Raw genomic sequence first — 62301 nt, 5'->3', positions numbered from 1 at the left:
CCACCCTCCCCCCTCCTCTCTGAATATGAAACAGCACCCAACTCCTCCCACGCGCTGGAAACCAAACCGAGCAGCAGTTTGAAGTGATTCTAGACCCACAACGACTCTGAGAGGAAACAATCAAAAGTGACTGTAATTTACAACATGTTTAGACATTCAGAACGAGGCAATAATTTATCTGCAGCTACGAGTCGTGCCTGCAAATGGGATCTAATCAGAGTGTGTGGACACTGATCTCTGCAGCTCATTCATTTCGTTTTTAGGGCAGTTCAACCTGGATGGAGCCGGAATAAAGTGACCAGCAAAATGTTCTAAAATTCCATTTTAAGGTGTTTGGATAATAAAAATCTATTTACTTAATTTTATTTTATTGTTTATTTAATGAACTTTGCATCAAGGAAGCTGATTCATATTCTTGTATTTTTATTTATTTATAGATTTGTTAAACCTCACATTTTAAGCCTATATAAAGGCGTTATGTCACTAATTTTAAATTGGCAAAATTGTCCAGAAAAGCTCATAAATTTGGACTTTTAATAGGAAAAACTAAGTTCAATAAAAGCATGGCCTGCTTACAGAAATTATGTGTGGCGCATTTTAGATAACCCCATTGGCCTATTTAGAAAATAAGGCTCCACATTTTATTTCGTATTTTCATTTTTTTTTTAATTACATGAATCCTAAATTATACAATTTAGTCGTTATTAACACGTGCACGCGTGTTTCGAGAGTACATCGCAACAGGATCCAAACAGGATTTTAATTGAAGGAGTTTTTAAAGTCCTGACATTTTTACAAAGACAAAAAATATTGATTTTTCATGTGATATTCAGTTGCTTCACATTAAGATCTATTTTTCGATACATGCCCTAATCTATACACAACATCTGAGTTCGGGAGCACGGAATAAAAAAGCTCACTTCCTTATTTTGAGTCGTTTAATGTAAATCTAATGTCAGCGCTGTTCGAAGCTTTGCCACATGTCATCCACACACTGCAGATTAGCAGACTGGGCTTTATGAAATTAAGCTGTTGGGTCAGGTCACTTTTTTTTTTTTTTTTTTAAAGAGAAAAGCACATGAGTGATTATTGCTTTTAATTTCACTTAGGACAAAAGTATAAAAGCCAAAAACCTGCTGTTTAATTACCCAACCTGCCTTTTGGTCACTGTTTCTCTGAACTTTGGCAAATTTAGTATAAATAAAATCAAATTAAGATTAATTTTTGATATTCAGAAGTCCTGTAAAAAATTAAAAAAAAAAAGAAAAGAAAAGAAAAGAAAAAAGTATTGACCTTTTCGTGCTTGAATTAAAGACCAAACATCCTCCTCATGCAGGAAAGTTGAGTTTCATTGAACCCAGCAGCCCTCAGGAGCAGACACACTGGACTCAACAGGGAGGTTTTCAACAAAAAGGACAGGAAGTATGCTTCTTCCATTTCTTCTTATTGGAGGAATTATGTTACCACTAACCAAAGCCCCATCTCCCACCTCCCCCATCTCCACCCAGAGCCACACCACCTGCCATGCACACCATGCATAGCTTTGGTTCGCTCTAGGGTCAGTGGCAGTTACCTGCGGCTGCACAGCGCCACGGGAGAAAAAATAAAAATAAATAGAGGTGCTCTTAAGTAGCAGGGGGGGTGTCTTATTGGACTTCTAAGATGACCTCGCACACTGGCTCATGCTGAGGAGAAAATGTGAAAAGTTCACTGTGGTTTGGTGGGTCTCGGGCTGGAAATTCCTGCCACAATAGATGCTGCGCGGGTTTGTAAAGTTTGAGGGCTTGGTCACTTTTAGGCCCATCAGTCAGACTAATTCTTTAAGTGCTGCAGCCAATAAGTCATGTGAGCCACCTGGAAAGACCTTCAGCTTCACTTTTAATAAAAAAAACATGTACCGCCAGTGTGTTAGAACATTACGCAGCACTCATCATGTTCAAAATATGATTGAACTCAGCTAATTATCATTCATTTCAGTCTTAATGCGACTGAACATGGTCCAACACATCCAAACCCAGGCCTGAGAGGCCAAAATGTGCCACTTCAGAAGGCAGAAACATGACATCATGACGCCTGAAGCCACACTCGGGTCTAATTTAATCTATCGAAATGTCTTCAAACTTTGGCTGGCCACGAAACACAAAAACAACCAGTTTATTTTCTTCAAAAGCACTAATTTTGCGGAGCTTATGAATGTCTTATGAATTAAATCTGCAGAATGTTTATCCCATGAAGCGCAATATCAAAAAAAGCAGCGCATTCGTGCTTTTAAAGTTTGTTTTAGTTTTTTTTGTTTGTCTTTTGTTTTTTTTCCAGGAGTCGGGCATTCTTGAGCGCTGACAGACTTCAGCTCTCAGTCACTTTCCTGAGACTCATCCAGGTTCATGTGGACATGCTACACAGGTCACCTGTGACTGAAACCAGATCAAACCAGCCAGTAAATTCAGCCAGGCTCAATCCAGATGCTGCGATATACAAGACTAAAGCAAATGTTAATAAAAACACAATAAGAGGGCCAAGATTTTTCTCATATTTAACAGATCACAAGTGATTTACTGAAATAATATCAACAGGACATGCACCAACAATCCAGAGAGGAAAGGTGAGTCTGCATGTTATCACATTATTTGCATATTTCGCATTTTAAAACACTTCACAGGTTTACGACTAACAAAACATAAATCTAAAAACAGCTAGAAGCTTCTACGACTGCCTGGTACGAGTTTGATATTTTGTCATTTATAATATAAAACAACCATTTATCAAAAGAAGCATAAACACATAAATCACCTATAAAAGCACAGGCTCACAAACAGTTGGCGTAAACAATTAGTTATATAATGATTATTTAAATCCAGTTGCAAAAAGGAAATGCTGATCGTTTAAAAACCTGGAGGTGCTTTTGCACCAAGTGAAGATAAATCACCCCACAGTTGTTTGTTTCCACAATCCCAGCTCTCATTGCCATACAAAAACTATCATGCAATTACATGATCAGACTTTGTTATAAAAGTATGGATTATCAGAAAAATGTAGATATCAAGAAGGTGCGAGTTTAAATTTACATTTACAATTCTATACATTTTATCACATGTATAAAATATGTCGACTCCTCAGCATATCTTTGTAAAAAATCGGAAGATAAATAAATATAAGTCATTTTGTTCTACCTTAATCTCACTTTAAAAATGTGTTAATAATCTTTAAATTTGTCTCAACCTCTGGAGGTAATGAACATGCTACCTGTGACATCAGTCCTGCCCTCTGTTTTGACTCTGACCCGATTTCATCCAAGCGATATTATGAGCCAGTGGTCGTCATTCGGGAAATAAATTAGCTTCGACTTTTACCAGAGTCCAGCGCAGAACAGTTTCTGCTTGTGTGAGTTTATTCCCAATTTCTTTGTATGTTGGCTTCACATTTCCAGGAGAGCTTGCACATTCCTCTGAGTTTATATCCATTTCCCTTCTCTTTACTTTGGCTGAAAGAGCTGGCTAATTGTGTCAGAGGAGCAGGAATAAATAAGAGAGAGGACCATCGCTTCTGTCATTTGTCTTTGCAGTTAAAAGTTATTTTACACCCCGAAGTGTGTTTCCAGTGCCTGAGACGAAGTAAAGCCATATATCTCTAAAAAAAAATTATATACTATACACTTTTCTTTTTAAAAAACTACTAAGTTAGTCTTTTTATGATTTACTGTTCACTTGAATGATATATACAACAGCTTCAAATCAGCTTTATTCCTTCTCCAACCACACTTCAGTTAGTATGTAATGCTGCCTGCACACATGCACTGCAGTTTCTCTGCTGTATGTCTCGCATCAGGCTCAGTTTATCGCCATCAGTTCCAAGAGAAACTGCTGCACCCTCAAAGCACCACACTAGTAGTTTTTGCCAATTTACTAAAAATAAATTATACTTTACATCACAGCTGATTATTCTGTACAAGATATGCTGTTGTGTTTTAGAAACGTGATCATCTTTCCGGGCAGAAAGTGGTTTCCATTCATTTACATATGATATAAGAAGTAATCAGCAACAAAAAGCCAAAATGTACAGTGTACGTAAAACTTGCAAACACACTGCTCTGGTTCTATAATGCGTTTGAAGACAGCACTTGGAACGATTTGGACACAAAACCCTCTCGCTGCCAAACTCCATCTGACAACATTTGCTGACTTGAGGTCAGGCTGGCAGCGCAGTCTGGGCTGAGAGGGACATTCTTCATCTTATCTAAATGTGTGGTGGAGCACTCATTTCACCAGGCAATGGATTTTGGATGTCTTAGGTTACATATAATTTACCCATAACCCAAAAGTAAACACATCTAACGAAGGCTGGTGGACGAAGGTTTAACAATCTAATTTAAGAGGCAGTGGTTGTAGAGGAGAAGTCTGAAAGGCTGGCAAATCTGAGCTTGTGTCAAACAAAACAAAAACCTGTCACATGATGTGCATATACAGCAGTTTTATGTCACCTGTATGTGCAATAGAAATCTGAATTTTCCAGCTGTATAATGGCAGTTTCATGAGAGAGAGAAAGAAAAAAAAAAACACCCCCCTTGGTGTCCCCCAGGGGGGCTTGATGAATCAGTCCCCCGCTGAAGGAGCACAGTGCTCTTGGGTTTCACAACAACCCCCAAGTGGGCAGGACCACCACATCTCTGGCATACTTCACTCTCCAGGACAAAAATCCCTATCAGCTCGTGTACAGTCAAAACACACCCTCCAGACATGTGTAAGTGAAAGATAGAAGGAAAATAAATAGGGAGACATGCATTTCCTGCCAGGGAGCCACTCTGCAGCTCCGTCTATTTGTTTTGACATTCGTTAAGTTATCATTTCCAGGCAACGGACCAGCGAGGAACCTCCAAGCCTGAGGTTCACCGCCTCCGGTAGGGCAGTGTTTGCGAGCGGACGCCTTAACTTCTCCAAATTCAAATACACAGACGAGGCCATTATAAATCCACAACTGGAAATAAAGAAAACAGGCTTCTAATTCTAACACCAATGTTTGTGCTCGGCTCATAAAAGCAGTCATTTTCAAGGCCACTGTTGGTGAGCAGGAGCTACATATATCCACAGAATGGGGAAATGGCACTTAAATTTCTGGCCTTTATTAAACTTGAGAGAGCACAGGAGAAATGGAAAGAAGCAAATCTCTTCCCACGCTTACAAACTATATTTACTATATTTTCTGTCAGGTCAGCATGTTAGGAAACATGAACCCACAGGTATTACAGGTCCTGGTTCTGATTTCCTGCCATCATTTGCATATGAAGCGTGTCATTTGCTGAAGGTTTGTGACTTTGCTCCATGTGTTTTGGTGCAGGCTGGCTGCGATCGCGTTCAGGTACTGATACTTGAGCAGAATCAACATAATAGAGCTGCCTGAGGATATTTGGGCTGGTTTAGGTCCTATTGGTCTTAATTAATTTTCAGGAGAGGGAGCCCGAGTTTTCAGCTGAGTTTAAAAAGAACAGCTGCAGGGGGATTCAGCGCAGGTGATAAAATAGCAGTATAAATAAAACTAAAGAGAGAAAGGGAGAAATAGCCACTTCACACTGACATTTACTGGCTAAACTCTTAAAAGAGATTTATTTAATATCTTAAGACTTCAAATCTGTGCTATTTTGCAAGAGAACATGTTAACACTATAAAAAAGGTATCACGGCTGTGAGCAGTTCCATTGCACATCTGTTTTAGGCAGATGTATCAGGGATAGAAGGTAAAAATAAAAGCAAATACCACAGTTGTATCTGCCTGCAGCAGTATTGTGCTGTGGCTGTAGAGGAGTTGGTGTTTCACTTGTACACTTTGTCCCTCTTCTTGCCCCCCCCCCAGCCGCCGCTCAGCTGGACAGGGTTGTCTCGGAAGGAGATGCGCTCCTTTTTTAATGGAGCAGATGTGACTCGATTAGGAGATGGACGCTCTCCTCCTGGAGACAAAGTGGAAGAGGATCGTGTCAGTATTTCACATATAAAAAGGAGCAGTGTGACATCAATCCATCACAGACTTCAAATGGCAACGCATGATATTCTCGCTATTCTAATGACATTTTCGGCGGTATGCACTCGTTGCTTTGGCTTCCCTGCACTGCCCTTTAAATAAATGATAAAATAAAACAAAGCAGGTTTCTATGGTAACTTCTTATCAGAATACTAGTGTGTCTATTTGTGCACGCCTCATGATTTCTTCCTGGAAGGACCGCACTGAGGAATTCACAGAATTAATGAAATTCCTACTTTCTACCAGGAAAAGTTGATTTGGCTTAAAGTGAGAAATCCCAAGAGCAGAATGTTAAAGGGCATTATTGTTACCACACAAGTTTGACTTCCTGTACTTGAAAGGGAAGAACACTGACTTAATGTTGAGTAACTAAACTCTAAAAAACAAACAGCTGGCTAACAACTGGGAATTTCTTACTTTTAGAATGAGCCAATGAGGAATTAGAGAGAGTTTCATTAGGAAAAGTAAAAGCTTTAATGAATGAGCTAAAGGTTGACTACTTCAGTTTGGAGCTAAAGTGTGTCTGTGGTTTCTGACTCAGTGGACAGTAAAGACTTAAGCGTGAGCAGATAGGTTTAGTGTTTGTGTGCTCTGTCTCCCGGGGGCACGGTGTGCTGTACCAGAGCCCCTTCCACTTCACCTGGGGATCAGTACAAAGCTTTTCCAACACACAGAACAAAGGCGGCGCTTCTACCGGGCATGATGCGTTCCACGTGTAGAGCTGTCTCTTATACACATCTCGCAGCGCAGGTACTGACCCAGCTCCAAATATCTGCACAGCTGGCACACTGTATAGAATATCCCTCCTTTCACAAAGTCATACCGAATGGCAGCTTTCTAGTTTTTGATTTCACTCACATCAGAGGTGTAAGACTTTGCCTTTCCCCCTCTCCTCATACTTTGTGTAATGTAGTTTAAAGATAAACCGCCGCAGTCTTTAGTGTTTATTTTCAGAAACTTCAGTCCGGCTTTGGCAGCTGAATTTAGTTTATTAAAGACTTTTTGTCCAATTATCTGTTCTAAATCAAAAACAGAGTCCAAAACCTGATGCACATGTTGCTAATTTGCAGTCATGCTATTAAATGTAGAGATAAACAAAATGGCCACACATTTGACCCAACCGCTGTGACCAAACAAATTGTTTTCGATCATTTTACTCCTATTATGGTTGAACAGCGGACAGAATTGAGGGAGCAGATATGCAACTTAAGTGGTTTCCTCTGCACACGTAATGAAAATATTTTGTGAGCCTGGAAACGCATTTTATGGCACCGTCCCAGCGAGTGGTGAGTATCGCATTGCAACAGGTTATAGAGTAGGTTATAGAGTATTTATGTAGTCTTTACTGCTATGGCAAACTAAGTGAACCCTCTAACTTTAAACATTGACTTTGATGTGTGTGTGTCACTTCAGAGGCAAAGAATATACGACTTTATGATAAATAAAGTTTGGTTTTTTTGAGTCATGACTCGTGCACGCTGACTATAAAAAGCATTTGTATCAAAGAAGCTGCACTCCTGTTTTCCTGATTCCCTGATTTAATTCATTTCCTGTGATATGAACTGGTGTAGCACAGAGACCATTAGATGTCCTTTCCAAGTTTATGAAATATCTAATTGGCTTTTTGAGAAACGCTCTTGCCTTACACATACATTCATATTTCAATTTGCCCTACACAATTTCGATAAGTAGTGTTTTCATCAGTGCGGACAAAGAGGCTTTCTTTCTGCCAAGGCTGCACTCTCGAGGAGAACAACAGTCTGTATGCCTCGCACGACCACATTCGCTCCCGCCGCTGCTGCTGCACCTCGTGGATATCATTTTGAATTCATCATCGGAATCCAATTTGGCTTCGTTAACAGGGACAGGGCTTCTCCTTCACTTGGATTCCTGGGCTTGTTTAATGTGATCATCTGCTGTCAGCCCGTCAGTAGCATCTTTGTCACTCAAACTCCTGAGCCCCACTTCCCCTGACAGAAGGGCCAGTCATTCTTCACTGAAAGGACTGACTTTTTTTTTTTTTTTTTTTCCTCTTTCAGCCCGTTTCCTGTCAGAAGAGAAATTCGCGGCACTCTGTCCCCGGCCCGACCCTGTGGCACCCCTCCCCTCCCGCAGCAGCCGACCAGTGGACTCAAGTCTGGGCTGAATAAGGAGCCGCCTTTACCCCTGCCTCTTTGCACTCAGGTCTGTGTGACCTGAGACCCGCTGGTCCAAGTGTGCAAACACTGAAACATCTGTACACACATGTACTAAATGTATATGTACTACATGCATGTGCACATACAGGAATGTACACAAGCTTCTTTTACGTTATGGCAGTCTGTGATTCTACAGGTTTGAGCAAGAAATAGTGAGTATAAAGTAGTATAAATACAAATGTATGGTGATACTGATAAATGTGCATAGGTAACCTACCTTCTGTAAAAAGCAGGTACAGTGTTTTTGCTGTTATTTATATTTAGAGTTGACTTTATAACTTAAATTGGATTATTTTTACGTTGTTCTCTGCAGTAAACAGTTACATTTTCTGCAATATCAAACATTTTTATTTGTCTATCTACCAATCTACTTACTATCCACAGTATGTACTGCACAAGACCTAGCTACAACCCTTTTAAATAACATAAATGTGTCTATTGGCCTTTCTCTGGATTACCAGTTTTTATAAGAAAAGCTTAAAATAGAGTGAGTGACACAAATAATTTACCCTAAGGGAATCATTCTCCTAACGTTCAGAGCATTTTAAGAAAATACATATGTGTTATTCGGATTCTGTTCACAGTTTGGTTTAAAGTTCCCTGAAACACGGTGATCCTCTGTAGAAAAATGGCTGGGAAGTTGTCAGGACTCACTTGCATGACCCAAAGAGTTTCTGCGAGGATAATTTCTCTCTTTGCAGGGCTGGGCAGCTAAGTTGCTGTTGGCCCACAATCCACTGGCGTGATGTAGACGTTCTGTGTACCCTGGGTCAGCCTGCACACACAACACGCAGAAACACACAAACACACACACACACACACACACACACACACACACACAAATGAGGCCCAACATGACACGTCTCACGCAAGCAGTCCAGCATTTTGAAAAACACTCAACAAGCAGCGGCTCTGCAGTCTGAACATATCTAAGGAACAGGAGGAAGGGGGCGGCTCCGCAGCCTGTGATCATAACTCAAACTGCTGTATAACGGCACAGGGAGACCTGCGGTTTCTGACTTCAAAGACCTCACCAGCATCAGTATCATTCTCGGGTTCAGACAAACTGCTCCAAAGTGACACTGGGATTTCTGTAAGTGAAATGAAGAAATTGCAGCCAGTTGATCCAATTGAAAGTGTCACTGCGGAGCTAAACCTCAGACTCACCCACCCCCCACTTTCTCTCCTACAACGTAGGACATGGCTCTGACTGGTGAAAGTAAATACTGCATACCTTCACATACATGCAACTACCCCCCTTCCAGAAAAGAATTCAAAGAAAAGATTCAAATCAAGATTCATTGTCATTCATGTCGAAGTGAATGAGGTGCAGGGGAGAACGGGAGGAGACTGTACTCACCACGAGCTGCACTCTGCCTCCGTTCAGAACGTCTGAGCTGATCTCCGGTAAGAAACATTCGCTGAGAGTAAGACGAAACATGTTCAGGCTGTTAGTGTACTCTGTGCATTTCAAATCAATTCAGTGGTTTCCCATTTTCAAGTCTATGCAGTTACCTCTGACATGTCATAAAATAAACATAGATGCCGTGGATGATAATCTTAATGTGTATTTGTTAGGTAGGGCAGGGGGTAGCACAGGCCTGTTTCAATACACACTGGTTATACTGAAGAGTCATTCAGGTGATTTTCCCCTCAGTATTAAATAAAATAACTATTAAAAATAATAGATTTTACTACATTTCCATTCATCAGCTGATTAAGTTGAGAGAAATCGAATGGGGAATTATAAATAATGTATTTTATGAATATAAAAATAATGAAACCAACCCAACACTATTAAAAAGTCTTTTAATAACAGTATTGGGTGGATGTTTGCTGAATGATGTAAGTTTAAGACTTGCATGTAAGAGCACAGTTTTGTGACATCACAACAAGGTCCAATACGCAACTTCAACTAGTTTGATGTGGAAACTTGAAACCTCGACACTCATACACTAAGATTGAGTGTCAAACTCGGTCCAACTTTTTAATGAAGCAGGAGATATCGCGTGTCGAGTAGTTAAACTTTAAAGATAAAAAATAAAAGCAGATTCATAAATTATGGATTATCCAATAAAGGAGGAGGAGGATATGTAATTTTAAGAATTTCAAAAGAGGTAACCAAACTTTTCTGTGGAAAAATCCTATCAGACAAAACCAAATAATTGATGTCTTAAAACATGTCTTTAGGGAATCTTTAAGAAACGATGCCAACAGTGAGAGGGGCTCATTAAAAGATCAATTACAAAAAAAACATATTACTTCTAGTGTTATCTAGCCATGATAACACATGATCCACCTCTGAGATTTTTTACTGTTGAATCAAAACTTTTGATTCTACAGCAAAGTGTCCTCCTAGATATAACTAGGGGTAAAGTAGGACATACACTTTCCTGTAATTTGGTGATGCGACCCTTTAAAGCAATTTTATCTACACAACACACCCACCTCATGAAGTGCCTCACCTCTCTGAGTCCCTGTCAGACCGGTCAGCTTGTCCCTGTGTCACTTGCTCCGTCTTGTCTGCCTGGCGAAGGCCCAGCTCAGCCTCGCTCGCTGCACTCGACAGAAAACATCACATAAACGTCACGGGCAATTTGTTTGTTTTTTTTTTCTCCAACTCCTCTTGTCGGTTAAGTAACTTAATTCCTGATGACAATGGTAACAAAGAACGAGTGTGTCGGATAATAAGTGAACGCTGGGGTGAAAGGTGTTTCTAAATGACAGGAAGCATAATCAATACTGCAGTGAAGGGGTTCTGTTAACATATGCTCACCAACAAATAAACAGCTCGTGGGCCTGATCTGTAGCAATGCTTGACGTGTTTCAGGGTAATTACAGTCGGCCAGGGATCCCAGTGCTGGGAGACAACAGTTGTCAAAGCTCCCTGCATCTTATGTTATTGGCTTAAGGGGATGTATTTGTTTGGAGGGTTGTGTAATACTGTAAAATACATTTAAAGTTGCTGAAAGATGCAACAGGAGAGGTTCTGCTTTTTCCCCCAACAATTGTTGGGGCTTGTGGTTCGTTGTAAAATTGAATCTAAGCAACGATCCAACAGTTTGTTAAAGAGAGAGAAATCTGAAAGGCTGCTGATTTACGAGTTATGCTGAAATCCCATAATAAGGTCGTAATTCAAAGTAAACATTTACGTTGCGCTGACAGTGGTGCTGCCATAGACGGGTGTAAACTGATAATGAATTTTGACAGCCCAATGCTGGAACTAATGATGCATTTATTTAAGCCATTTACTTGCCTTCGCTGAGCTGTAAAAAAAAAAAAAAAAAAAAGGGAGAGAAAAGCTTTACAGTTTTCATGGGTTAATTGAGAAACCCCACTAAAAACGTCAAGTGATAGATGCTTCCCCCCGGGGCAGCAAAGACCAGGAAATGGCTACTCGCACTTCTCATAGCTGAAAATAGACGGAGAGACGGGGCACTGTCCAGAAAAAACCCCCCAGAGAAATATGTTTTTAAACAGCAACGTTCACATAAACTATAATACAGACAATGGTTCTGTAGTGTCTGTTCACAGTTCTTATATCTGTCATTCATATTGTAGGATCCCATATAAGACTGACGACACATTTGAAATCCCAGACATAGTGTAGCAAACACAAAGACACAAGATGAGCACCATGAAAACATGAAAAAAGTTGTCATTTATGCTGCACTCCAGTAGCATGAAGATACTCTCCTCTCCCTTTTCCCCTCTGAACCCTCCACTAAAGCCCCCTCCTGACCCCGTCCAACCTCCTGAATCCCCCCCAGTACTCCTCCAGGACATCAGGAAGGGGCCTGTAGGAGTCACGCCTGTTAAGAGGGGCTCTTAAGCACATTAAGTGATCTCGTCTGTACTGAGGTGGAGAGAACTGTGACTTAATATCAGAGAGTTGGAGAAGAGGAGGGCGGAGGCTTTGGCCCAGGGCAAACCAGCTCGGTGAAGGAGAGCCACCTCCCCTCCAACATCACTGCAGAAACAAACAACACATGGTCAGGCAATGGATCAGGAACGATGCTCTGCATGAGCTGATCACCTTGTGTCGTTGTGAAGGAGCATCCTGAACAGTTATCGTCATCAAAAAGAACAAGCAGTCAGACGATCAGACTGTAAACAATCAGCTGTAATGTTGGCAGTAATTCAACTCTAATAAAGCCGTGTGTACACAACTACAGTAGGTTCGGTGAATCAGGAAGTGAATTCAACCATGAAGTCAGTCTGTTTACAACAGACAAATTGGTTTGTTGAAACAAACTAGTCCGACAAAGTCCAGCAGCCACATCTAAAAGCAGAAGTGTTGGGTGAAGTTGAAGGTGAGGCCAAAAGCGGAGTAAAAGTGGAATAAATCACAGGATGGGGATAACAGTGAACATAATCTCACACAATCTCCCCTTGAAAACATTCATAGTGTTGTTTAACTGGATTTTTATCAAATCCATTTGAACAAAAAGAAAATTGTAATACACATTAGGGTACAAATCTTAGTCTGTCTCTTTACACACTCACACGTGTTTGTGTAAATAAACAGCCAATCACCAGCGTTATTAGAGCTTGGTCCAAGCATGCTGCATGCTGATTGGCTCCCTGACACTGATGAGATTTACCCATTTACTCCTTAGGTGTCCAAATTTGGTGAAGAATGACTAAGCATTTTTTCAATCCTCAATAGTATCAAACTAATCCGGATCGAAGTGTGACACCCAAACGTAGTTGTACATACAAAAAGTGACTGAAATGGTCGTGTGAAGACTGAAAAAGGAAGCGTGAGCTTCTTTCTCACTGCTACACAATGTTAATCGCTGTGTAACCCAATTTTTTGGTCTCAAAGGGGGTTTCATACACTGTTAGATGACTATTCTATAAACTATGAACTATTCAAACTATTCAAACAGTCTGATAAGAGCTTAATTTGATGAATGAAATTTCCATTAAGCTTTTCTTTCTCTTCCAAATAGTTTGACTAAGCGTTTGGTTTTTTTACACTATCAAAATAAAACACAAAATAGGTTGTGATACAGTAAGACCTCGACATTTTAACAAGCTTTTACCAACCACGTAAAATCACCTCTAATACAGCTGTGAAAAGAAACTATGCTGCGTCAAGTCAATGGTCAACATTCAGAGAAACGACAGGCTTGCTATTTGCTAAGACTTGTACTTGCCCTAAAGAATGTGAAAGTTGACTTGAGATTTACTCTGACAGACCTTTCTATTTAAAACAGATAAGCTAAGGCTAACCCTTCCACGTTTTGTATTTTGTTCATAAGCCATTTAGTTGGAAAATATAGCACACCATCACGAAAAGCGTTTTGAGAATCCTGTTTTCATGGCATTTGCAGAGTGGCAGAAGAATCAGAGCGTGTCTGAAATATGACTAACTCAGTGTTTTTAGTTGGATGTCTGTCTCTGTGAATGACTCAGACTGCTGCCCCACTGTACACTGGCTCTGCATGTTTCCCTCTTTAGTGTGCCAGAGCATCTCAAACATATACTACGCGGAGAGAGCTCCACTGCCTGAGATAAATAGAAGCTCGGAGATTACGGGGGTGAAATTGAATGCATATGAATGGTGGTAAATAGTCTGACTTTAAGTTATTTTGGATGATGGATGATAAACAAGATGATTGTGTTTCAGTTGGACTTTGTAGAGGACTTGAAGTGTGAAATCGAGTTAAGTGCTCAGGAGGTAGAGGTTCCAGGCTGAAATAAAAATATATACCCTCGTGTCCTCGTGACATGAGGACGGATGTTTGGTAGAGCTGGATCTCAGTTTGGATGGAAAAGGAAGGTTGTGTGTGTGTGTGTGTTTCTGTATAAGGGGTTTGAGTGTAAGGCATTGGTTTAAAGTAAGGAGAAGTGAAACAAGGAGAAATGCTTAGAGGCATATAACATCTTCAGCATCTGTAGTACCCAGACACTTGACAATACAAATCATCTATTAAAAAAAAAAAAAAAAAAAAAAAAGGGAAGTGCATGTCAATATTTTTTGCCTTTAAAAGAAAATGTCTTGCGGCTCTGCTCCATTCTCTCCCTCTCTGTCTCTCTTTCTGGGTATGTAAGCCGATACCCATTTCAAGTGGGTTACTCATGTCCAGCACATCCACACAAAGAGCCCGGATAAAATAAACACGCCGCGTCGGATATCTTGGAAAGAATCTGTCATGGGTTTGGGACTAATCACCTCCAGAAGGGGCTTGACTCAAAGCCTGAAATGTTAGCCCCTGCCGGGGAGCGCTGGCTGGGCCGGGCTGGGCTGGCTAGGCCCCGGGCACTGGGGATGGATCCGGAGGAGGGGGTGCCTTCCACAGGTCAGGACCAGGGGAGCAAGAGGGGAGGCTGGCCTGGGCCCATTTACAGAGAACCGGGATCACAGCACCATGAGCCAGTTCCCGACACGCCACCTCTGCTGCCACCGTCGCCACTGCTTCTCGGTCACCCTGTAAAAAGGCAGCAGGAGTCGTCTCCTCCAGAACCGAGCTGGTTAGAGTTACACATTTTACAGGATGGGATCAGAAAACCCACTGAGGACAAGGGGTATTAAGCAGAGGGAAGGGTTATGCTCTAACCACTGACCCCTGTTACTTTATCAGCTGATGTAGCTGCTTCACTTCATTCCTTGCGAACACCAGTCCAGTGTGATGAATTGTCAAGACAAGGGTGGAGGGGAGAGATAAGGATACTGGAAAGAAACAGAACTGGAAATATTGTTGTAACGCAATAGGTTATTTGGATGGAACCGGTCTTTAACTGCCAGTTGGCTGAGAGCGTATCCACGGCTATATCGTGCTCAGACATGATTCCAGTGTCAGGAATCGCAGTTTAGGAAAGTTGACATAATAAACTTGCAGCTCAAAATGAACACGTGATAACATAATGATGCTGTCGCACTCAAACACAAATAATCTGCTGAAAAACCTTTAACAGAATGCTAAAGATAAATTTGTCCATTTAACTTCGTCGATTTGCGGACGGCTGACCAAAATTCAAAAAAAATTCTTCTGAATCTTTGAAAACACTGAAATAAGTTGTTGCTTGATCTTTGGCTGCACAGCAGTGAATCAGTTTGAAGGAAAACAAGGGGACTGCTTCACAACTGCTGCACGAACAAATTAATTAGGAGATCCACCCAAAAGAGATAAAGTGGGATGAAAAACATCCCAAAGTTGAAGGTACGACTTGTTCCATTTCTTTTTTTTAAATGAAACATGAAATGACAAGCAGACATGCTGTATTTCTCCACAGCTAATCAAGGGGTATTTCATGCTTATGGCAGCATTGGACTTGGACCAGAGAGAGAGAAAACGGTCACTTCACCGCCTGTTGGCAAACACTGTTGTTACAATGTCCCCCCTGACTGCTGGATGACCGCTCGTGTCGTGCTCTCTGGATGTGAGGCCTTGACCCCAGTGGGTGGGGGGCTGGGTGAAGGGGAAAGATGGAGACAGACCCTCATGATAAAAGCCGACTTCCCCCGGTCTTCCCTCCTGCCCTGTCTCCAGCTTTTCCCTCCCTTTTAAGTCCGGCTGTGGATGTCACAACTCCAAATCCTCTCTGCACCTCGGGGCAGAGCAGGAGGCCACAGCAGAAAAAAGATGGAGAGAGAAATATTCCTCTTCTCTGATTATCAGACTGCTTCACATCACAGTCAGCACTTTTGAAGACTGAATATCCATAACAATAGGAAGTAAGTTTTGAGAAAAAAAACATGTTATTTGTGATAAATTCGAATTTGTTTGGCTCTGTGAAACCACATTTACAGTCCCGAAAAATGCTACACAATTGGGTTACTTGAAAATTGGCAAAGTGGCTTAATCGTAGCTGCTGGTTGCAGCCAAACTTAAAGCGAAATGATCATTTTAACCATGATTCCTACCACTAAGAACATCAATCTCATAGACCTAATATGTGTTTCTGGTATATATTTACATTTTTTTAATCTGCTTTTTGTCTGCTTTATTGGCACCTACCTGGACGCACAGGTATATGTATGGAAGAATGAATGTGTGCAACATTTTCATCATAAAATTATTGTAATTCCCAAGCCTGACTGTCTGACCACTTATGTTTCTTGCCCTGTCATACTTCACTGTGACAATGCCACTGTGTTTTCAGATCTCAACATCTTTGGTGAATACAATGAAATAGAAACAACTGCAAAAACTATGAATGTAAGACCCAGGTTGAAATGAACTGGAATTGTCTTTTACATCCATTCTTGTCCACATTTCTAATCTCAAGTCTGCTGCTCTTTTCCAAAAGACATTTGTGAGCACTATTTACACACATTGCAAATGTTTTCAGCAAATTGTAGATATATTTCTATGCATTTCATGCGTGAGCCACGAGTACAATACATGTGTGCATTAGTTCAACATGTCAAGATTAGCAGTAGTGGAAATTAGCTGGTGCAAATTGCAGCTTGTATGTTGCAACTTTGGTGAAACGGGCCCCCGATCTGTACAGATTTTTCAATAAAAGGTACCCCCTGTTGCTAAAGGGTTACCAAATGTGTAGCATGTCTTAAGTCCTACCTTTCATGTAATTTCTGTTGTGTGGTGCAGGCCTGTTTCGTGCCTCCACTGGACCCCGCTGGTAACTGCAGTTTCTGAACAAAGCGAGGCGGACAGAGGGATCTAGGAGAATAAGAGAAAAAGGGTCAAAGAAGGACAAGGCAGACCTAAAACCAGAAGCAGAAAACCAGGACCTAACATTCGGAAAATATTAGAACAGCTCTCTGGTTCCACTGAGGCAGATGCCATTTGGAGTTACAGCCGACATAGACCTGTGTGTTGGTGGAGCAAGATGACAAGAGCTCTGCTATTGGAATCATGCATTTGCAATTCTGATCAAAGAGCAGCCTCCCTCTACACGAGCGTGGCATGATAAATATGGCAGGACTACTGTTTCTTGGAGCAGAGCAGAGGTGAGGTCACCTTTCACTGTAGCCGCACTCCGACACCACAATGAAACAGAACGAAAGTCTTCGTGGGATGAATTGTCAAGAGGTTTCTTGGCAATCGTTATTTCCTTTGCAGGCTCTCAAATAAAGCCCAATAAGAGACGACAGGCCCTGACTTCTGCTGTCTGTTATGGCTCGTTAACGTACATGGGGTGGAAAGGTTCGCTGCTGTTGAAGCACGGTTGAAGGAACAAAGATGATAATGATAAGAGGCAAAAATTAGTTTGGATTTTTTCCCTTTTAGAAAATGGATTTATGTCATAAGAGGAGTTCCTCCCATGTTGTGAGGGATATTTGGGGTTCAAAGATTTAGAATGAGGAGACAGACAGAAACATTAGTTCAGGTGTAGACAGCTTTGATACTTTTATGGACCGACCAAATTGGTTCGATACTATCTACGATCGAAAAATGCCACGTCATTCGATACCAAGTTTCAGTACCTAAGGAGTAGAGGAGTAAATCTCATCAGCGTCAGTGAGCCAATAAGCATGCAGCATGTTTGGACCTAACAATGCTGGTGATTGGCTGTTTATTTACACGAACATGTTTGAGCGTGTTATGAGATCGAGCTTGGAAAAGTAAAACTAAAATTTGTACCGTTATGTGTGTTGTAATTGTCTTTTTGTTATAATGGATTTGATAAAATTGTTTCAGAAAAAAGTATTGTTAAGAATCGGTATCGGTGTCAGGACCAATATCGAAAATTCAACGATACCCAGCTCTAGGTGTGGAGGGATCACTGAGCTTCAGATTTGAGCTGATTTAGGAAGAAAACCCTGAGAGCTTCTGCCTTCGTAATCTTCATATTTGGTTATATATCATATAGCATTTAGCTAACAATAATGTATCAGAGTGATTCTGTTAAACCTGAAATATTGCACGTACAACAGAAAAGCTCATTAACCTCATACAAATCCCAAATTTATAATCCTACCAATACAATTCTACACACACTGACCCCTAAGTTTCTTCTGCTGTTGCTTCTTCGACTTCATCTTCTGAGCTCTCCTCAGCATCAGATGAGCTGTGTGGCTGTCGGTAAAGCCCCTGGAGACAAAAGGACAGATGTGTCACACAGAAAATCCCTTTCAGTGAAATAACAACACACATACACACACGTCATGGGGACAAAAAGAGTCAAAATCTAATAATAAAAACACAACGTGGATGATTTACCATTCTTCCAGAATCTTTTCTGATCTTGCAGTGAGACCACTGAGCACTGAAGATGAGGCAGCAGATTTGTTTCTGAAATAAAGAGATTTTGTCCTTAAAAATATAAAGTGAGATGCAGAAGTGTACAATTTCATGTTTTCTGATATTGTTTATAATATGATGGTTATACGGTACTAGGGCAAATACAATTTAATAGTGTACTGCAATGTAATGAAGAAGGAGAATAGAAAATCGGGAATCTAATGTCACTGAGTAAATTGCTTTGGGTTCAATATATACGAACGAACAATGTCTGAAAGTCAAAATAATCCAGGTACAGTAAACAAAAAGTGAGAATATGAGGAATCCAGCTCAGGTAACACCTACAGTAACACATGACTTAGACTCACGCAGCATTACTGTGATATCACTAAAAGAAATACTAATAAACACTGTTCGCTATAACTGTCACTACTTGAATAGTTTTTCTTTCTCTGCCTCAAATGTTGTGAGAGATTCATGTAAACTCAGTGAAACAGAAATTAAGTGGATTACAGCACTTTTACTTCCTGTGGGTTGTCTTACCTGTTGGAGCCCTCTGGGGAAATTCTCTGCCCAGTGGAGTCCACCTGTTCTCCAGCCACCCAGGCCTGCTTTGGCCTCCATGACGGTGGTGGTGGTGGTGGTGGTGGGAGTGTGTGCTGGGAGGGTTCAGGAAAGGCCTCCAGAGGCTGAAATACATGAATCAGTGTCAGCAAGAATTTACAGTTTCTGTCACTTTATGTGAGTTTTTATAGCTTGCTTTATAAAAAAAAAACAAAAAAAAACAGCCAAGCTTTAGATTATCTTAAAAAAGTGGTTAATTTACTGGAGTGGTCTTTACATTCAGATTTTAGTTTTCAACTCTGGAAACGTTACATCTGCCTGAGTAAAAATTGAATCTTCATTTGAGATGTGCTCAGAAATCTGTGAGGCTGAAGCTCTTAGTGGAAAGTTTAAGCTCTCTCTAGACAACATAGAGTCCTCAGTATACCCTTGGGAAAATGAAATATAATGTATATAATAATGTCCAGTTTCATTTAACTCAAGTGCATGTTTTCATTCGAGGTATTTGGCTGACACAAAGCAAGTTTTCACACCCGAGGAATGCTCATATGTAAGTCAAACTAACAGCTTAATTACTCTCCAGATCCCATTTTTTCTTTGTCCAAACGCTAAATTGTTCATCCCCGCCTTTGATGTGTACCTCAGTGTCAACATATTGAAGCCAGCCACGACAGCAGCTGCACCGCATCAGCTGGCCGAAAGCGGCTACCATGATGTACAGCGCTGAGCATGCTCCAAAGAAAAGATCCACCAAGAGGTAAATGAAAGGGGGGAAAAAACAGGACCACAGTCGGCCAGTGTGAAAAATGACATCTGCTGGTGCTGAGCAACCTTCAGCCCTCCAGGAAATAATCTTGTTTTTCAAGAGAATAAATTTAAAGATCAATCAGGGGGAGAGTGAGACAAATCCTGGAGGGGGCAATAAGCAAGATGAGAGAGGGGCAGGGCAAGGAAATAAGTCTTCCTTTGACATCACACAGGGGCTGGTAAATCCCGAAATCCCCAAATTCACTGGCCACTTTCCGTATAACACCAGCACACCAGGTTTTAAGAGTATTAGAGAATGTGGCGGGACAGTTGCTTCACCTTCAGAGAGAGTGGCTCCTCTGAGACAGAGTGACATCTGGAAGGTGAGTCTTCACACAGCGGCAATGTCCAGTGTCTCTCTAGTGCTGCCTTTGTGAAAATAAAAAGGTTTTTTTTTTTTTTTTTACATACATATACATATATTACTTTTAATATATTTTATACTATATTTTATATGAATACTGTATAATATACAAGAGTGAAGGGAGTTCTTCAGAGTCAACAACAGGTTAGAGTGATAGCTCATAAAGATTTGTGGATGTGCGTGGTGTGTGTATATGGGTGTCTTCTGTCTTGTAAGTGTCCACTTGTGCATACGTAAGTGTGTAAGTATATGCACAGGTGTTTGCACATGTGTCTGTGTATGCATCTTTGCAGATTTGCACGTGTGCAGGTTTGTGTGTGTGTGTGTGTGTGTGTTGAGAGAGGTGTTCAGTGAGCACTTGTATGTATTTGTGCATCTTTTTTTATGGGCCTCTGTGCAGGTTTGTGTGTCTGATGGGGCAAGGGGGGGGGGGGGGGGGGGGGGGTCAGGGTTGGGGAATTACTGAACCATGAAAGTGACTAACACATGAACTTGTGTGCATACCTCATCAAGGACAAATTCATCCACGTCTACCTCCTCAAAGGTTTCGTCCTCTCCGCTGTCGGTGCATGTGACAGCAGCGAGAGCAGATGCGAGCCTCCTCCTCAGAGCGAAGCCCCTCCAGAACGCCTGGAGGTACCCAAAGAAAGAAATAGAAGAAACCTCTCCATGAATCACGGGGCAAACGTAAATATTGTGTGTTATCCCATTAGAGAGATAAAACATGTTAACCCCTCTTTTAATTGCTGAGCGTTCTGCTGTCTGAACTCTGCGTGACTCCGGGCTGCTCCGAGACAAATGGAGCTCCAGTGTGCCTCTAAATCCTCCAATTCCCAATGGGCTTTTTTTTGGGGGGGGGGGGGCACACTTTACTTCAAGTTGAGCCGAGCAGGAATCCTAGAACTCTTACTACCACACTTTGAAACTGATTGATCACTCTGTACAACCCCAACATGCATACACACTAATCTACTACGCCACCAGCCCCCCACCCCACCTTCTACCTCTGAGGGCCCTGAAGGACTCATCAAACACTCTTTGTGTTGAGAAGGGATTTGGGTTTAAGTGTTGAGTAGCATGTTTTTTAGAACAGCATCCTACACCTATACAGAGGATTAGCCAAATAAGCCTCCACGGCACGTATGAGGCCTGAAGACGGATGTTTAAGGGTGAAAATGACACATTTTCAGATGTCCACTGTGTGAGAGTGATATTAGCCTGTGTGTGCCTGGTGTTATAATTTACACATAGATAATAACAGTCTTCTATCTATTCTGAATGGCAGTTAGGCTTTAAAATATTGATTCATTGCAGATCTCATTTGACTTTTAATGCATATGTACATAACAGACATAACTGACCTGATGAGTGAATTGAATTAACTCAATTAATACATCATTGTTACCAATAAATCAAATTCAGATACCACAATAATGTTCGTTGGAACTTTGTTCCCAGCACTGAACCAATCGGCAAAAGTGTCAGTAGGGAGTTTTTACCCTCGAAGCAGCATAACTTTGTCCTTTCTAAATCAGTGGTTCTCAAACTTTTTCACATTAAAGACCCACGTTTAATAAGATTTTGTCCCAGATTTTTGTTTCTAGATGCGTTATTACAAAAAGTGTTTGAAACCCATGACTAAAATAGTCATACATTCTGTCATTGTGTTTCTTATGGATGGAAATGTAGTGAAAATAAATTATTCTGGGGACCTCTCGGAACCCCCTTTGAGAACCACTGTTCTAAATGTCTGGATTGGCAGCTAGTGTTGTAGTAACGGGCGTATTGCCACAACAGAGAACTCAATTTAAGTTACCGGTGTACGCACAGTAAGAAAAGCAAGTGACGCAGTTGAATTTCGGCCCCGTAATTTAGAGTATGACTCAACTCATTGGATTTAACCTTGTTATTTAGACTAATTATAATAATCTTTATTGTCCACAGATGTGGAAATTTCCCTTTGGTTTCGCAGGCTGGTTAAAACACATCATTGGAACTTAAACAATAAATGCAATAATGAATTAACATGATTCCAGTGTGAATGATGCTTACGAGTTTAACACAGTTTTTGTATTTGGTATAAAGGACTTTCTGTAAATGTTTTTGGTTGCTATTGTAGCTCTAAAGCATCTTCCTGAGGGCAGTTTTGTGAATTCAAAAACATGCAAATATTTGACAGAATTCCAACAGTTTTACCTGGATGATTGTTGCTGCACAATCGTTAATATAGGAAGGTCCCGACTCTGGCGCTCCTCCGCCACCTCCTCTTCCCCCTCCCTTCTCAGCTGTGAGGGGGCTGCTGATGTTCCCACATTTTTGTCTGTATTCCCTCCACCACTGCTGAATCACAACTGCTGCTGTGCTGCTCCAGAAAGGACACACACACACACACACACACACACACACAAAGTGAAGGATATATACATGATGTCATAGCACCTTCATCTTTCAAAACATGAATTTATTCCTGAGCTGACATCTGGAGAGCAGGACCCTGGAGAGTTTAAGCCTGTCCAGAGCCACCCTTCATATCAAAGATCTATCGTCCTCCCAAAGATAGCGCAGTGTTAATGATGAAGCTGCGTGTTAGAATGAATAAGATGTTCAACATCTTCTGCCGTAAATCAAATAGAGGAGGCTCCAATGATGACAAATGCTCCGCCAGCAGAAACTAATAAAATGCAGAGCTGCTATAAAAAGTATTATATAAAAAAAGAGGGTGTTTGCTCTCAGTCAGCTGTGTCCAGTTGTGTACAATATAACAGTTTGGAGGCTTTCATTACATCAGCTGATCTCATTGGTTTGTTTTCAACAGGATAATGTTGAAAACTACTGACTCAGAAAATTTGGTGAATTACTTTCTTGGGTCCAGGTCTTGATGGTTGGACACATGTGCCATTTCCAGATGGGAGGAGTGAAGGCCCGTCTTTAAAACTGTTGTAACAGTATCTAATGTGTCACACCAGTTCTTGATATTGTTCTTGCTTGGAGTAACTGCTGGAACTTTTCCAGTGGGCTCCGTGTGTGAGTGCTCAGAAAGCTTTTCAGCACTGGTACTGTCCACGTCCAGTGTTTTCTCAGGTGTTGTTCGGCCTGCAGACACAGTGGTGTCGCCATATTCATGGGCGAATCTCTGGTCCACAGCCAGCTTCAGAGTCTCAGCGAAGTGTCGGCAGGAGCTTTTCACAGCATCCAGGTGAGGTGAGGCGTTACTGTGAACAGAAACCCACAAAAACGCACTGTTTTAGGCGTGGGTGCTCACTTTTTAGGATATATGCATGACCCACACACAGAAAATTACAATTACATCCTATCTTAGCTCCAGTCTCCATGAATCACAGTCACGCCTAGTACCTGGAATAACTGTATGTAGTGGCTAATGTGGACTGGACAGGCCCTCCTTTATGCAGTCAACGAACCTGTTAGTGATGACTGCATGCCAATTCCAGGTTTAGCCACAAATATATTTTGAAAGCAGCTGTTTTCCAATTCAAAAGCTTTCATTTAAACGTAAGAATTGGTTTGATTGTTTTTTATTTGATATTGAACGGATGTATGTAGGAAAAAGTTAGAGAAAGAAAACTGTAGCTGCAATCAATCAAACATCTGACACTATATCAATATCTTTGCTTACTAAAATCTAAGTCAAAGTTTTGTTGTGTTATGATATTAAATCATTCAAACAAACAGAATGCAAGCAGTTGTAACTCAAAAGGTCTGCACTTCATATCAGGCTCAGTAATTTAATTTAAGACAAACTGTTATGAAATGGTATGTATGCAGTATCCTGCAACACTGAAAAATCTAACTCTAAATTAATGGAATATCAGATTTTTCTGACATTTAGTTCTTACTCTTGACCGGTTCATCAGAGGTGAGGTGGGTGCACTGTGTGTGTGTGTGTGTGTGTGTGTGTGTGTGTGATATGTGCCTCCCTGCTCTGTGTGTGCCCTAATACCATATAATGTCTCTTTCATTGAGGGGATAAACTGACTACAAAGCCACCTCAATGGAAACTTAATGAATCTATTAGCAATGCTTGGCTCTGCTCCCCCCGTCACCCTCCCTGTGCTCCACCCTGAGGGGCCAGAGATGCTTCAGTACCCAGCCAGTCTGGAAGGCCTGTAGCCTTAGGTAGTACAGCCTCTTCTTCTCTACAAAGACCAACTCTTCACTCTCAGTGGGACAAGAAAGAGAGGAGTCGGGAGGTTCAAAAGGACTGTGACACAAACGACCCCTCCTCCCTGTACCTGCTGGTTCACTGCAGGGTCACCATGAACATGTAAAGCACTGGTATAAGAGAGCGGGACAACATTTTAAAAACGTTAAACCTGCAGTATAACATGTTCATGATGGGGAAAATAATAATCACAGCGTACATATTGATTATTACTAGCCCATGTCTGTCTGTAAACTTGTTTGTAGATAGCAAAATCTGCATTGGTTACTTGTTTTTTTCGATTATTTCAATGTACGTATTGGCATATGAGTAATGTTTTTATACAAACTTGACAAAAAGGGAAGAGCCCAGTATCCATAGGAAGTAAATTCTTATTGAATAATGTGCAGCCTCCAAACTATGTGAAACGTCAGTGTTCAGTGGCAAAGCCAGAAGTACAGTTCCCTTTAATAAGCAAAGTGGAAAGTAAGAGTGGGGAGGTTGAGGTGATGGATGGGTGTGTAGCGCATCCCACATTCATGTGAACCACAAGTGATTCTCTAACTGCAAATACCTTTATTCCTGGATCCAAACCATGGAAACTTGAAGTGTCTGTTATGTATTTTATGTGCACATTTATTGCAGTGTCTTGTTGAATATTAATTATGAAGCCAATTACTTTAAGACAACATTGAAGATTGATTTCATTTTACTACATTAATCCCCAGCTTGTCTCTCTATGAGAAGAAGAAGAGTAAAGGAAGCTTTGGAAGATTTTCTTCCACAAAAAGTTACTTTTCTATGGATTTCTCTATCGTACATGATCACTGGAGGGCACAGAAACATTTGTTTTATGCATCTGCTCTGTTTGAGACACTTGTTTTCCAACTACGTGCTTGTTTAGAGGGAAAGAGATTTTAATTAAAGTTAAGTCATATTTGTGAAATAGGCACTTTGTGAAGAACATAGTATTCACACAAAGTTGTGAAACCGTTCCCCTGATAAACCCCATGGTTTCCCACCGTACAGTCAGCAGCGGACTGGCGTGTGGCACTCCTCTCACCTCCCCTAAACCTCAGTTTGACATGAGGTCAGGCCAGGGGTTAAATGGCTGTGTTGGTCCTTGCAAAGCCCCCAGAATGGCTCATTGTCCAGAGGCCAGGGGGGTAGAGGGCACACAGTGAGGGGTGAAGCGAAAGGAGCGCAACGCTAACCCCCCAAGCCATAGGAGTCCTCGGTGTGACCCGTACCCGTAGCCGCCGCCACGTTTCATCTTTTGTGCTGTGTAATTTGGAAGGGTCATGTAGATAAGCAGAAAGTTGACCACTGTTTTAAGTGTTGGTGGTCCGTCTTCCAAGGGACCGTCAATGTGTGCCGAGGCCAGTGACATCGAAGGACTTGTGAAAATAGATGGACGTTGTCTTTAGGCTCACTACGCCCTACGTATCAGACATAACAAGGGGATAGCTCACATTCCTGACTGCTTGATGTCTGTCTGTCTGTCTAAAAGACTGATCAGCGCTTGATTAAAGAAGAGTAATACAACCTCTTATAAATAAACTTATTTTTGTTGAGGAAAACAAAAGATATTTTAAGGTAATTTGGTGTGAAATTAATAATTATTTGACACAGAGGAGTTAGAGAGTTAGAGACCATGCCATCTATGAAAACAGTATATGGGAGAGTCACTTCTTCTTCAACACCTTGAAGCTACAGTTTGATCAAATAAATCTGAGTTAAGTACCCCCCCCCTTCCCTACCAAGTCAATTAAACACTTCACTTTACCAACGCAGATCATGTAAGTGTGTTATCACATAAAGTTAATCCCTGGTGTCAATATTACAGAAGATAATCTGATGAAAAGTATGTTATCTGAGGTAAAAATAAGAACCATCAATCATATTCTTTTTCCTTCATGGATCCATGACAGCGCTATAAAGAATAACAGTACATTTTGGGACATTACACCCACTTTCACTGACCACTGATGAGGCCTGTGCTCCTCCACACAAAACTGACTGACAGTACATCTACACCAGCAGTCAGTACTTTCTTTCTCTTACCTGAGCTCCCTGCTGTGCTGCTGCTGTAAATCACGACTCTGCTTTAGCTGAGCCTGACAAAACGTTAGGAAGTCGCCCGAGGCCGAGCTGACCTGTGGAACAGCAGGAGCTGACATAAAGGCGTCTGTCTCCTGGCCATCAACGGCTCTCAGGCCAGCCGCTGCTCTCTGCAGAGTGGCTCTGAAAAGGAGAGCAAATCGGATTAAACATCCAATTAAATGTCAAGCTTTGATAGCCTTTATTTTTCATTTTCTACAATATCAACAAAATGTCTCAGAATACAAGTAGCCTACTTAAATAGACAATAATTTCCAGCCTTATGACCTTAATTCCTTTTGAAACAACAGATTTGTTTTTACCAATAGATTAAATACCATGACATCAGCTGTCATATTGATTGTAATACTAAACAATACCACTGCATTTATTTTAAAATGTATGCAAAAAGACTGACACGTTGACATTTCAGCTTTTCTATCGCTCTATATAACAGAACAGCACTTTGAATCCACTCTCCACCATTGCAGTGAATACAAACAACCCAGAGTCCCACAGTTTGTATAAACAACAGTATATTTAAAGACTGGGGCCTTTCATAGCGATATGAATGTGACCCAGAAAATAGACTGAGATTTCAGATGCAGTGGAGAAGTTTTTCCAAAATGAGGCTGAAGTCAGAAGGAGTTTGTGTCAAGGCTACAGAATAAGACATGAAGCTTCTGCCCTCAGGCTTGTGCCACGGGGCGTCAGCATGATTTGACTTTTACTTTCTGGTCAATAGGCCTCACAAATCAATACAGAGGTTTCAAACTTGGGGTGAATAGATTTCAGTCTTTTTTTTTTTGTTATGTCTCATATTTCAAGATGATCATTTAATCACAGATACATCTATTCAGCTGTTGGATAATGATCACCCTCTTAGGTAAAAAAGTTGCTCTAATACAGAAGAGTTAGAGCTGCAGCTCTGTTTATCTTGACAGGTAGAGTTTGATAAAACAGTTTTGAATCCCTCAGAGGACACTCATCGTACATGCTGTTCTCTATGCTGAGTGTTTAGTACATTTTGTCTTCCGGACTAACTACACTAATCTATTTACAGTGAATTTGTTGAGCTTCATCCTCTAGTATAAATCATGCACACTGTGATCTGGCATTAAAATCGAAATCCATTTTGAGACAATGAGCGTAATCTTTAACTTTATTATATCTAAAAGTGTAGTTACACAGCCACTTTGGATAAAAACCCCTACCAAATGGAGGTACTATTAGTCTTCAAACTGGAGGGGAGCCCTGAAAGGCAATGAGTCTGGGGGAGAGGTAACCACTGCCTGAGGCTAAGGATGTACAAGCAGAGGAATCCCAACTATCTGCCAGAGAAACCGACTCTGAGCATCCACCAGCAGAGCACAGGTCAAATGTGGTCTGTGTTCAGTGGGAAAATGTGGAGCTGGAAACTCTACAGGACACTAGGGAACAGCAACAATAAAATCCATAAAAATACAAGCCCTCAGGCTATGAAGTCGATTTTTTAAAAACATTTATGAACAACTGGGTTTCTCAAAATTGATTCCCAGAGCACCACATGCTCTTAAACCGTGCTACCATGTCACCAGAGGAGGATAAAACATGTGTCGAGGGCAAGCTTTTCGTTTCACCAGCACATAATGTGTGTTTCTGTGAGTATTTCATGTTGTATGTCTCAAGCTGATTCACCAATCTATGGCTATAATAGACTTTTAAGGGTAGATCTCTTTAGATTATTTAAAAACAAAGCTCCATCTTACAGTACATCAGCTGTCCCCTACACTCTACGTACCATAACCACTGATTGTACGACTAATAAAGATGGAGCAGAGGGCAAAGTATTAAATCCGGCTAAAAGAATAAATAAACAAAGATGATGGCAGAGTATTCCTGGTGCTTCAGGTACTTTATCTATATATCTATACTTTATTCTGATTCATGTTTTGGTTGTGAACCCCTTTCTTCAGACCCTTGTCGAGGATTTAAAAGTTCATACTAGAACTAGAGATAGCATGCTTGGTTTTCCCCACCACAGTGCCACCCTGAGTCAAAGTCGCGACCACAGCGGACGGGATCTGTGCACTGTCAAGAGGGTTACGGTTTTGATGTGGCCCACTTGGTCTCTCTGACACAGATCGGGATTAGATTCCAACCCTTCGGGCATGTTGTCTGGCTGGCTGTCTTCAAATGAAGCTCCAAACTCAAACGGGACCTTTTGATTGTTTCATGAGCTCAGCGAGCTGCGGATTGTAATTCAATTCAGGAGTGAACGCCACTTAGACACTGCACTTGGGATAATGCAGAGTAGGCCTATGTACTAAATAATTAGATGCCATGTGTTGTTGATGTTTACAATGGATGATTCTTATTAAAGAATTGGGGGGGGGATGGTTTCTTTGAAGCATAAAGCTTCTTGTTTTCTTGTTGGAATATTGGAAATTGTGTATTTGTCAAGTCTGGTGCAAGTCAGTATTTTTCAAACTAAGCTAGGAGCGTCACAATTTAGATGCTATGAATCTCTCTCTCACACCTCACAGCTATATCTACATTGACTTCAACCTCAATCTTTCCTAAATTGATATAAATTTCATCCTCCTTTCTGGGGGAAACACTGTTCTTGGCTCACATTCCTTCATCCTCCTCCTCTTCCTCCTCCTCCTCCTCTAGCCCATACGTATGAGCACAGGTCCGTATTTCATTTAGTGAAGACTTCCTCCAAAACACAGGCTCTTAAAGTGGCCCTGATTAATCAAGGCCCAGTGTTTTCTTCTTCCACATCTCCCGGATCAGGGGGGGCTGCCTACAGGGAGTGAAATTCTTAGCGCTTGCCTTTTGGTGCTTTAATTTAGCCGGTGTTATCACTGGCTCGGGATGAAAGGGCCAGGGCATGAGAGTGGAAATACAGAGGGTTAATTCCACTGCTGGCACTGGAGGTTAAGTAAAGTTCAATGAAATATTAAGGTAATGTTTCGCTAAAGGCTTAAGATGGAAAAAAATGAAGACAAGTGACTTGTGTTTTTTTTTTTTTTTTTTTTTTTTTTTTTTTAAGAAAATAAACAACTAAAAAGGGAAAATTACAAATAAAAAAACATACATTTTTGTTCATGCCATCACTAGTATGGCACCAAATAGTCAGTGCTACATGAAGCAGTAATGTTTTACACGTGCAACTGACGTGCAACTTTCGTCCATTTTGATGTTGCTGATTTAATGGTTCAAATGCTGTTAGATAAACATCCCATAAAATAATTTTCTAAAACTGCAACATTAAGGGCTTTTTGGAGGGGCAAGCAAAGTATAGTTTTTCATATTTTGTATATTTTTCCGTTACTACATGGGTGTGAGTAACTCTGAGGAGCCAAACCTGCAACAGCTGAGATCATTGCTTATGACAGGCTGACAAAAGCACGAAGAATATAAGTGATCAGCGCATATTTTTCATATAAGTCACTGCAACTGTCTTAACATGGGAAAAGTATTCAGGCGCTGTAAGTGAATGACCAAATTGACACTGAAAGGATAATTGATTTTTCTGTTGTATCAATATTTTGGGAATTACGAGCACTTAGCATGACGTACGCGCGCACACAGATGTCGGTGGCACGTCGCAGTAATCTAATAGCAGATGCGGATCACAGTGCTAATCCTGGGAAGTGGAGAGGAAGGCCTATGTTCTGCTGGAATGTTTAGACTACCTGAGCCAATAGACCGAATTTGTGATAGAGAAATACTGGATTTTCACTGGTATGTTACTTTGAACATCCATCACAGCGACTGATATTTCAGAGCAAAGGAAGCTGAAACTGAAACTTTTTTTTTTTTTCCTCCAAAAGAATTTCCAGAAAGAACCACGGAAATTTCTAATTATGCTATCTTGATAAGAAACTAGAGTGGCAGGTACTACAGAGGCGAACATGCTAAAGTGAGAGGTGAACAGCCTTCCAGAAAATTACTGGTGCATTCAAATCAGCTTACGACAGTACTGCCTGATGCGTCCTGAAAGCAGAGGCATACAGAGGAGATAACTAAATATTTAGTTCCTGGAAAACAGTAGCCTTGTCTGATTTGCTCCAACTCCTACGTCCAGACTTCACCTTACCTCCAGCCACTCTCCTTCTGAAAAGGATTTCCGGTGAGGTGGACCTCTCGCAGGAACTGACATCCCTCCAGACTCTCACACACATTCTGCAGTTCTGAGAGAGAGGCAGAAAAACAACTATGCCATGTCAATGCCAATATTATTCACCCTGTTCCTCACTTTCACCAGTGTCCCAGCTGATTATGCAGAGCCACATCAACGATGATGAAATAAATAGAGACGTGTTGAAGAGACTTATGAATCTTATTTCCGTGGAGTCATATACTGACAGCATAGAGGCAATATAAATGCAGCAGCGTAATATAAAATGATGGAACCAGAAGTGTTTATGCCTAAAGGTTTGGTGCACCTACATTTATAGCTTTCGTAACTTAAGTGAAATCAATCTGTGGCTGAGTGGGAGTAAGAGACTTGACAGGGAGAAGGTCTGTGAGCATGTAGATGGAAGGAAATCAGTACTGAAAACGTCTGAATCTTCTTAATGCGAGTGTCTGATAATAATAATAATCTTTATTTATTGAGCAATTTTAAAATCCTAAATTTCAAAGTGCTTCACACAAAGAAGCAAATTAAAATCTTTAAAAAAAAATAAATAATTGGAAGAAGTTAAGTCAGCAAAAAAGATAATGAATTGAATTTGTCCACATTACAGTACATACACAGTAGAAGTTGGTATACCTTTATGATGAGGAAATGAGATTTATATAATCAGTTTAATCAAGACAACATGTTACCTGACATGCAGTTGAATCGAAGATCCAGATTTGCGAGGGACACAAAATCAGACATGGAGTGCAGGTGGGTAATTCTAGGAGAGAAAGACACACAGTGTAACCCTTTCGAAAGCTGCACTTCATGTTGATGTTAAACACAGAAAACATTTGGAAATGATGTGACAATGTTTTTTAAGCTGATAATGTTGCATGAGTCACCAAAAAATTTATTGAGTTTTAATTTAGATATCAAATTACTGGAGAAAAACAGAAAAGCCAAAAGTTGCAGTGTGTGTTACTTTCTCCTTTGTAGGAATGGTGGAAAAAATACCTGTTCTGAGCCACTGAGAGCTGGTGCATGAGAGGAAGCCAGCAGACGGCGAGGCCCTGCAGTGAGGAGATGCTGTTGTCGTCTAGATGCAGCTCTCTGAGGAGGATGTGGTTGTTAAGAGTCGGGGGCTGATGGACAAACAGGGTGAAGTTGTGAGAAAACACTGGCTACAATGAGGGGTTAGACTAACTTTACGTTTCTGCTGCTGCTGGTCCAAAAGCAACTGATCCGTCACTGTCAGCTGTTTTAGTCCTGCTGTGTTTACAGTCATCAGCCACAAGTGAAGCTCATCAAGGACCAGATGGTGCCTTTGGAAATACTGAGGATGTGAACATTTCCATATTTGCTTTAGTTTTTTGGGGTTTTTTTGTATGTAAATTTTTCTTTTCTTGACTTTACCTTATCGAACAATTACTACAGAGTCAATCTCCCAAAAAAGAGAAAGATAACCTTCAGTAATTGGTCTTTTCTCCGACTGATGCTTAAAGACCATTCTCATAGAGGATATCGTGACCTGACCACACAGGTGTAAATAACAGCATCATCTTTCAGGTGTCACTGACACACCTTTTATAGGCTGGGTCCCTTTTTGAATTTTAGATTTTATTTTTCTCACAGGTGAGGAGAAGGTTGAATATCATCCAGAAGAGGCCATGATATTAAATTGTGGCGTCACAGGACAATCACATGCAACATATATTGCCAAACAGCGGCCTGTAGTTTTGACAGGATAATTATTTCAAATATGATCTGTTCAAAGTGATAACATGATCCCCTAAACTGGCTTCCACTCGTGAGTTGATGATTTGAATAAATCAGTTCATATGTGTTTATAACACTTTAATTTTGAAGTTTTGACACCCCATGCTAGATGTCTAATTTACATGGTTTTTATCATTCTGACCAGCCTCACACACCCACCCCTGCCTGGAATTAGATTTCAGGTTTGTGGTTATAAAACAAAAACAGGGAATGTTACGTTGTATTTTTGTATTTTGATATTTTACCAAAAAAAAGGAAATAACTGTTACGTGCAGAAATCAAAAGATGGAAAAGAAAATTAAACAAATAGTTTGTTTTTTTTTAATTTGTGTTTTTTTTTTCTTGTTTTTCCATGGGAAATCCCTACATCCCTCCGTACAAATTATTTACATTCTCACAAGATGAAAACAGAATGATGTGAGCTTAATTCAATAAAACCGTTTGAGTCCCTCACCTCCCTCAAACATCCAAATCACTTTCTGTACAGGTCTCACAGAGCTGCAACAATGAACAGTGACATCAGATCCAGTGCTTTCACTGATCAGCTGTTGCTGTTTTTACCTCAGTGAGGCTGTTGGCTCTTAGGTCCAGAGTCTGGAGCAGAGCACTGTTCTCCAGACCCTCCACACTTGCCAGGTGGTTGTGTGAACAGTCCAGGTGAATGAGGGTGTAAACATCCCTCAGCCCTTTGGTGCTGATCAGCTGGTTGTGATCCACCGACAACCTCTGCAGTCTCTTCATAGACTCCAGGCCCGCTAGGGACGAAACAAAAAAGAGAAGCCACTTTACTCACAGTAAAATTTTATAGTAGCCGAATGTGCAAGTCAATGTGTTTAACCTTTTGCCTGGCCAATATCTATTTATGACTTGAGCCCCACAGCTCAGGGCCCAGGGTGAGTTTAGTAAATAAATCACATTTCAATACAGACTGCAGTGAATGAAAGGAAAAGAGATGAAAAGAAGATGGAGGCTGCCCTCTTGTGGAGTGTCGCAGACATGCCGGGGGTTCAGGCTTGTTACGGCCTCATCTCAAGCTGCTACTGTACATGCACATTCCAAGGACAATAACCAAACTACAAAGATTTGGAGACCTCAAATGCCAAACATTATAATCACAACAATCTGTCTATGCATCTTTTACAACTTTCAAATCTGGATCTTCACCAATGCGGGTGATGGAGTTGTGTGACAGGTCCAGAAGGTCCAAATTTTCAGCGCCACTTAAACCGTGGATGGACGTCAAATCGTTGTGGCCGAGTCGAAGAACTCTTAAACTGGTCATGTTTTCACAGTCCACAAAAGAGATGTCATTTTCCTGCCAGAGAACAAATTAAGAATTTTTTTTTTTTTTAAACATGAAAAATGGCAGCAGTAACTCATATACACTGACTGAACATTCACCTGTAGATCGATGTAGCAGAGCTGTGGTAACTGCTTGATGCCTTCCAGGGATTTGAGGCCACAGCGTCTGAGGGTGAGGGACTGAAGGTGGGTACACTGAGCGAGAGTGGACAAACCGCAGCCGGGCAAGTCCTCCAGAGTCACTGTGGTCACCTGAGAGAGAGGCAGAGGCTGCTTCAGGTTACAGAGCATTTAATGAATTTGAGAAGTTACATTGGCAAAGTGATACGTCATTATTATATTAAATATCAAATATGGACAAGCTAGAAATTAGTTACTGCTCAAACAAAATATTCTCTTTAATATACCTAGGTAAAACTAATATAAATATGCCACAGTTTTATTATCCCTGCAAATACATCATCAATTTGTTTATTCAACATTGTTTCTACTAGGGCTTGAAAATTACCAGAGATATTTGAACTTCAAGCCGATCCTCCAAACTTGTTTGTGTTCAAACAACTTAATTCTTCATGAATAATATCTAATGTGTCTGTATCATTTGTACATAGTTACCTTCTCCAGGGATCTGCAGCCTGTGGACTGAAGCAGAGTGTGCGGGCAGAGAGGCGGCAGACCGCTGGCCCCGGCGGCCCTCCTCAGTCCTCTTCGACTTCGGACACATCCCTTTTGCTTCCTCCTGTTCTGGAGAGACAGTTTGGACCACGGGACGCAGTCTTTCATCCATGACAGTCTCTTCTGCTCTGTGTGCTCTGGGAGACACATGGGTAAAGAGCCGGAGGAAGTGGAAGGCTTTACTGCTTCATCTTGTCGCTCCCTAGTTTTATGTGTGGAGGTCTGGCTAGTGTCCTTGTTTAGGTCAGAGCTGGTGGGACTGGCTGTGGACTCACTGGGTAAAGGACCAGGGCTTGAGGAGGTCCGTGTGGCTCTGTCTTCTAGTTGTGAGGTCAGGGAGTTTCTGGTGTTCTCTGTACTCTTGCTCTCATTTTGAGTTTTCATGCCGTTATTTTCTCTTCTCCTCTCCTGCAGCTTGTTCATTATAATCAGCCTCTCCTCCTTTTCGTTGTCCAGCACTTTAATCTTGTTGTTTTCCCCCTCTTCTCTGAGTGTTCTTTCTCCTGATTTTATGTTTTCTTCTTGGTTTTTTCTCACATTTTCCTTAATGTCCCTCTTGTCAGCACCTGTATTTTTTCTCCCATCCTCCCTTTTTCTCATATCATTCTTCTCTTGATGTTTCTTCACCTCTTCCTGCCTCTTTTCTTTATCCTCTGCTTCATGTGCTTTATCCAACTCTTTCTCTTTCCTGAGTCTTTTCTCTTTTTCAACATCATTGTATTTTTCCTCTTCTTTCTGTCGCCCCATTACTTTTGTTTTTTTCTCTTCTTCCATCCTTAACATATCTTTACCTTCCATACTATGTCTCCTCTCCTCGTGCTTCTTTATCTTTTCATCTTCTTCAAGTTTAATTTCTTCTATTTTGCTATTTCCCTCTTCCTTTCTCTTCTTCTCTACTTCCGCCTTTCTTGTTTCCTCACTTTTTCTCTCTTCCCCCTTGTGTCTCATTTCCTCCTGCTTCATCCTCACCTCAAGCTCCATCGTTATCCTCACCTCTTCCTCTCTTCTCGTGTGTTTGTCATCACTGTGTCTCCCCTCCTCCTTAACTCCTATCTCTTCTTCATTTATCCTGCTTTTGTCTTCCTCCATCTTCTTGCTTTTCAACTCAATCATTTTTTTCTCCTCTTCCTTTTTCCTTGTTTCCTCCTCTCTTTTCCTATTCTTCTCCCTCTCCTTTACTTTCTCATCATTTTCCTTCCTTTTTCTTTCCTCTTCTTCCACCTGTCTCCTCCTCTTCTCTTCCTCAAGTCTTATTTCTTTTATTTTCCTCTGTTCCTCTTTCCTCCTCATGTCTTCTATCTTGTTTTTCTCCTCTTCTCTTTTCCTGTTTTCTTCTTTCTCCATTTTCTTCTTTTCCTCTTCTTCCTTCCTCTGTTCCTCCTCCTTCTTTCTTCTGATCTTTTCTTTGAGTCTCATTTCTTCTATTTTTCTCTTTTCCTCATCCTCTCTATTCCTTCGAATCTCTTCCTCCAGCTTTTTCCTCTCCATCTCTCTCTTAATCATCTCCTCTTCCCTTTTCCTCCTGCTTCCTCTTCTCTTCCTCCACCTTCCTTTTCCTCTCCCCCTCTTCCTTTATCCTCCTCTGCTCCTCCTCCCGCACCTTCCTCTCTTTCTCCACTCGTTTCTGTAAGTTGCTAATCAGTTCCTGAGTGGCAAAGATAGTCACAAGAGTTACAACAAAGTACCATTGCAGGTACATAAAACAACCCACTTGAAAATTGCAAACAGTCCAAACACTATTCAGCTAAAGAGGAATCTGGTATTTGAGGTCAGTGACACTACCCCAAAAGGACACTGATTCCAAGTTGTTGAAATAATGTTGAATTCAGATGATTATCAACTTCACCGAAACTAAAAACTGAATAATTATAATAAAACTGAATTATTGACTTGTAGGAGTGCCAACATCCACACTGTCTTTGGTTGGAAGTCTGTTGGAAAAAGAGGATTCAGGCATACCTGCTGAAGCAGAAACTCCTGTTCAAGTTTCTCCTGAGCTCTCTTCTCCATCAACTCAAGTTCCTTCTGATGTAGCTGGATACAGAAAGCAATTATAAAAAAAAAAATAAACATTATGACATGTTATCTCTTTCTCAAGAGATTTTTCTTTGATACGCAGCATACTCGTCTCGCTGGCTGTCAACTTGGTATTTCTCAATCATCTGTCTTGTTCTATTTACTTAAATTAGTTCTTCTGGATGCCCTTTCTCACTGCAACATGACATTACTTGAAAAGACAAGAAGACTTTATCCTTCTCAAGAAAACTTGAGGAAGACAGTTTCCTCAGGCTGCCTGTTTCCCAAATAAATACATATATTATTAGACATATTTGAATTTAGAGATTCTATTTTCACATTTTCAGTAGAACCTGAAAACCTGCATCTGCTATATTTAGAATTACTACGACAAGTAACCATGTTGAGTAAAGAAAGTCCCAAATGATTGACCTTCTCTGCTTCCATTATCTTCTTCAGCTCCTCCTGGAAGTCTCTCTCTCTTTGTCTCCTTTGCTCCTCTTTCGTCATCTCCTCACAATGTTGCCTCTCTATGTGTTCTCTCTGGTATTCAGTGCTTTTTTTTATCTCCTCCTCATTCATGGAGCTCTTGAGGGTCCTCACTTCCAGATACTTCTTACACTCCATGTATTCATCTGTTTCAGTCTCATCTGTGACGAGTAGAAAAATGCAGTAGTTAAGCAAGTGAGGAGGAAAAACATGAACTTGTTCACTTGCATTCACTTCCCCTGTCCTCTCTGTTACCGTCCATTACACAATACAAACTACCTGGAAAATAATACACAAAGAAATATATATATCATCTCACATGAATGATTCAGCCAGCACATGGGGAGGTGTGTGGCATTGTACTGTATGCTACGGTTGTGCAGCAGTTTCAGTCTTCCAACTAGAATTCAACTAGAACATTTCCATCAGCTCAAACACTATATATTTTACATCAAACAAGCTGAGGAAAAGCTTCACCAACCATCACCTTGAGGTGTGCACTTGTAAAATATAACCCTCTACTCTATTTTCTGTTGAAAAGGTGGGATTATGTACATCTGCATCTTTACAGCACCACACTACAGCTTTAAATGTGAACAAAAATAGGACAACAGTGACCTCTAGTGAGCAACTGTTCTATTACCAAAGATGGCTCTGGGTTTTAGCAGACCTCCAGTAAGGCTGAAAGTTCTTTGAACTTTGAACTAGTTTGAACCTGTTGTCACTCTGTCATAAGTACATAAAGTACAAGATTTTATTAAGTGCCAAAACAAGTTCTTGTTTTTTTATTCACAAGTAAGTTCACAAGTTTTGTTCACCATGTTGATGCTTCTACCTGGGAAGTATGAACATGAAAAATATATTTTTAAAGATTGCTTTTATCACCCTCTAGCATGGTTTAAATATAGCCAGCCTTCACCATGTGTATGACATTTCAGTTTAAAAACCTTCAGACAAACGCCCTGCATGTTGTGTCACCCTGCTGAGTTTAAGGAATAAAACATTTTCCCTCCATTTTTCTAAACATGTACTGTACCTTCACTGTTGAGACACACTGACACACTATGAGCGGAAAGCGCTTTTGTCTCTGTGGGTGTAGGCAGGAGGTGAGTTTCAGCGGAAGAGCTGTTTTCCTTATTTTCTGTTTCACAAGTAACCTGTATCAGAAAAAAACATAAATTTAGAGTAGTTTTCCACAGCTTGTGGATCCATTGTTTGGATGGGTCATACAGTGAAAGACTTGAGACTAGATTGTTAAGAGAGACATTTACCTGCTTATTCAGTTCCTCATCGAGTTCATAAGGCAAGTTCACCATGTCCTTAGTGTGATGTGATGCAGTGAAGTCTGAAATTTAACCATCATGGAGAAAATCATCAAAGGCAATTTAATGGTATCACTGGAGATCTTACTTTATTGTAAATATATAAGTTTGTATATCTCATGTAACAACTGTTCTGTCAATACAAAGGTTCAATACCTTTTTTTGTTTGTGGAAAGGAGGAAATAAAAGGCTTTAGAAGCATTAAATGTTTCATAATGTTCTTGCAATTCAACATGTTTCCATACCTTCAAGTTCCTCAAGGATGAATTTCTCACAGACTGCTGCTCTGCTCTTTGAAGTTTCAAAGTAGCTGAGCAGAGATGGGGGAAAATCATCTGAGACCTATTGTCAGAATCATAAAAGCAAATCATAGTCTGTCATTTAAGAACACCCTTCTATCCATCAAAACATGTATTCATACTAAGCTTCTGGAAACAAAGTGAGGCAAAAACGAATGACTAACTGAATACGTAAGTAAATGATAGCCTGTATCATCTGTGTGAAAAATAATTATACTTGTGGTAGGTTAGTCTATTATGGGCGCAGGATGCCCCCCAGTTGTCCATAATCCATCCATTATCTATGCCACTAATCCTGTTTGTGGTCCCAGGGAGGGCTCAAAATTAATCTGCACAATTTTCTTAATGGCTTTACAAATGCATACTATATTTGAAAAGTAAGACATGGCCAGTCGTGGCCTGTGGCCTGTGCCCAGCCGACCCCAGAGTGAGGTAGCTAACTCTCAACTTTCACCTTTAAGTGTGTTGTCCTCACAGAACACACAAACACTTGGACATAAGACAAACCAAAATGCATATATCACAGTAAAAGTAATACGTGAGGCACGCAAAACCCACCATATACAAGCTTGACATAGGAAAAATAAAACCGAATAGCCGCTTCTAGCTACATTTAGCTTGTTGTAAAACTTCACCTGTTAGCTTGTTGTCAACTTCACCTGTCCAATTAACTTAAAACATCATTATTTACATTGTGTTCAGGTCTCAGACAAAACAACTCACAGACTTACCGTCTCTTCGTGAACTTTAAAGCTCTCCTGCTCTTCTTTAGTGTCACCAGTATCAGAGATGACCACATTATCCAGCTCCCGCATGATTGTTTCATACAAATCATTAGCATCCGTCATGATTGTAAAACGTTAGCAGCTCGTCGGTAGTTCACTTTTACATTCACTTACGACCGTTTCCCGCCAGAAAGTTAGCTTAATTTGCTATATTTGCTGGCAACCCCCCCATCAAACTTACAGTTTGTCTGAACGTTCAACGCCTCAAAGCTAATTACAAGGTCTATGCGCGTTTAAGAGATAGTTAAGTCTCCATGGAAACAACGCTGAGAGCTACGTAATCTCGCAAGGGACAAACCATGCAAAAGGCAAAGGGAGTATTTATTTTTATAAAATTGCGTCTTCACATCTCCCATTTATCAACACTGTAAACTCTCTATTCTATTACATTCTATTACATTATAATTATTATTTAATTTAACTATTATAGTTTATTGTTTATCATCATCTTTCTATTATTATTATTATTACTAATGAGCTGCTGGACACCTGAATTTCCCCTACGGGATAAATAAGGTATCTATCTATCTATCTATCCATCATATTATATTATATTTGTATACGATAGATAGATAGATAGATAGATAGATAGATAGATAGATAGATAGATAGATAGATAGATAGATAGATAGATAGATGGTTAATGCGCTTTATGGATTAGTTTATTGAGTATTATTCAATATTGAGATCTATAAATCAAAATGTGTATTAGATGTGTAAATAACTTAATTGCAACTGTCAGTTTAAAAACTCTTAAGTCAGTGTTATTAATTGGCCACAAAACTTGTAATAATTCCACCGTTGTATTGGCCAACTAGTGTTTCGCTTCGGTGCAAAAAGGAATCTGAGAACAGCAGAGCTTTGTGACAAATAAAATGTAGTGTCATGGACTTGTGTGGGCATTTTGGGCAGCAAGCTAGGAAGGGTCAGTAAACCTAAGACCTTGTAGGTGAATCACAGGACCAGAAGAACAAAAAATGTGTTGGGCTGTGAACAATGCATACTTTTTCCACGACATTTCTGATCACAAAGACCGGTTCCCCTCTCCCGTGGTGAAGGCTCTGCACTTGTGCTGTACTCTGTCTCTTTGAGGAGATTCCAGTGGCCCACACAGGTTTTCCCATACACATTCCCGAGGGCTTTCTAAAAAGAACCCAGTCTCCTTCCTCAGAGTTTCAAAGAAAAACAGCGTGTCTTCCATCCCAAACTGTTTGGTCTGGAGACACTCTAAGGCCTGTTCTCCATTCTCGTGACGTTCCACGACAAAAACAAAACAACAGAATGGCGCCAGATCAGACTAATTTTTCCTTCAAAGGCCCCAACTGAATTCCACAATGACAATGAAAGGCATCACATCTACAACACTTATGTGGTCTACAAGGTCAACGCCATCAGAATCTTCTCAGGTTCAGCACAGACATGCTTTCATAAAGGTCAGCATGGGTCAAAGCACAACTTCAGTCCTGAGGCTGATGGGCAGAAACAGGACAGTTTGGTGCTGTCCTCGTTGTTGGAGTCAAACTGCCTGTCCCTTATGTTTCATTAGGTCCCCTAAGATTCATTGACCAAGTTCAATTGCTCAAAAAGGCTCCATCAGCAACCCTTGTCCACTCCGATTAGGGCCAGGCCCTTTGTCAGTGGGCAAGGTGTCCGTCGCTTTTGTCCAAGTGCACGGAACCCAGACAGCAGCCAGACAGGGCCAAGCTGCAGATTTATACAGCAGATTACGCCAGTCAATGGCGGCTCCGGCCCAAACGCAGCAGCAGTTTGGATAGTAGCCGTGTGTTTACACTGTCAAGGGTTTTCTGTTACTCGTCTGTAGCCATTATCTTGGCAGCCATTGGGCCTATCAAGCCTATCATTTCCATCTGGGGGCTTTGACGAAAGAAGGGACTGGAGGGTACCCCAACTACCCTTCCTCCTTCTCTCACTGCACATTCTGAATGTACAGGTTGCAAGCCACAAATTTACTAATGATGCGTAAAGGGAATTTGTTAATTGCGCTTTTGTGCCGCAACACATAAATTAGTCTCTTTTGTAGACCTGGTTTAATCCATCTGTCGTATTCAATCACAGAAACCTAAAATGAAAATACCATCCAGAAACAAAATATTTTTCATGCATGAACTCAAGCTGACATTCCAAACCCCAGAGCTGGAAAATGGATGATTCTTCTCAATGCACTGAGCCAGATTATAGGCTTCAGTGAGTAAGGCGACTTGTGTGTAGAGACCTGATGGCAGTTTAAACATATTAAGTGCACGTGAGGGGGGAAATATTTAAACAAGCTAATCCTGCACGAATGCCATTGTAAGCCTAATCACTCTCATGTTGCATTCTTGTCCTTGAGAGCTATCAAATCAAATTCTCACTCGCACCGCCGATATCTCACAGTGCTTCTTTACAACTTTTCCAAATTCACACTTTCACAGCATTGGCTCAGACCGATGCAGCTCACCTAGTTCATCCTCAGCACCCTCCCTAACTGAGGTTACTTCTCCTTCAGTGGGATGACAGCAGTTTTGAATTGGACTGTGACACAGATTGGGATTGCCTTTTCAGAGTTTACTCTGCCAGTGTGACCTTAGTACATGTAAATCTGCTTGAAATGACTGTGGGATTACTGTAATCAGAATTCCACTTAACAAGACGGGGGCTGGGAATAAGTCTACCCCAGGTTCAGGGAGTCATAGTAACATGTCTGCTAGCTTTTACCCATGATGTCTTCCCTATTATGTTTTTTGTAAATTCTGCATGTGGCATTATCAAGGTTTATATAATGTTAAATCTGAACATCTGCACACATCCTCTGTGCAGATACTACAGTCACATGCTGAGAACAGCATTTCCCCCATGGGGTTATCAATGGTAACATTGACATCCAGGGGCAAAAATGAAATGTGAGCTCTTTTGTTTTCCTCACTAAGGGGCTGAATACTGTAAATGTACAAAGAATGTCCCAAGTTAAACTCAGTATCTTGTGCTGGGCCACAGTCCATGAAAAGAGATCCACTGTGTAGAGGCAGAATGACTCTCAGTGGACGGACAAAACTGTAGAGGACACTCACAGCTGACTCAAAAGATTTAAAGCAACATTTGCTTTTTAACAAAATGTGAAGAATGGAAGAAATTTTAGATAAAATATATGTTTTTCTTCCTTCCAGATGAAGCTCTGCTCAGTGTAGTAAGTGAATCTCTAACATCAGCGTTTTAAGGTCAACTTTTAAGGAACTACCTGGTCTTTTTTTAGCTTGAATAGTTTATCACATTGATTGTTAAGAGTTTCAGGGGGTTTTTAGTCTACACTGGAGAATGTAAGTCTTGGGATTTAACAATTTTTGGAGTTGTGTTCACCCGTGTGAAGCAAATAGATAGAATTTACAAGATCCAAATCATAATTTATTGTGACGTCCTGACATTTAGTGTACCGTCATGCGTGGTAAGACCCACCCCACATGGTGCCTGAAAGGGATAAAACAAACCATAAAGGGAGCACTTGGCCCAGGTCTGGTGTTAGTGCTTTGATGTGCTCTGTGGGTCCCATGACTCGTTCTTGGCCTTGTGTCACAGGACAGTTCCTAGTGAGAGAGGAGAGGAGGCTGCGCTGCGCTTAATCTTCTCTTTGAAAAAAAAGCTTCTCCACCTCCAGCCAACAAGTGCCAGAGGTGAGCCAGAGCCACATTACCACCATTATGTTGTTGAATATGAGCCCAGTGTGTGTGTGTGTGTGTTTGTGTGTGTGTGTGTGTGTGTGTTTGTGTATGTATGTCCTGGTGGCCTCAGATGTCACAACAACCTATCATATTCTTTGTGCCTGTAGGGCAGAGTTACATTTTTTAACATACATTTTTTTTTTAAAACATATCTTTACTCATTTATCTTGTTCAGGGTTGCAGGAGGCTGAAGTTTCCCCCTGACGATTGGCATGAGGCAGGGTATGTCTTAGACAAGCTCCCCTGTATATTACAGTGCTTACACAAGTATAAAAAGACAACTACTCACACTCACAGCTTCAGCCAATTTAGACTCACCAAAACCTGAATCCTTGCATCCAGAGGAAATCATGCAGACACAAGGAGAACATGCACACTCCACATGCAGAGAGCAGTTCTGGCTTCTGATTACAAACCACTAACTCATACTGACTCACGCATCATACTGATATTTGATACTGTATATTATATTCATTTTGCCCATAACACCAACTTCTAAGTGCTTGAGTGTGTGGAGGTAGTTTTGCGGTCATGGTGGTGCTGCCTGAACTAACATGGAGCATAGAATCTGGGTCATCATATACTGTGATGGTCTCACAGAAATCTGGTCATTTATTGTGATTTACTGGTTGTAAGTGTAATCCTGCGATCCACACTTGCCTTGAGGCTCCAGGCGTCATGCGTGCAGTCAGACACGCTCTGAATTGATGTGCAGCCAAGGAAACAAAGGGTTCCGATGGTTTTAATAAAATAAACAATATTTATTTTTGAAAACAAAGTATTTTCCATCACAACAGCCCAGAATATTCAATGAAACTAGAAAATAAAAATAATAATATGATGTAATATAATATGACATAATAATAAATGTGTGGTCAAAAACTATGTGGCACCGCTCTACCTGAGGCCCACCTGAGCTCTGACAACCTCCAAGATAAGGGGCGTGGACTCAGGCAGGACTCCTCAGTGCTTGACTCTAGACTGCTTAGATTGGGGGGGGGGATGCTGACTGGTTACTAACTGACTTTAAGACTCTTTACTGGGGTGCTCTATGAGTATTCTTTAGAGCTGTAAGCTACAACATACACCGTTTTATGTTATCTAAAACTAAAACCATAGATTCTAATAATACATAAACCCATAATGTATTTAATCTTAAGCCCCCCCCCCCCTCATAGGAGGACAACTTTATTTATCTATTCTAACAGAGACTGGTATATTAAAAATAAGATGTCGGCCTTAATCCAGTATATTTTTCTAGTCTGCTAATGAATTTTCCATTTAAACGGGAAGCTATAATGGAATTGGCAATGTCAGGTTTGAATTTTAAAATTGGGGGTGCGCAGCTTGTGCAAGTGGGTCGGGGATTGGAATCGAAATGACATCAAAGTAACTGCTCTCTCCGCTGTATCCAGTTTTTATATGGCCAGACCAACCAATCAGATAAAATAAACTTCAGTTATTTGAATGTGGCATGTTTATGTTTGGTCAAATTGACGAGGAAAAATATATCTTTATTTTTATTTCAGTTTTTTTTTTTGGTAGGTTTTAATGTCCATTACTATCAAAATATCACTATACTTTATTAATCTGAGTGTGGGGGCAAAGGTCTTTTTAACAGTAACAGACCAATTTGTGGACATATTTCTTTTTTCAATGGAAACAATAATGGTTAAGTTGAATGCAAAGTGATATATTTCATGTCTCTATTTTGTGCCGCATGCAAAAAGTTAAACTTAATGACCTTAAAGACCCAACTAACCTCTGACATAACAGTGCTTATGGAGCTGTTTCACTTTATGAATGGGTTTCCCATCTTGTTTGGATATACACATTCCCACCAATGGTGAGCCACTGTTCTTCTGATCTACAGGTGGTGGTAGTGTGCCAAAATATGCAGAAATGCACAGACGGAGGCAGGGAGGAGGAAGAGGACTGCATGCTGGTAAACATGAATCTAAACAAACTTTTAAGAAAAATGGGCTTTGCAAAATGTTTTATGAGGAAGGAAATGCATTCATGGTGTTGCTGTTTTTAGACCATCAAAGATGTGCACCATTCATTATGGTGAGTAACAATGAATGTAAACATATCGTTTGTTTGTCTATAAGAAAACTCCGCAGGACGCCGTTCACCAACAGAACATCTGAGGGGAAAGGCCACAACAGTTCTGGCCACACTGTTTGAATAACTGACTGTTCCACCATTGTTGGTCCTTGGACCTCTAATAATCCTGTATCGGTGCAGAGATAATCGAAACCACACAATCAAAAATGTTAAAGTAAAGCGGTAGCAAAAGATGAGAGCACCAGAGCATGACCTGACCTGAACCTGCTGTGTGGTACGTTACTGTGGTCTACAAAAAGAAAATGGACAGCTTGGAAACAGAGGCCAGGAAAACAAAATCCCTCGGGTGAGAGTAACCCACAGTTAAAAACTAGAACACTTTGACTCAGACAAGACACAACACGGTGGGAGCCGATAACATTTATCACCATCTAGTATTTCAGTTCTTATTTGGCCCAACCAAACTCCAGGAATCAGCACTTCTCATGGCCTCTCGCTTTAACTCTCACAGAACTGCATCAAGGCTGTACAGTGAATGTCATTGTTGCCTCACCACTCACTGTTTTCTTTTGTTTTATCAAAGCAGGTTTGTAGCTGAAGTTTTTTTTTTTTTTTCTATCACAGCACACAGGCTTTTCTGTTGTTTTTTTCTTTTCTTTTTTTAAAGCAGCTCCCAGACAGCACATGAAATACACTTTGCTTCCTCTGGACGATAAAAAAAAGAGCTTTTCAGGACAATAGCACACACTCGAGGTCTGTTAGTTAAAGAGTTTAGTGTGTAATTATGATGTAATAAATATAAATACTGTACATCATATGACTGGATCCCAGTTGTAGGATGCTACTTCTTTATATGGGAGTAAACACTGTGTGTGATACACAAACTCAAAAGGTTTTTGATTTCTATTCCTGAAAGTTCAAAGTTCATCTATCACTGTTTTACCGACTTGACTTTACTCCCACTAATCACTTGTTAGTCAGTTGAAGTTAAAAAAAAAACCACAAAAACATCTTGTATTCAAGTTTATATTTGTACATTTTTGAACAAGGCATTTCACTGTGTAGCCCACTGAGACTATGTATAGTCAAAGTCAGTGGAAAGCATGTAAATGAATAGTCATATCTCTCTTGCCTGTGAGACGTGACCATCTCAAATACGCCTTAAAAGCAGATCTGACAGGAATTTTCATCTACACCACGCATTTTTATTGACAATGCTTCATGACTTTTACAGTTATGTTAAGCAACACTTGGTTATTTTTAGAAAGTGTTTCTGGCCAGCTGATGAAGTCCAATATTCAGTCTCTTTTAAAGGAGCTATTTGTAAGTTTTCCTATTGCTACATAGCTAACGTTAGCATTAACAGCTGTTTACTTACCAGTCTAGAAGAAACATTGCAAGTTCAGCATCAAACTTCATCCCTTTACTCACCAAGAGCCGTCTCCAGAGGTGGAAAGCATGGGCAATGGCACCTCTTGTCTCTATCACGTCTTTTCTTCTACTGAAGTTAGCATGCTAACAGCTAGCCCCGGCCGCTCTCCCCACTTTCCGTTAGCAACTCGCTGTAGCCTTCAATCTCCCCTGAAGATGTAGCGCTGCTCAGAGGGCATACTATAACCTCTCGTCTTGTAAACGCAACGATGGCTGAAGCTCTTGTCAAATGACGATCATCATCACCCTCTCCCGGCAAGAAACCACGTTCAGCGGCAGAGAAAACTTTAAGCTATGATTTGGCCAACTTCAGAGATTAATGAAAGATGCTAAAAATGAAGAGAGCTGAGAAGAGCTAGTGTCAGGTAATCTATGCCTGATCACACAGAGCTATTTGATGTATTTTCTATATTAAGATATTTATTGTTGCAGCTTTAACATGTAGCTTTTCTTCATTTCCATTTCAAAACAATAGCAATTTATTATTTAGGATGATATTTGGATAATGTGATTTGACTTTCACTTGTTTCCAAAGCTATTTTTTCTGAGGGGTTGCATGTGAAGAATCAGTAGCAGCTTCAAATCACTGATCCGCTCATTCATGCCAGCTCTGGGTGATTCCCATTGGCCGAGAGCTTCTGTCTCTGTGACCATAGTGAAAACCAATATGCCTTAACTTTCCATCAGAGGTCTGGGAGGGGTAAACTCATGACGTCCGGATGGCATCGTGTTACCAAAGTCAGGGTCAGTTCATGAAGAATTCAACACGCAAGCGAGGTAATCCACCATCTGTGACTGGCTCTGTATTTACCATCACAAAATCAAAACAGCAGCACAGAATGGGGAACACCATGTACCCATCAGGTCATAGAAATTAATCACTTGTTTTATTCCCATTTCAAAACAAGCTCAACCTGACACATTTTTCAAAATAAACACAAATTTTACATTTGGTAAATTAATGTGGAGAATTAATTGAAGCCCGAGTTTATTTTCCACAAAAAAAATTTACTTCTCATCACCAGGCTTTCTCTTTATTAAAGTCTAGCACCATAAATTGGGTTATAATGCCACAACACACACTCACCCACTGTGTTGTCTCCCAGATGACTGATGCACAATGTCCATTGGAGACTGTTTTGTTGTAAAAGGGATTTACCAGCTGGAAAGTTACTGAAAATAGAGTTTAATGTGAAAACACAGGGAGGACATTAATAGAGATGAGTCAGAGAAATATGTTGTTGCTTTGTTGTCCCAGCATTATGTGGGACAACAAAGAAGATGTTTGAATGAATTTGTAAGAGACCTTTTGTAAAAGAAACTAACTGCACAATATTGTAAATATACAATATGTGGATAAGGAAAAACAAACATATAAAGTGTTTTATTATGATGTAATTCCACCACAAGCTGTGACTGTGAAGTCCAATGTATATATACAATTCACATCAAACTAATCAAGCCATTGAGTGGGCCCTTGTGCCCTGCTGTGAACCACTCCCATCAGGATATGTTTCATCCCAGATAAAGGTGATAGCTTAAAATAACTTTGTATAGATTTCCAGTGACCCTCCTCTCTAGGGAGGCAAGTGGACCCGAAACATAACAGACACCCTCGGCGTTGGGGTCAACTATTCAGGTCTGTGCTATTCTTTTGACATGCACCACACATGCACTCGCCTAACCGTCAAGAATATGGCTAAAGTGGCCGACCATATCACTTCTTTTCCACACCTGTGTAGACCAGTACCTATGGTTTTTGGAATGAGTAACCCGTAGACCTTTCCCTTCAGCTATTTTAATCCAAAATCAACATTGAGTAGGTTTTTATACTAAGGTGACCAGATTTCTTAAATGAAAACCGAGGACATTTCCAATTCGGCGCTCAATATATCATTAAAATATGCCATGTTTTTACCTATGAAATAAAAAAGGGGGAAAGTCCTGATGATGTATTTTGACCAGGGTAAGTGTTGTACTGTTATAAACTATGGCGAAGGACGACTGATAAAATAACGACTCCCTATCTTTGAAGCTATCGCAAAGTCCAATTGTCCAAGTGTCCACAGATCAAATCAAAAGAGTTTGTCATAAAAGTATTCCAGGTTGGGAATATTGTTACGTGAAGTCCATTGCAAACGGGTTAGGGGTAACTTCTTCTTCTGCACTTCTTCCAACATAAAAAAATATTTTAGTCCAGCTGGGGGGGTTTGGGTTTTCGTTAGTTTACTGCCTGGTTATGAACTCATGACTAATGAATGAGCCAGCTAACATTTTCTTGTTTGGATAACTCTATTTTGTTGATTTTAGCTTTATTTCTGAAGCTGCTGTAGCAAACAACCAGCAATGCTAGACATCTGTGTTTAATTCACAGTTAAAAATGGGGACCTTTCCTTGGACAGCTGTAGCCGGGGACAACACACCAAAAATGGGGACTGTCCCTGGAAAACAGGGACGACTGGTCACCCTATTTTATACATCATACGATGTTATTGCTTAGCAGTACGCCTCCATAGAAGCATTTGTGTTTGTTATGTTTCTCCACTCACTTAGTTTAAATTCAGAAGCTTTTTTATCATCCTCATCTTTGTCCTTGAGGCAAAGTGAACTTTTCAGACTTAACTCATGGCTGACATGTATACAGTCAGTATGTCTCATAAGCAAAATCATCATACTAATCATCGTATTCCATGAAGAAGGAGGCCTTCTTCCAGCCAGAGAGTGACATCACTGATTCCTCAAATGTTGTTGAAAATAACACAAAGATATATACAAAGACACGCATCATTGCACTGACTTCTACGAACATCTCTTACATAAATTAAGCCTGCATGTCGAGTTATGATAATGTGTCTTATCAAATCTGTAAAGAGTGTGACCTTTAGAAAAGTAAAATAAGAGATGTCTTCGCTCGCTGATTTGAAAAAGGAAACACTCACTTGGTTGGTCTACAAGATCACAGTAAAGGGGAGGCTGAATATGAACCAAGCTATTAAAGAGGGATCAATAGTGTAAACATTAATCTGTATCCTGTGTTGTTCGTTCAGGATGATTACTGGATAAAATGATAGGATATAAACATACCTCACAACTGCTAATAGTATCTCACAGATGTTTTACACCCACTCTTTTAGAACCATTACCTTTTTTTTTTGTCATTCAACTTAAATGTCTTAAATTTTCATTACATGTGTTATTTGTTCAACTTTACACAGTTGAGATACTGAAAGCTGTTGAGACAGGGTTGAATTTATTTCACCTGTGATTTAAATCACAAACTGTATCTGGCTCTTAACACTCAAAATGGTTCAACAGGAAGTTTCAGTTTCAAAGAACCGTCCCTCTCTGTTGGCAGCTTTCAGCACTGATCAGACATCAGAGTACAGCATACTATTAACCTATCACCTTTCTTATCAGTGACAGTCATTAGCCTCTTTGTCTGCGGTACATTAAGCTCCAGCTGATACTGCTTATCTTGCAGATTAGAAATTCACTGAATTTCTGGTAATAATAAATTGGATTGGTATGATACTAATCATCATCAATTGTTCCATTATACTGAATAATAATCACATGCAGCTCAAGTAAATGAAAAGATGGTTCAATTAAATTGACCAAAAACTAAAAACTTAAAACAAAGTAGATATAAAATAAAATACAATAAAACAACTTACTTTGAGAGTTTATTTGTTGATCCATGTCAACAAATAAACATTTCATGCAAATTGGCATGTCTTAGCTTTGTGGTAAAGGCAAGTAAGCCTAAATATTTGAAAGCCTATTAATTCTGCGGAATTTGGAGAACTTAAATTGCCTTAAAATCTTTGAGAAGGTAGAACTGCTCTGTAGCCATGAAGGATTGGTTTATAATTTACAGTTTTTAGCATGCTAACATGCTCCAAGATGGAAACAATAGTAAACATAATACCTGCTTAACCGGGGCCTCACAGAGCCATTAGTGCAACTATAGATTCACAAAGGTCCACGCTGGACGGGAACCCCAGATATTGGGGTTGATGGTGAGCACCCTTGGCCTATACAGATATTAAGTTTGTTCTTCTTTGGCTCTATAGACTGAGCTGGTTTCTGCCACTAAAGCCACATTGAGAACTATTCAAATAATCACTCAGAGCCACTGCTATCCTATTAGCCAAAGCCTCTGGCTGCTCTTCTCAGCTGCTGCTTTACGACTTGACAAAATCCCTGACCACAAAACCCCTGAATCACCCAGAATCACCATAATACATAATGCCACAAATCCACCGCATCCACTTCCCAGTGGGTTAACCCGGGTTGTCGGCTCCGTTGTTCAGCCTCAACTGCTACAGCTGTGTGTACTCTGTTTGACTTGTCCACTGCGTCTTCTGTGAATAGAGAGGACAGTCTGCTGGGTGTTGAACCAGCAGCAGCGGATGTGTCAGTTTCTGAACAGGTGTTGACAACCTAAGCTCCAGACCAGCATCCTCTTTCACTTCCCGTTTCCTCGCCTCATGAAACCTTTCACCTAAATGTGTAAATGTGACTAATTTAATGAACGAAGTAATCATTTCCAAAATACTATTATCATAAATGTAGAGATTAAGAAGTTAGCATATTGATTTCAATATATTTCAATACCTGTTGGATTGATTTGAAATACGGTATGAGTTAATTTGTCAAGTACTTTGGTTTCTGGCCAGATACTTAAAACTGCTGCTTTCCCATCAGCCGTGCTAATTAGTTAATGTTAGCATGCTAACACGCTAAACTAAGATGGTAAAATAGTAAACATTATACTTGCTAGACATTGTTAGCATTTAGCTTTTCCAGTGTTCAACATCAAACCACAGCGCCTTTCTATGAACTGAGGGAGATTATGCAATGAAGAATGACACCTAAAACCCAAAAATAAGTTAGCATTTTTGCTTTTGAATGGGGTTTTTGGTTAGCTGCCCGAAATAAGTTCAAGACATTTCCACATTTTATTCTACAACATAAAATACATCAGTTAATAACCCAGTCGTGATATTTGTCAACTTTAAAGTGTCAATGGAAAAATCCCATTGGCTTTTTGTCGAGGGAAACAGGGTGATGCTAACTTCCGGGTTGGCTTACAAAAATATATCATCCCTGCACCACTCTATACCTCTCTTGGTTTTTCAACAGTTAGTGGCAGTTAACCAAATAAATTAAACGTGAACTACAGTGTCATCAGCCAAACAATATATACTGTACATGCACCTAGAATTAGCACGAGCATTGGTTTTCTTTCACTGCTCTCAGGGTTTCTGTGCTGCCCTGCTAATGAGATGGAGGCTATTAGCAGCAATCAATAAGTCTGCTGCCCAGGCTCCTGCAGAGAGAGCACGCTGCAGTGAGCAGGCAATATCCTGGATGTTTTGTAGAACGAGCACTACAGGCTATATGTTCGTGTTAGGAGCACCGAGATCCACAACACCATGTCTGAGATACTCTTCATCCTTCACCAGAGCAGAGTTGTAAAGAGCAGTGGTAAGTGCAATTAACTGGAAATAACAGGATTTGTGTGAGCATCCAGTACACACACTCTCTCTCGCTCTCTCTCTCTCACACACACACACACACACACACACACACACATTTGTGCCTGGCAAAGACCTACTGACGACTTATCTGTGATGCTCTTGGTGCCCCTGAAACACACAGTGGGTGGACATCATACGAGGCACTGGGGTAGCTCAGGACATGGACGTGGGTGATGTTGGTCTGTCCCTCCTTCCATGCCAAAAAATATCAAGTACAGCTTTCCAGAGAAATCACAAAGTAGGGCACTTAGTCCCCTCTTCTGGAAATTTGACTCATCAAAATAAGGAAACAGTGAACTTATCATCTCACAGGTGATCAATGACATTCAAGGTACGGCACCTTAAATGTGTGTTTCCTTGAATTTTGACAAGTTGGGACCTGTGCGTATGTTGCACAATGTCACTTTTTATGTGGGGCAAGTTAAAGATATTTTACAAACGAAAAGGAAAACAAACATAAATGAAGCATGGGAAACAAGTGGGCTATAAGTGTCTGCCTTTGTATTATCACTAGATTTAGAGAATGAAGAGAGACTCAGTTGTTAGCGGTGAAGGTGATTTGTGTCTCCCATTTTCTCAGAAAAATCTCCTTATTTCTCTCACAGAATATAAATATAAAATAAGAAGAAGAAGAATAAATAATAAAACTTCTTCTGTTATCAAACCGAGATACTACATGTTGCTGTCCTTCAAGATTTCAAAACCAAGTTTCAATAAACTTCTAATCCCTTAAACTGAACAGTATCTTTTTTTTTTTTAATACCACAAAGGAACAATGTCTCTGATCAGCAGATGTATTCTTATATTTTGGTAAAATTAAGAAATTTGTTGAGATGGAAAAAAGAAAATGTGAAATAAAGACAGTTTTCCATTACAAACAGATCATGTGAAGATGGCTAAATAGACGCCTGACCCTGAAACTGAAACGTGATGGGGAGGTGGACGAGTGCACGACGTCTTCTGAGTCATACACTTTCATTGTGAGGTTTTAGCTCAGGTTGTCTCTCTTTAACTATTGTGCTTTGACCATGTTTTTAACTGCCTAGCCTTAACCTAAGACGCTCCGTGTACAACTTAACATTTAACAAGTTTTTCACACCCCATACAAAAGAAAAATAACAGCTCAATACTGTCATATAATCCAGTAAGCCGAGGAGCATGTAGGTTAATGTTCACATGAAAACATTCATTTTATGTAACACAGAGAAGGTGGTCCCAGAGTCTCTCAGCTGATTCTATCATTTGATTTCAGCCTTTATCATCACAACTTTGCCAGATGAAGGTCATGGAATCAATTAAATAATCCAACAAGCACCAACACTGTCTCTTTGTTTAATAGTAACTTGTATTTCATGGTAGGTCAATACTCTACCTGAGTTGAGTGACAGTATTAGGATGTAAAAGTACACTGGAAGTCACAAAGTTCAGCTGTATTATCAGCAAAATGTACTTTAAATATCAAAAGTAAAAGTATTCATGCAGAAATATGCCATATTATTAGATAGTGCTGTGTTGCAGCTGTGTATTCTACTGTTGTATCTGGTCCAGGTGCAGATAATTTTATCTACTTCTATACTGTTAGGTCGCTTAATTCATGCCTGTATAAAATGATTGTCAGCAAAGTAAATATTACCCAATAAAAATTACAGTATTTTTTTTTTTTTTTTAAGTAAAATGTAGCATAAAACGGAAATACACAATTAAAGTACAAATATTTCAAAATGTACTTATGTTAATGTACTGTCCAATTGTTACTTTTGGTTTGGTCACATCTGATAAAACCTATATTCTTAAGAAGATATAGCCATACATAACTATACAACTAACTATACATAACTATATGCAACCACGTCCCCCAGAAATGACATTTTATGTACTGTCCAAGGGTTGTTATGTGGCTCATAAGTTATTGCAATGCTTCTTTAAATTGTATTGTTGTATATGCAGTATGCTGTACTTTCTTTATGATTAGTCTACTACACACTGTGGGTTAGTTTGCTGTCTTGTCCAGAGAGGAGCCAAGTCAATGAAATTGTTCCAGAGGCGACAGAACAATTATTTATCAAATCCAATTAAAATATTTACTGACATAATGGGTCTTTGTCTAATTAATATGTTTGAAATAAGCTGTTTTGACGACATATTAAAGGAATAATTCACATTTTTTCCTCTCTGATTTAGGGAAAAGGTTTCTGTCGCGTCTGACCTGTATGTACATTTTTTTTTCACGCAATAAGCTCGTGGGTTGCGTGGTTGGATGACGCGCTGATGTCGACCTTGACCAAATTTTCTCTTTTTTTGTTTATAGAGTTAAAAATGTAGAAACCGTGTGTTTAATGTTATGGAAATTTCGTGTGATAATAAAACGATTTAATTCCGAAATGAATAAATATGCAGTGAGGGAAATGAGCGTTTATAAACAGAGGCACATTGCATCCATCCATGAGCCGGCCCCCTTCCTGTAGTAGTGGAGCGTACCAAGTAGAAACGGGTGGTAACAGAAAATAAATACACAATTTTCACTATAAATATTAAACATGCCAAGAAGTCTAAAGTGCAGTGGTGTAAAGTAAATGTTTAATTTACATTAGGTGAGATATAGCGTGGATGAATAGTGAGGAACCGGTGTGATGTAGGTCCCTCGGAGGCGGAGCACCCCCCTCCCTCCTCCTCCTCAGCGTGCCGTCTTCTCGGGCTGATATCTAGAGGAGTCACCGAGCCGGAGTCAGCAGTACAACACCGGCAGGACTGGTCCTTATAGAAGCAAGTGAGAATGTCTGCCCCGTGCATGTGCTCTCACAATTTCATTCCTTGAGACGCGGCATTTCTGAAGAGGACGACTGTTATTCCGCACAGGTGAGTGAGCAGCCTTATAATTCAAATATGGCATTTTGTGTGTGTGTGTGTGTGTGTGTGTGTGTGTGTGTGTGTGTGTGTGTGTGTGTGTGTGTGTGAGAGAGAGAGGCTGACTACCAGGGTACCAGTGCGCAGGATGTGGCCAGCCAGTGAATGATGAAACACTTCACATGGATGTCATGAAGACTGGGCGGAAGGGAGGGAGGACAGTAATTTATGCCGATTTCTTTGAGAACTAATTGTGCCCGGATAGAACAACGAGCACATGGCGGGCACTGGTGTGACTTGTTGGTTTGTTTGTGTTTTTTCTTTTTTAAATTCCTTTCTCCATCCGCATTTTTCTCATTGTAAACCTGTCCGTTGTTTGACTCATCATTCCTGAGTGAATCTTGTGCCGGCGGAAAAAAAGAACAATGGTAAAGCCCTGTCTTTTTTCCCTTTGTGCGTCCACTCATCCTTTAATTTGAATGAAATAATGGCGATATTATTTCTTATTGCAGCCTCTATAATAACTGCAGTGGAGGGTGCTCAGCATCGGCGGTCCTTGTGGCTGCTGTGTTGCGTTCAATGGATTATGAAACGACGGCCCTTTGCCTCATGCAAACCAGGCTAATCTGGAAGCGGTAAAGGAAATCTATTAATCACTTAATCCGCTGGATGGTGAATGTTGGATGTGCATGTTGTTACTGCAACATGGTCGCATCGGAATATTTTTTTTTTTTCTTCACATCGGTGATGCGTTTTAATGAAAAATATTTATAAGGTTGCAATTTTGCAGAAATGCAAAAGACGCTGTGATGATGCTGAAATCCAAAATGCTGCGCACCTTCACCCGCCTCTGGGTGGACAGTGTCCACACCCTTGAATGTTTCCCGATGTCGTTTACAGTGTGAAGCATAGAAAGTGGCATTACATGTGCACGTCGCGTCTTTTGTTTTGTAGGACAAAAAAAAAAAAAAAAAAAACGAGATTAAAACCAATCATGCTTCATTCTTTCCCGCAAATTTTTACTGATGCAACCACCGCATGTCAGCTCACATCCTTCCTCTCGTCTTTATTTTGAAAGTTGATACCCTCTCACATTTGAGGGGCTTTCCCCATACCCCCGAGAGCTGCGGAGAGAAGGAGTGTTTGGGTTCGTATGCAAATGGCCTCCTCCCTTCAATTATTCAGGAGGCTGGAAACGCGATATTCTCCATACCCCGACCTGTCACTGTCTCAGTCAACCAGGATAATGTTCCCAGGCCTTCTCCTCCTTCTTCCCAGAACACTAACTTACAACGAAAAGATCCTCATTCATTTGTTGCCCCAATCAGCCATGTGATTTCCATGTGAGAAATAACTCTGCATCACCAGATAAAGCAGTAATTCTTTGTGTTGACTTAAAAGTCAGATAAGATGGTGTGAAAGATGTGAGGATCTATTTTATACAGAACAAAAGTATTACTAAAATTGGACTGGAGCATTTTAATCTGTGTTTAGGTTTCATTTCCATTTAAATCTTTAAAGAAGGGGGATTTAAAAAAAAAAAGTCAACTTCTGTCTTAATTTGCTAAAGTTTGCATGTTTTTGACTGTGCAGGGTTAATTCAGAGTGAAACCTGTCAGTCAGCTACTTGTGGAGGGAAATTTAAGTCAAAATTTGCATAACGTCACTGATGACTCGCCTCGGAAGCGGCAACTCATGAAATGTGGTTTTGCCGTGGCACGGCCTTTGTCAGAATTGCCACTTTGATTTGCTGTTCACTGACTGAAGTGTTTCCTTTTCTGTGCCGCAGACATTTGGTGATAATGAAGAAATAAACCACTTCATCACTCCACCTCCACAAACTGTCTTTAAACCCCACGGGCCTTTGAACCCAGACACCATCCAACTTGGAGCTGTGTAAAGACAAAACGACAAAAAGTGACTTTTCACAGACGCCGGCCCTGCTCTTCCAGCCCCGCCAACCGAAAAGACTTTCCACCCTTCGCCCTTGATTGCTTTATCAAATGCCCAAAAACAGCAAGGCCGTCAAGAGAGAGCTTGACGACGATGTCACAGAGTCTGTCAAAGACCTGCTTTCCAACGAGGACGCCTGCGACGATTCCTTCAAGAAGAGCTCGCTGATCGTCAACAACCATGAAGGGGAAGGGAAAGAGTGCGACGTGGAGGAAGGGGGTTCGGACGGCGAGGAGGAGGAACGCCCGGCCTGGAACAGCAAGCTCCAGTACATCCTGGCCCAGGTTGGCTTCTCTGTAGGCCTGGGTAACGTCTGGAGGTTCCCCTACCTGTGTCAGAAGAACGGAGGGGGTGAGTTACTGACCAGCGGTCCTCGTTTACACTTTCACTTTGCACATTTGAGCTGACAACCGCACACACAGCGAGACAATCACAAGAACTCTTTCCAGTGTTGGTGGTTAGCATTTGCTAACCTGAAACAAGTCATAGCTAAAAAACTAAGAAATGTACAAGGAACAGAAAAATAATTCAAATAATCTGTTTCTAATCTGCATCAAGGACCAATCCAGATTATTACACCTTGGATTTTATTTTAACATTTCATAGTTTGTTCAGTGCTACAACAAGGTCAAGCGGGGCGAGAAGAGGTAAGATGGTGAAACAGGTTAGCCAAGATTAGCCAAGTGATAGCTAAAAAAAAACCAACAAAAGTGATAGCAGCCGAGATGTCAGGAAATGGAGCTCATTGGACAGGGAGGCTACGGTAAGAGGAGTAGGTCAAAATTGTACAAGGTCTGTCTGAGCCCATGACAGCTCAAGTGTCTTCCCCCAACAGAAACACAGTGAAATGAGGGCAGCAACAATGAAAATTAAAACTGCAGATGTAATCAACCAGAAGTGCCATTTGAAGAGAGCACAGCAAAGCAGCAGAATAGACTTCAGTTACAAAATTAATAACATTAAAATGAACCTGCAGTAAACCAGCAAGTATTTCACCGTGCTGACACGCAGCCAGCTGTCAAACCGAGGATGATAATTCACATTAAAACAAATAACCAAAAGAAATGCTTCAGGACGACTATACTTCTACTTTCTGAGGGTCTGTAAAGAAACCATCTATGTGATTTGCTTCTATGTCCTAACGGAGCCGTAGACCTGGACTTTGTCAGTGTATTTTTAATATGAATATTAACAACTGAGAGATCTTTGTAAACAGCTTCAATGATATTTAAGTCCCAGCTTCACAAAATGATCCTGCAGCTTTTATTATGACACCGTATTTACACTCTACAATGTGGGTACAAGATCCTGTCTCAACATCTATTCAGAATCAAAGCGTTTGCTAATGGAGTGTGAGAGTCAATATCATAGAGTTCTCAAAATAGACGCATTATTTATTCCTGTGTCTCTTGAATGAATTTCCATGTCAAAAACTGCTATGTTAAGAAATGTAGTTGTAAGGAAGAACAGCCACAAAGTCCAAATTCATCATCGGGTTTGGAAACTAAACACACTCCTCATGATCACTCCTTAAGTACATATGTAGAATCAACATGTACCAAACAGAAACATGTACATGTATATTTTCGTAAGTGCAGCACTTCCTGCTTGATTTTAAGAGCGAAGCAGAAGCAGAGTCCTTCCTATTTTGTAGTCGTCTGTCAAAACCAGACTGCTGAGTGACCTTCAGGGTCGACACGTGAGTCATGTGACCGTCTGTGTCTGTGCCGGTGAGCAGTCTGCAACATTTCACAAACATAAAAAAAACAGCTGAACGCAACATATAAGGTAATGACACTGCCGTCAACATGCAGGGAATCAGTCTGTGAGCAGCTCCGATGCTCTCGATGGTAGTGTAATAAGGTAATGGCAACGTTTAACCCTGCTGCAATCAAAACCACATTTCCCAGAATGCCGTACGCTTACTACATAAGCCGCTCCCGATGAGGACCAACTGCAGGGTTTATACTTGGACCGTGTACATGTTCGGGGAAAGTGATAAGGTGCTGCACTTCCCACCTGGAGATTATGTAAAGCCATTGACTGTCTGGAGAAAGCTGATTAAATGAAACCGTCTCAGAGACGTCGGCCAGACGGGATAGAAACCCTCAATCCGAGTCAGGTGTATTATCAGATACAGTGTCTCGATGGGCGTGACAAAACCACAACAACAATGGTTCCTCATCTAGTTCAGCGTCTCTAAAACACACAAGGAAAAGTCCCTAAAATTCAGCAGGTTGTTTAAAACCAATCTTTATAATATACTGTCTTTTAATGTTTCATTATTACATACAGTATTATGTTATTATCAAGGTGTAATCACAAGTCTAGGGACATGCGTAGTATGTGCTATGCAGTGGGGCTGGACTATGTATGTATACATTATATTAATAAGATCATATTGTGATAGCATTTACACAAATGAGTGTTTCTTAACTAAATGAGTAATTAAATATCTACATATTTGAAGTGTTTTAAAGTGTAATACTGCAATAGGCTGCAGGACATTTAAATGAACATTCATTTGATTATTTTATGTGTGAGTTTGCATAGATTTGCTACGTTGGTATCATGAAATATTACAGCATTGTGTTACTGACTTCCAACCCTATCGCCCAGCACTAGTATGCAGCAAGGCCTTTGTTTATACATTGTGTGTTATGTAATCCCATCTGGGATGACACACACACACACACACACACACACACACACACAAATAAGTTAAAAAAAAATCATATTCTTTCTTGTGAAAACTCCTCGTGACTAAAACTGAACAGAAACTTGTGTTGATCAGTAGAAATGAAAAACACGACGACAGCACTGATCTAATTATTAAATACTAATGTAGTAAATCTAGTTCACAGTAAGAAATCTAGGGGGGGCAACGTCAAAGAAATGAGTCCATTGATTTTCTAAGTTCGACGTGACATCACAGGGTAAACGTGGGCAGTAGGTGAGATAGTGATGGGGAGGAGGGAAGTGGACGGGGGATCTTTGGTGTGAGGTACAGAAAAGTTTTCGAGCTTGGAGTTTTATCATTCAGTTTGAGGGTGAGGATTTGGTTTGAGGTTAAGGTAAGTTAGGGTTGGGGTTAGGCAAGTTGTGATTATGTTTATGGTTGGAGTAAGTCTCCAGGAAATGAATGTAAGTCAATGTAATGACCTCTGAAGTGACGCAAACATGAACGTGTGTGTGTATCCATACAGTGAATCATGTTCTTACAAGTGTGTTCCTGTGCATCATTTGCATAAGATCCATCTGTTAGTATCTGTTAATGTGTGTGTGTGTGTGTGTATGTGTATGTGTATGTGGGCGTTTCAGCTCAAATCTTTTGACCCTGCCATGTTTTCAGGTCTGTTTTAAACAGCTCTGGTCACCCTGCTGCGTTTGACTGTAATTAGATTAAAATGTCAGATCTGAGGCTGAAGGTCTGTGTGTGTCTGTGTGTGTGTGTGTGTGTGTGTGTGTGTGTGTGTGTGTGTGTGTGTGTGTGTGTGTGTGTGTGTGTGTGTGTAAGTGTATTTTTGATTGTGTGTGTGCTGTATCTTTTATCCACCCACAGCAGGAACATACTTTATGTGCATTATCTGTACGCACGTCTTTACCTTTAATCTCCTTACTGTTACTACTTACTGTTTCCTTTTATGGCAGTAAGAGAGTACAGAGGAGTCTTTGTGCTCCAAGTCTGCTGCAGTGCCTCTATAAAAATAAAAAAAAAAACATAAGCTACGTAAATTTGGTGATGTATGAATTTAGTGTTTTATCAGACCTTTGCAAAACTCAACAATATTCAGTTTACTGTCATAGATGAAAAAGTAAAACAACAATAAGCTGGAGCACAAGACAAAGTCTGTTATACACAGATTTCCACATTTGTACCGGAGTTTGAATTCTGAATAATTCAGTATTGTGACGCAAGATTGTGGACGTTTGTATTGCAGTTTCAGTTCCAGCATCTTTACACTAGGGATACCACGGTCCAGTTTTTTGGCCGCCAATACTGATCATCTATGGGTGAGATCGGCCGATCCACGGACGATACCGATAATTCTTTGACATGCATTGCAGATGGCGTACATGTATCAGTCTCACTGTCTCACTTTCTGATTTGGTGGCCTGCCACGCACCGGCGCTGTGAGCACAGAGCTTCTCTCAGCCACAGATTAACCACAGGTGATGGGTTTTAAGATGATCGGTGACCAGACGCATTCATTTTGATCTACCGCTCACGTAATTTTGATTAGCATGCTAACATGTTCAACTAAGATAGTAAATATTACAGCTAGTGAACATCAGTTGTTGTGAGCATTTAGCAGTTAGCGTACTGATGTTAGCTTCTAGCTTAAAAGGACTGTACAGTCTCATAGATTTACTTGAGCTGTAGACGCTGAGTTTTCTTTGATCTTGTGTTTCGTACTTTAGTCTTTGTATTTGTGGTTTCCTCCCTGCTTGGTTCAAACTTTGCTCTGGTGTCATCTCAGGTCAAAAATAGAAGTGTTTCAATGTTGAAAACTGCGCCTTGCAGCTTGTGCACACCCATGTCATTTGCATGTACCTGAGCTTGAGTTTCAACCATTTTGGCAGCAATCCACGTCAAAACCTGCTCGGCCAAATATTTTCAGAGACAGAGATCGTACACTTCGATCACAGTGTGCCAGAAACCTCTGGGCATCGTCCTGTGTTTTGTCTCTCAGTTAATTACTCCTCCAGCTAATAATAAAAAAAATCAACTCAAACAATACTTAAGGTAATTTTGATTAGATGATTAATCACATACCACATGCACGCAAGTCATCCTCACACCTTTGTCTGTGGCACTGCCCAGACTGGATAAACAAGCGTTTTACCTTCAAACTACGAGTGAACAGAAACTATTTTAAGATAAGATGCCATGCGCTCTTATCAGGCTTCTCAAAGTGCTGTCAAAGTGTTTGAATATCCAAAGGAGGCTGTTGAAGGTTTTAAAAAGACAATGGAGACAAGAGGAGGTTTTGATGCCGACTGATGTCAAAGCTTCTCCCCAGACTGAACTGTGTTCTCAGTGAACCAGAATTAGATGTTTTAATATTAGAAACCACTTCATATACTGTACATACACAAACATTCACACACTTAAAACAACAGATAAACACACACACACATTCACTTCCTGTCTGTGACCACTCCCATCCAATCCAAACCTGGGAGGGACAGCAGGGACTCAGGAAAGGATCTGAACGAACGTCCTGCCAGATGAAACAATAAACTCTGTTGAAACAGGGATGAAACTAATCCTAAAAACAATACACCCATGGTGGAAGTGTTCATGTTGTCATCAGTGACTCAGAGTAAACACTGTAGTATGTCGCCCTACCATGTTATCGTTTGATGTTGTGGTTTAGCCCATGAGAGGAAAGAAAGAGGGCACAAAGGGGGATTTAAAAAAAATAAAAAATCTTTGTTGATGAAGCATTGCATCTCTCTTGTTGGACCCAAAATATCACTTCAAAAAGTGTTTTCAAGAAAAGATTGTCTGGTTTCTTTCCACCAGTTTTGAAACTAGACACCATCTTACAATGGGATCGTGTTGACGTTCTGACTCTGAGCACTCATGGGTCAGACCACACCCATCT

At 40.5% G+C, this 62301-nt stretch overlaps 2 protein-coding genes across 2 annotated transcripts in view; one reads left to right on the top strand and one right to left on the bottom strand.

The window, feature by feature from the left end:
• Nucleotides 1-2105: 2105 nt before the first annotated feature.
• lrriq1 (leucine-rich repeats and IQ motif containing 1) lies at nt 2106-39364 on the bottom strand. Its single transcript, XM_087180173.1, is given in 27 exon segments — nt 2106-5937; nt 8861-8981; nt 9567-9627; nt 10672-10762; nt 16738-16839; nt 18125-18213; nt 18343-18414; nt 18907-19052; nt 20014-20103; nt 20603-20728; nt 22295-22460; nt 22957-23310; nt 26322-26501; nt 30445-30538; nt 31179-31252; nt 31489-31616; nt 32812-33005; nt 33415-33565; nt 33652-33804; nt 34168-35752; nt 35754-35872; nt 36187-36261; nt 36676-36893; nt 37769-37889; nt 38004-38077; nt 38300-38396; nt 39085-39364. Coding segments are annotated over 27 exon segments (4932 nt in total). The 5' UTR covers nt 39202-39364; the 3' UTR covers nt 2106-5803.
• Nucleotides 39365-54611: 15247 nt separating this feature from the next.
• slc6a15 (solute carrier family 6 member 15) overlaps nt 54612-62301 on the top strand; it is a 21419-nt gene continuing 13729 nt past the window's right edge. Inside the window, exons 1-2 of the mRNA XM_023429494.2 lie at nt 54612-54748; nt 56526-57040. Coding sequence (XP_023285262.1) covers nt 56740-57040 — 301 coding nt within the window. The 5' untranslated portion in view covers nt 54612-54748; nt 56526-56739. The remainder of the gene's footprint in view (nt 54749-56525; nt 57041-62301) is intronic.

This window comes from Seriola lalandi, unplaced genomic scaffold (genome assembly GCF_002814215.2).
Source record: "Seriola lalandi dorsalis isolate HSWRI2012SDOR001 ecotype SW California unplaced genomic scaffold, Sedor1 jcf7180002054894, whole genome shotgun sequence".
Taxonomy (NCBI): Eukaryota; Metazoa; Chordata; class Actinopteri; order Carangiformes; family Carangidae; genus Seriola; species Seriola lalandi.
This window is presented reverse-complemented; position numbering and strand designations above follow the sequence as displayed.